The 60,948-nt window shown below is 45.0% G+C and overlaps 1 protein-coding gene across 1 annotated transcript; it reads left to right on the forward strand.

Annotated features, from left to right (window-relative positions):
* The first annotated feature begins 21,915 nt into the window (after positions 1 to 21,915).
* TMEM161A (transmembrane protein 161A) lies at positions 21,916 to 60,686 on the forward strand. Its single transcript, XM_068234193.1, has 12 exons — positions 21,916 to 22,151; positions 26,244 to 26,347; positions 28,237 to 28,317; positions 30,394 to 30,491; positions 44,131 to 44,287; positions 45,046 to 45,197; positions 47,138 to 47,198; positions 47,344 to 47,487; positions 47,619 to 47,732; positions 48,058 to 48,232; positions 50,008 to 50,104; positions 52,984 to 60,686. Exons 1-12 carry the CDS (start codon positions 22,149 to 22,151, stop codon positions 53,265 to 53,267), a joined length of 1,470 nt encoding a protein of 489 aa, XP_068090294.1. The 5' UTR covers positions 21,916 to 22,148; the 3' UTR covers positions 53,268 to 60,686.
* The last annotated feature ends 262 nt before the right edge of the window (positions 60,687 to 60,948 follow it).

Consider the following 60,948-nt stretch of genomic DNA (forward strand, 5'->3'; position numbering starts at 1 on the left):
AATAATAACATGTTGCAGAACCCCACTGCTTGATGTAATGATCTGCTCAGCTGCCTGTGCAGGCAGGCAGCTTTTTGACCATTGTTTAGGATTGCATGCTGCAGGACTCTGGAAAGGAGAGCTTCTGTCAGTTTTGCAGCTTGTGCTTGCTGAAGAATTTGCATACGTTGTCATGCAAATTGCCTGGCCACATTCATTGGAGGCGTGCACTATAAGTACTATGTGTTTCCCACAATGCTTGGCTGGTCATAAGGATTTAGTCCTGTGTAACACTCCTGGAGGGGTGTCAGCCTTACTCTCTGTTTGAAGATCAGCTTAGAGTAATTCCTGGAAAACTGCACTAGGCAGGTTTCCTTAGTGTAGTTAGGATTGCTTATCTGTTTGTTTGTTCTGTTGCTATTGTCCTGTCCTAGCGGTGGTCGACAGGAAATGGTTCTGATCTCTGTTCTTGGAGTATAGCTGGTGCAGCGATTGCTACCAGCTATCTCTTCTGATCTGTCTCACTTGGATCGCACTAGCATCTTGCGCTAGCACTGTGGATCCTTCTGTTCTGTCTCCTTGGATCACGCTAGCCACTTTTCGCTAGTGCTGTGGATCCTTCTGTTCTGCTACTCTGTACCTGGATCGCGCCAGCCACTTTCACTAGTGCTGTGGATCCTTCTGTTCTGCTACTCTGTCTGCCTGGATCGCACTCGCCTAGCGCTAGTGCTGTGGATCCTTCTGTTCTGACTTCCTGGATCGCGCTAGCCACTTTCGCTAGTGCTGTGGATCCTATCTCTCGCTTGTCCCTGTTTTCGTGTGTCTGTCTTGTCTGCTACGAACGCTTGCTGGAGGCTCGGTGAGGTAACCGTTAAGCAAGCGCTCGCGTCCTCTGTTACATGTTTGTCTGTCGATGGTTAGTTAGGCGTGCTTGTCTCTATTGTGCTTATCAGGTGGAGACCGCGCATGAACGCGTGCACTGTTGCGAATGAGTGCGGTGTTCTCGTTCAGTTAGCGTTTGTTTTTTTTTGTTTTTTTCCGTATCTCCTCATTGTATTATTTGCTGTGCCTTTGCTAACCTCATATTCTGTTCTGATCTGCCTTGTGTCACGTCTGGCGATCGCACCTCTCGCGATCGCGTTCCTATTTCATATCTGCTGTTGTGTGTGCACTGTTGCGGGGTGGAGACTAGGTTGCCGCACACACATACAACCTGTCCCTTTGCTCGCACCTCTCGCAATCGCCTCTCTTGCGATTGCGTTCTGCGTTTCGTACAATTCCTGTCTGGCATTTGTGGAGGCACAGAGGATTGGTTCCTCTGCACTCCCCAGCGCCATCTGCCGACAGGAATTTCCCTCTACAGGTGCATAGCACCTTTTGCTGGGTGCCTGCAATTTTACGCTTGTGGAGGATTTCCGCCGTATCAGCGCACGCGTTGTGCGCTGATCACGGAGAAAGTTCCACAATCGTTACACTTGAACTCCTGCTTGGTGTAAGTTCCGGTCCCTAGAACTGACTACTGCTCACTAGTGACTGCAAACTGGAATCAGGAAATTTGGGCGCCTGTGGCTAATGGACTATTTGGGTGCCCCATAGGCGCTAAAGCAAAATATTGGCTATTGGGCGCCAAAGAAGAGATTTGGGTGCCCGATAAATAGTGGGTGCTGGGCCCGTCCAACTGAAGTTTTTTGTTATAATAATAGTGCTTTGAAAAATATAATTTTAAAATTCGTGTTGAAAACTATCATTTTGTAAATTATTGTTTTTAATTTTTTTTTATAATTTTCATAAATTATCATTTTGAAATGCATTATCTCAGAAATGTATCGCTTTTTGTATTAACGTTATTTTAGACAGAGAAAGGAGGTTTTAAGGTTAGGCATCAGGAAGGGGGTTTTAGGGCTGGGGGGTCTTAGGCCCCATTCACACTTAAGAGCGCAAAAAGTTTTGCGGGAGTGATTTTTCCGCGATTAACGAGGAAAAATCACTGGACATTTTTCGCGATCACGTTTAGCACTTCTATAGCACTGAAACGTGATCGCCAGGAAATCGCCTGAAAACGGTGCAGGCTACACGTTTGCGTTTGTCGTTTTGCATTTGGCGTTCGCCGGTGATTAACGCAAATCGCCCAAGTAAGAACGGGCTCATAGGGTATTATAACACTAGTGCTTTAAAAAGCGCTAGCGCTTTAGCATTTTGGCGAAATCACCGGCAAAACGTTCTAGTGTGAATGGGCCCTTAGGGTTAGGCATTGGTAGAGGGAGGGTTCTGTGTGAGATTATGGTTAGGTGTAGCTGTAGTAAAATATCAGTAATATTTAACTATGTTTTACTATGCTTATTACAACTGTAAATATGTTTTCGTTTTCATTGTTATAGACAATATTTTGCAATATTATTACCGTTATTCTAACATATTTATTATTCTATCTCAGATAGAGGTGAAGAAACAATAAAAAATATTATGTTATAAAAAAATGTTATAGACAATATTTGAAAATGTTGTCTATACCCTGTGCCCTTTTTTTTCCTGGTGCCCTTATTTGATGTATGCCTACAAAATGCCAACTGCATTCAAAGGCACCCTTCTGATCTATACCACCCATGTCACTACCAGTATAAACGACTTGTAAAGAGTGACATTTAGACAATTAAGAGATGTTAACACCAACCACTGTATGGCTTTCATTTGAAAGCAACATGCACCATATAGTGGGAACGTAAACCACATACTAGTAGCTAGTTCATAAAAACTCTAATTAACAAGCTAATTATCTACAGAGAGCATCTGGTGTGCAGCCAGTGAATGCATTGTGCAGAGACAGTGTACCAGTGGAGCAAGAAACAATAGAGTGGATAGACTGAATTGCTAAAGAAGTGTAGCGAAAAGAAGGAAAGACAGCATGGGTTCACTGCAGCCTCCACTTTAAATGTAGAGAATTCTGTGTTCTTAAGTGTTTACACAGATGGGTGTTTTTCACGCTTTGTTTTTCAGCAGGTCTTACAGTATCTCCATTAAGGCCCATACCCACTAAGCGATTTCCCCAAATCATTTTGTGTGATGATTTTTTTCACGATATTGCGCAACATCACTTACTGTAAGTTTGTTAAACAATGTCCAATTATGCGCGATAATTATTCGCTCTGTATGACTGTCATGACGTATTCAATCGTGGATGGTTGTTCCAATTGCCATTGACCCCCTGTAATGATTGGTGTCAGCAACACAGATTTTTCTGATTATTGGTGATCTGCAGTATCACCAATAATACAGATGCTATACCTGATTATGTGGTGATCTGCAGAATCACCAATAATACTAGTATAGCTAGACACGGGATACCCAATGTGGTATAGTGTTTGGTGCAACAGCTATCTCCCGAGGAGCGGGAGATACAGACACTACTGCAGCCAATGATTCCCTGAGGGGCAGGGAATCAGACTGTACTGCAGCCAAGAATTCCCTGAGGAGCACTACAGCCAGTGGACACCTGAGGGGCAAGGACCACTGACTGAGCTGCAAGAGAGATAACTGGTGGAATGAGTGTTTATGATTGAACTGCAGCCGAGGATTCCCTGAGAAGCAGGGAATCAGATTGTACTGCAGCCAGTGGACACCTGAGGAGCAGGGACCACTGACTGGGCTGCAAGAGTGGAGACTGGAGTATAGCGAGATAATGATTTGGACTGCAGCCAAGGTTTCCCTGAGGAACAGGGAATCAGACTGTACTGCAGCCAAGGATTCCCTGAGAAGCAGGGGATCAGACTTTACTGCAGCCAGTGGACCTCTAAGAGGTAGAGTCCACTGACTGTGCTGCAAGATGGTCTCCTGAGGGGCAGGTGACCATAACTCTGTGCTTGCAGCTAAGGAACACCTGAAGATCAAGTGTCACGGACAGTACAGTAAGGCTGATCACCTAATGGTTAGGTGACAGCCAGAAAGGTCAGACAAGCAAGGTCGGTAACATACGGACAGATAAGGTACAGAGACGGGAGACTGATTCGGTATCCGGGTACAGGCAATGTCGGCAACAGTTATCAGATATGCAGAGGTACCGAATCAGCAAGCAGGAGAATAGTCAGGAAAGCCAGCGATCATAACAGGTAAATAGTAGTATGTGTCAATCCTAATCTAGGTGTGAAATCCGTGGTTTCAACACCTGGGAACTAGTCTAACACATAACAGTAGCAATGTAGCAGTCTCCTAGTCTTTGGGTGTGAAGTCCTTGGTTTCAACACCCGGGAACTAGTCTAACACATAAATGGTAGCAATGTGGCAATCTCCTAGTCTTTAGGTATGAAGTCCTTGGTTTCAACACCCGGGAACTAGTCTAATGAATAATATTCAAGTCACACAATACAATAGTGCTATAGGCTATCAACGGAATCTGACTAAGTGTGAATTCCCAGCTCCGGCTGGTTCTAACATACTGTAAGATCTGACTAGGGTCTGAGTGCTCACACGTAAGCATTCGCAACACCAGACAACTTGCAACTGACAGGCAAGTCCTACATATACCCATAGTGCTGCACAGCGCCGCCCCAGTCACTTAGCCAATCCGGAGCATAGCTGGAGTCAGCTGATCGGCTTGATCAGCTGACTCCCCTTCTACTAGCATAAAGGTCCTGTCGCCTGGCGCGCGCGCGTAGTTCCCAATCTGTGTGCACTAAAAGGACCAGGCGAACCAGCAGCATGTTGCTGCGTGGCAGAAGCCGCCGGCTGGAATGCGGAGATAGCCGCCATGCCGCTTGCCCATGCTGCGGCATCTCCGCTATTCCTTACACCCCCATGCTAATTACCGCAATCATTCAACACCGCATTCGCGCCAGTCGATTGTTGCTACAGTACACGGAAGATGAATTAGGCGTATCCACCGATTTATCTTCCGCGGTCTTACTGGAGGGTATTCAGCTTTAGCTGGGTGGTCAAAGTACAGGGTGGGCCATTTATAAGGATACACCTTAATAAAATGGGAATTGTTGGTGATATTAACTTCCTGTTTGTGGCACATTAGTATATTTGAGGGGGGGGGACTTTTCAAGATGGGTGGTGACCATGGTGGCCATTTTGAAGTTGGACATTTTGAATCCAACTTTTGTTTTTTCAATAGGAAGAGGGTCATGTGACACATCAAACTTACTGTGAATTTCACAAGAAAAGCAATGGTGTGCTTGGTTTTAACGTAACTTTATTCTTTCAGAAGTTATTTACAAGTTTCTGACCACTTATAAAATGTGATTAGTGTGCTGCCCATTGAGTTGGATTGTCAATGCAACCCTCTTCTCCCACTCTTCACACACTGATAGCAACACCACAGGAGAAATGCTAGCACAGGCTTCAAGTATCCGTAGTTTCAGGTGCTGCACATCTCTTATCTTCACAATATAGACAACTGCCTTCAGATGACCCCAAAGATAAAAGTCTAAGGGGGTCAGATTGGGAGACCTTGGGGGCCATTCAACTGGCCCATGATGACCAATAGACTTTCCAGGAAACTGTTCATCTAGGAATGCTCGGACCTGACACCCATAATGTGGTGGTGCACCATCTTGCTGGAAAAACTCAGGGAACGTGCCAACCTTAGTGGGAAACACATCATCATGTAGCAATTTCACATATCCAGTGGCCTTGAGGTTTCTATTGATGAAGAATGGCCCCACTATCTTTGTACACCATACCATCAATTTTTTTGTTCCAACAGTCTTGGGGGGATCTATCCAATGTGGGTTAGTGTCAGACCAATAGTGGTGGTTGTGTTTGTTAACTTCACCATTCACATAAAAGTTTGCCTCATCACTGAACAAAATCTTCTGCGAAAACTGAGGGTCCTGTTCCAATTTTTATTTTGCCCATTCTGCAAATTCAGTGAGCTGATCTGGGTCATCCTCGTTGAGATGCTGCAGTAGCTAGAGTTTGTAAGGGTGTCATGTGTGAGTAGCTAAATCCGCCTAAGGGATGATTGACTAATGACACTCTCCAGTGACATGTGGTGAGTGCTACGCTGTGGGCTTTTGCTGAATAAAGCTAGGACAGCCACTGATGTTTCTTCACTAGTGACAGATTTCATGCGTCCACATTTTGGCAAATCCAACATTGAACCAGTTTCACGAAACTTAGCAAGCAGTTTGCTAACTGTAGCATGGGAGATGGGTGGTCTCGTAGGGTGTTTTGCAATGAAATCGGCTGCAATGACCCAGTTACTGCATTCACCAGACATCAGCACAATGTCTATCCGCTCCTCACGTGTTAATCTCGGCGACATGTCAATGGCTGTAAACAAAGAGAGACTTGTAAATAACTCATGAAATAATAAAGTTACGTTAAAAACAAGCACACCATTGTTTCTCTTGTGAAATTCCCAATAAGTTTGATGTGTCACATGACCCTCTTCCTATTGAAAAAACAAAAGCTGGAATCAAAATGGCCGATTTCAAAATGGCCGCCATGGTCACCTCCCATCTTGAAAAGTTTCCCCCTCACATATACTAATGTGCCACAAACAGGAAGTTAATATCACCAACCATTCCCATTTTATTAAGGTGTATCCATATAAATGGCCCACCCTGTAGTTTAAAGGTCTGCAACAGAATTCCAGAATCCTAGTTTCACTGTAGAGATGACAGAGTGCAGAAGTATAATATTGGTGGGCAGTTTAACAGTGTTGAAATCTACTTCTTATTTCATTTAGTGCAGGGACGTTACAATAGCTATCAAAGCCCCTGCGATTGTGGGGGTGTCTGGGGGCCCGTTCCTGCTCCTCTCTCTCCCCACCCATATGCAGAGTAGCACACTGGAGTGCTGTGTAAAGACACTTACCTACTCTTGTTGCATGGTTTCTCCTTCCAGCTGCTACTTGCTATTTGCTGTCCCCTCTGACTCCTGATTACGACATGCATCAATGCTAGGCATGCAGCAGTGGGAGATTGCCGAGACTCGGGAAGAGAAGCAGAGACCTGATGGAATGGGAGCAGGTAAATATTTTTACACAGCACCCCGCTGCAATCACTCTGCCTTTGCAAGGGGGAAGGAAAGAGAAGCAGGCCCCTATAGCCTTCTGGAGAGGGGGTTGCACTGTCCTGCAGGGTATCCCATGATGATCTGTTTGCTGGGGGGCACAGAGGGGTGTTGTTACACTCCTGATCCAGTGAGCTTTGCCTACAGCAAATGTTTAGAGGGAGCCATTTTGTGAAGTACACTGATGATTTAGCCCAATAAGACACAGCAGCACCTAAAAACATCAGCACACAAAAGTTCCAGTGACAACAGGCCTCCTAGTCCACCCATTGCTTTTATCAGAGGCTAAGCAACAACTTACAATGATCCAGGTGGGTGCCAGGGCCACCAGAAAAGCTTTTTGCAGAATTCAGTCTAGTTGAGGTCTAGCCAAAAGTGTTACACCAAGTCTATGACCTGCCTTGAGTGCACCTTTTGCATCATTCTCTGGGGTATGGAAAGTTTCCTAAACTTTACCCAGGTGCCTGAGATTTCCTGGAGCAGATGAGGCAACTTGGATGGTTGCAGCACTGCAGCAAATGGACTATGTTGGGTGACGCTAGAGCAGTCCTCAAGCTATGCATCTTACACCATCAGTGGCTTGGACTCCTCCAATCCATTAATTTACACTAGTTTACTTTACAACCTAATTAAAATAATGCAAGTATTTATTGAATTAGTGATCAAGATCCTATTTTAAGAATTTTGGAACACACTTATGAATTTGCACACTCACACATTAAGTCCAGTAGACAATCTACAATGGTAAAAACAGCTCTGTGCAATTTAAATGACTGACATGCACGTCTATCTTCTAGCAATGCCTTTTAATGGCAATATTATTCCATACTACAGCTTTTTTTCTGTTAGCAAGTTGGTGAGCATCAAAACAACCTGGTATACTAAAGATTCTCAGATGAAGCAGTACTAATTATGTGATATGAAAATAGCGTATTGCCCTTTGATGGGAGGTAAAAATAAGACACTCTTATATACACCACTTTATCAAAGTGACTAACATGTGAATGAAGGCAATATAAATGCATGTAAAGTATGTCACATCCATAAGGTCTGCATCTGAAGCTCATCTGGAGTCTGCATAGTCTATTCATGCATGACGTGACACTGGCTGTATAACTGTCTTTCTCAGGCACTGCCTTTCTCCCAGTCAGTCAGTCTTTCTCTTCCTGTGCAGAACAAGCTCTTGTATGTATTTATTCCACATCCTCAGCCATTTCCCTTCCATGCTCTAATCTCTCCCCCGCCTCCTTCATTTGCAGATGCCTCTTGTTGTGCACCTGCCCTTCCTCCCCTCAGCCCTCCACTCTTCCAAGAGCCTGAGAACAAACAGGTCATTCATCTCCCAGCACCTCTCACACTCACCCAAGAGAGGAACTGTCCCCGAGGAAAGGCCTGCTGTCACCCACTTTCTCACACATCAGTCAAGCAAGGGGACGGGGAGAGTGTTTGATGATTATTAGGATGATGACACAATAAAAAAGAAGGGTGATTAACACTGACAAACTATATCATTACTGAATATATAATCCATTTATTTGAAGGATATGAGGGACATGTGAGTCACAGAATTTTCTCCTTAATATAATTAATTTCCCACCCAACCTGCAGATGATGCCACATACGCCTGCTGGGCGCTGACTTTGATATCATGTAGCCTACCTTATGTCATCTATCCATTATGAACACTTTTACTACAAATAGAAAACTGACGTATGAATGCTTGCAGTATTGATGGAAAACTGAAGAATGGAGCTGACGTATGAATGGGGAAAGGCATGCACAAACCTAAAATATCATTAAAATGACACATATACAGTGGTGTGAAAAACTATTTGCCCCCTTCCTGATTTCTTATTCTTTTGCATGTTTGTCACACTTAAATGTTTCTGCTCATCAAAAACCGTTAACTATTAGTCAAAGATAACATAATTAAACACAAAATGCAGTTTTAAATGATGGTTTTTATTATTTAGTGAGGAAAAAAAACTCCAAATCTACATGGCCCGGTGTGAAAAAGGGATTGCCTCCCTTGTTAAAAAATAACTTAAAGGTGGTTTATTACACCTGAGTTCAATTTCTGTAGTCACCCCCAGGCCTGATTACTGCCACACCTGTTTCAATCAAGAAATCACTTAAATAGGAGCTATCTGACACAGAGAAGTAGACCAAAAGCACCTCAAAAGCTAGACATCATGCCAAGATCCAAAGAAATTCAGGAACAAATGAGAACAAAAGTACTGTAATTGAAATCTATCAGTCTGGTAAAGGTTATAAAGCCATTTCTAAAGCTTTGGGACTCCAGCGAACCACAGTGAGAGCCATTATCCACAAATGGCAAACACATGGAACAGTGATGAACCTTCCCAGGAGTTGCCGGCCGACCAAAATTACCCCAAGAGCACATAGAAAACTCATCCGAGAGGCCACAAAAGACCCCAGGACAACATCTAAAGAACTGCAGGTCTCACTTGCCTCAATTAAGGTCAGTGTTCACGACTCCACCATAAGAAAGAGACTGGGCAAAAATGGCCTGCATGGAAGATATCCAAGGCGCAAACCACTTTTAAGCAAAAAGAACATTAAGGCTCATCTTAATTTTGCTAAAAAAACATCTCAATGATTGCCAAGACTTTTGGGAAAATACCTTGTGGACCGACGAGACAAAAGTTTAACTTTTTGGAAGGTGCGTGTCCCGTTACATCTGGCGTAGAAGTAACACAGCATTTCAGCAAAAGAACATCATACCAACAGTAAAATATGGTGGTGGTAGTGTGATGGTCTGGGGTTGTTTTGCTGCTTCAGGACCTGGAAGGCTTGCTGTGATAGATGGAACCATGAATTCTACTGTCTGCCAAAAAATCCTGAAGGAGAATGTCCGGCCATCTGTTCGTCAACTCAAGCTGAAGCGATCTTGGGTGCTGCAGCAGGACACACCAGCAAATTCACCTCTGAATGGCTGAAGAAAAACAAAATGAAGACTTTGGAGAGGCCTAGTCAAAGTCCTGACCTGAATCCTATTGAGATGTTGTGGCATGACCTTAAAAAGGCGGTTCATGCTAGAAAACCCTCAAATATGTAATGATTGTGGAACTTTCTCCGTGATCAGCGCACAACGCGTGCGCTGACACGGCGGAAATCCTCCACAAGCATGTAATTGCAGGCACCCAGCAAAAGGTGCTACGCACCTGTAGAGGGAAATTCCTGTCGGCAGATGGCGCTGGGGAGTGCAGAGGAACCAATCCTCTGTACCTCCACAAATGCCAGACAGGAATTGTACGAAGCGCAGAACGCAATCGCAAGAGAGGCGATTGCAAATGAAAATGAGCAAAGGGACAGGTTGTATGTGTGTGCGCCAATCCAGTCGCCACCCCGCGACCGCGCACACACAACAGCAGATATGAAATAGGAATGCGATCGCGAGAGGTGCGATCGCCAGACGTGACACAAGGCAGATCAGGACAGAATACGAGGGTAGCAAAGGCACAGTAAATAATACAATGAGAAGATGCGGAAAACAACAAACGCTAGCTAACCGCGAACACCGCACTCATTCGCAACAGTGCACGCGGTTATGCGCGGTCTCCACGTGATAAGCACAATAGAGACAAGCACGCCTAACTAACCATCGACAGACAAACATGAAACAGAGGGCGCGAACGCTTGCTTAACGGTTACCTCACCGAGCCTCCAGCAAGCGGTCGTAGCAGATAAGACAGACACACGAAAACAGGGACAAGCGAGAGATAGGATCCACAGCACTAGCGAAAAGTGGCTAGCGCGATCCAGGTACAGAGTAGCAGAACAGAAGGATCCCCAGCGCTAGCGAAAAGTAGCTAGCGCGATCCCAGGAGACAGAACAGAAGGATCCCCAGCGCTAGCGAAAAGTAGCTAGCGCGATCCCAGGAGACAGAACAGAAGGATCCCCAGCACTAGCAAAAAGTAGCTAGTGCGATCCCAGGAGACAGAACAGAAGAGATAGCTGGTAGCAACCGCTGCACCAGCTATACTCCAAGAACAGAGATCAGAACCATTTCCTGTCAACCACCATAGGAACAGGACAATGGCAACAGGCAAGACAAGACAGAACAGGCAATACAGATAATACAATCCTAACTGCACTAGGGAAATCTGCCTAGCGCAGATTCAGGAATTACTCTAAGCTGATGTTCAAACAGAGAGCAAGGCTGACACCCCACCAGGAGTGTTACATAGGACGAAATCCTTATGAACAGCGAAGCATTGTGGGAAAGACATAGTACTTATAGTACACGCCTCCAATGAATGTGGCCAGGCAATTTGCATGACAACGTATGCAAATTCCTCTGCAAGCACAAGCTGCAAAACTGACAGAAGCTCTTCTTTCCAGAGTCCTGCAGCATGCAAATCAAAACAATGGTCAAAAAGCTGCCTGCCTGCACAGGCAGCTGAGCAAATCATCACAAAATAAAGCTGAATTACAACAATTCTGCAAAGATGAGTGGGCCAAAATTCCTCCAGAGCACTGTAAAAGACTCGTTGCCAGTTTTCGCAAATGCTGGATTGCAGTTATTGCTGCTAAGGGTGGCCCAACCAGTTATTAGGTTCAGGGGGCAATTTCTTTTTCACACAGGGCCATGTAGGTTTTGAGGTTTTTTTCTCACTAAATAATAAAAAACATCATTTAAAACTGCATTTTGTGTTCAATTATGTTATCTTTGACTAATAGTTAACGGTTTTCGATGAGCAGAAACATTTAAGTGTGACAAACATGCAAAAGAATACGAAATCAGGAAGGGGGGAAATAGTTTTTCACACCACTGTATATGCATCAATCAGTCTGCTTTCTTATTATGTCTATGTTTTTACTGACATTCCACTTTGCAGGTGATTCTTTACATATTAATATTTGTTTGTGTAGAGTAACAGTAATTGCAAAGCTTTGCACATTACATTTATTCAAACGTAGCTTGTGTTAGGGGGACCCTGAGCAGTAGATAAAAATGAAATCGGTACTTACCTGGGGCTCCTCCAGCCCACCGTAGGCTGCGAGGTCCCCCGGCGTCCAACCTGGCTTCTCTCCCGGTCCTGCTGTCGACTTCATTACCGGCGACACCCGGGTCGAGTGTCGGCCCAACACTTCCTGACCGATGACACTGCCCACTATGCGTCATCATGGCGGCCAGCGTGACAGTCCTGCGCATGTGCGGTCTTCTAACTCTGAACCGCGCAGGACTGTCACGCTGGCCAGCGTGATGACGTGTAGCGGCCGGCATGATGACGCGGTGCATCAACGGTCAAGAAGTGTTGGGCCGACACTCTGTAAGTACCGATTTCATTTTCATCTACTGCTCAGAGTCCCTAAAGCAAAAAAAAAGAGAGAGAGAGAGAGAGAGAGAGAGAGAGAAATAAAATTGAATACTGAGGCTTCCCCAATCCTAATTGACCCTACAGATTAAGTGCTGGGACCCTCTGAACATATTCAACAAGAACTTTTTGAGTATGTTATCGCAGATGCGCCCCCATTCATGTACGAGCCTGGCTGCACTGTGAAGGGGCAAGTATGGGCCACACAGTAGCATGGAGCCGCTCATGCATAGTTTTTATTTCCATGCATGATTGGTTCTTTGTTGCTGAACAGATGTGGGCTATACTTGCTCCTAAGCAGTGCGTCAGAGCTGGTACACAAACGGGAGTGCGGACACAAAAAACAAGAAGGTCCTGGTGAACAGCAGTTTGGTGGAAGAGGATTGAAGAAGTCTTTAGATCATCCAGAGGCCTCTGTCTACTGTGGGAAGTATCTAACTTTTCTTTTTTTCCACAACAGCTTTGCTTTAATGATATACTCAGTTAAGTTATGGAGAATACACAGGAATATGTGTGGTGGTCTACAAAGAACCTGAAAGCTTCTAGTGAAAGCCTGACAATTTAATAATAATAATAATTCCTTTTTTTGTATAGCGCTTTTCTTATGTCGGACTCAAAGCGCGTGCGAGGCAGCCACTAGAGCGCCCCCAGTAGGCAGTAGCAGTGTTAGTGAGTCTTGCCCAAAGAACTCCTTACTGAATAGGTGCTGGCTTACTGAATAGGAAGAGATGAGAATTGAACCCAGGTCTCCTGTGTCAAAGACAGAGCCATTAACCTCGCTGTGGCGAGGGACACATAGGCTTCCAGGGGCTGGAGGAAGCCCCAAGTAAGTAAATCTGATTTTTTTATACTTCTCAGATGTATCCTTTAAACTGAAAATGAGAATGTGAGAGTCCAGGAAATTTCTATTTTCCATTATTACTACAATTAATTACAGCATCTCTGCATAGCTTGCAATAAACAATGTACAGTTGGTTTGACTTCTGCATTTCTGCTTCATGAATAACATCGCACCATACTTCACTTTACAGTACATATCTCATAAGTTATAATGATACAGTATATTAAATACATTCCCAGGTGATCTGGGACAGCCAGCTGCATGGAGACATGTGACTGTGCACATGCTGCTGTGAATGCATGAACATCCATACATACGTTGGCATTTGGCTTTCTTGTGTTACAACTTTCCACTATGTTCCAGCAATGTGTTAGACCTTCCAAGTTCCTCATTGTCTCAGGACCCCTAGTGGCCAGACCGCACAATGCCTCCCAATCGGTTTCAGCACACAGACCATGCAAGCTGTGGTCGCAGTCGGTGCGCATAAACCGCTAAAAATTTGGCCGCAGACTGACTAGAAGGGAGCCTGTGAGTTACGGTAATACAAATTACACACTATTTCAGGGTATAACTGCCACCACCTCTGTTACCATGGGACAGAGGAGCCCACTGACTGGCTGATTCTAGACCTACAAATAAAATGGTTAAACACACTCTATTCTACCTAGCTAGCAACAATAGTAGCGACTCTTCAGAAGTCAGGGTTCAGTTTGTGCGGTTGAATAGCAGGGTAGCTGAATAAACAAATTATGTTAGCGTCGTTTATTAAAACGCAATATAAATAATTAATATATACAGAAAATTATTAAAATCAACAATTATAGAAACATTAATAGCCAGTATGAAAATAAAAGGGAGAAAATACTTAGAGTTCATGGAAATATGTCCTTCTGGGAAAACTCATAAAGTTCTTGGTTTCAGTTCAGTTCAGTAGCAAAGTCCAAACAAACCAGGTGCCAGCATGTCCTCAAGCTGGCAAGGATGTAATCAGGATGATGTTCAAAGTGGAGGACATTGTTTTTGCGTCCTCTGCCATTCTTACACCCCTGATCCAGTAGGAGGAAGTAAGGGCGGGAACTGCACACCCCCTTAGAACATGAGATGAGCCCTCCCCTTCCATTGGGGACCAAAAATCATATCTAACCACATATGGGCTCTATCTCACAGAACCGTACAGGTCAGGGCAGATTTACTAACATTTTCAGGTCTGTCCCGATTTACCCAGCACCCTGATACCAAACATTAGGGGTAGGACCCCTGTGGTATCATCAGGGCACTTTCGAACTGCCTAACTGGCAGCCTTTTCCTCAGAATGTTCTGAAACTTTTTCAGTACCAGTGCCTGGAAAGGCCCAGCATGCTCTGTGAGTTTGGAGGGCCTGCCAGCCTGGCAGCACAGGAAATATGACACATATAGCAGTTTATGGAATATTATATACATCTAGGAGTAACAGCAGTTCAGTTCAAGGTGAAGGCTCTTTGAAGCTAGGACAGCAGGCTACGTGTCGGCTTCCCTGCTGTGATCGGGGCCGGGGAGTCTCACTCTCTTTCCTCTAAATTGGTTCTGTCAGGCTACTTATCTGATGGATGGGCCCTTAGCACAGCTGGGTGCCTGGGACACTTCTGCTGAAGCTTCATGCCATTTGGTGAAAGGAGAAAAAAAACCTGTCTTTTAAAAGAAGGAATGTCATTCCGTTGCTGCAATGACTGAGCAAATCTAACCAAGAAGCGATCAGAAAATTGACTGCGCAAATCTTCCCGATTCGCCTGCGTTTCTCACGGCTGTTCCATGACACTCATCCCCTCCCCTCTCCCAAGATTATCCCACTATTTCAGTAGCCGTTGATTGGCCCAGCTTCTGCAATGCGACCACTTTCCCCATTACGTGCCCCCACCCACACATATACACACACCATATAGTGCTGCTGTCTCATTATACAGTAGTTCTCTAAGTATTATACGTCAATCAGGGAGTGTAATTAGTGTACTGCTTCACACTGACAGACCAAACTCACTGTGTAGCGCACCGCAAACAGCTGTTTGTGTAGTGACGGCCGTGCTGGACTGGTGCGCACCATGGCCAGAGTGCAGGCAATGGCAGTTTTCAAGCCCATATGGTCGGGCTGAGGTAGCTGAATGACAGAAAAACAGTGACTGAGTGTCCAGCTGATCGAATTTGGTCTGTCCACAATGAAGCAACGACCTTATTATCTATCTTCTTGGGTCAAAGTGTGCCATCCAACCCTAACACACTCATATAGCCGGTGGTCATTGCTTCAATGTGATATGCAAGCCCCTTCACCGCGGCAAGGTAACGATCACGAAGGGGAATTGACACATGTACATGCTTTTTGTTTTGTTGTTGCAGCTGCATTGCAGCCAGAAAAATTAGGCAGGCATGTACACGCACCAGAAAAATGATTATAGTGGCCGCTGCTAGCAGCGGCCTTAAAAATTCAGGAATCCGCCTGGAGTCCTGGTGGACCTTGTTGGTGGTGGCAGTCAAGCAGCCTGCAGGCAGAGATGCTGTGTGGGAAACGACTTAGTCTTGGGGCAGGCAGCCAGTCACACGGCGTGCAGGCAGAGATACTGTGTGTGTGGACTGACTTAGTCTTTGGGCGGGCAGTAACCCTCCGGGATCCATGCCTCATTCATTTTGATAAAGGTGAGGTAATGAACACTTTTGTGACCTAGGTCGACTTCTCTTCTCAGTGACAATGCCTCCAGCTGCACTAAAGGTCCTTTCTGACAGGACGCTTGAGGCAGGGCAAGACAGAAGTTGAATGGCAAATTGGGACAGCTTTGGCCACAGGTCAAGACTGCGCACCCAGTAGTCCATGGGTTCATCGCTGCTCACAGTGTCTACATCCACACTTAAGGCCAGGTAGTCGGCTACCTGCCAGTCCAGGCGTTGGTGGAGGGTGGATCCAAAAGCGCTAAGGTGAGGCATTGGACTAAAGAATGTCCGTATGTCCGACATCACCATGAGATCGCTAGAGCATCCTGTCCTTGCCTGCGTGGACATGGGAGATGGTTTACTGGCAGTGGTACCTTTATTCCGTTGTGCTGTGACATCACCCTTAAATGCACTGTAAAGCATAGTTGCCAACTTGTTCTGCATGTGCAGCATCCTTTCTGCCTTCAGGTGAGTTGGTAACATGTCCGCCAATTTGTGCCTATACCGAGGGTCTAGTAGCGTGGCCACCCAGTACAGCTCATTCCCCTTGAGTTTTTTTATACGGGGGTCCCTCAACAGGCTGGGCAGCATGAAAGACGCCATCTGCACAAGGTTGGATCCAAACGTACTATCCAACTCCTCTTGCTCTACCTCAGTGATGTCAGGTAAGTTCTAATCCTCCCCCCAGCCATGAACAATACCACGGGAGCGTTGAGCAGCACAAGCCCCCTGTGACGCCTGCTGCGGTAGTTCTTCTGCTGCCTCCTCCTCCTCAAAAAAAAAACCACCTTCCTCATCATCTGACTCCTCTTCCCCACACAACTCTTCCTTCTCCTCTTCCCCCTCTGTGCTGCTGCAGGTGTTGAGGAAACATCTGGTTCTGATGAGAATTGATCCCACAACTCTTCCTCCTGTAACTGTTCCTGTTCATGCTCATCCACAGCTTGATCCACCACGCTACGCACGGCACGCTCCAGGAAGGCATACGAGATCAAGTCGCTAATGGCGCCTTTACTGCGACTCACCATGTTTGTCACCTCCTCAAACAGCCGCATGAGCCTGCAGACATTTCATGGTCAGATGGACCCTTGACCCAACGCTGTGTGCCAGAGATTACACCACTTGCCTTTCTACTTCACAGTACAGTTTGGGTATCGCCTTTTTTGAGAAATAATTGTGGCCTGGTATCTTCCACTGCTGTGTCCCAATGGCCACAAATTTTTGGAAGGCCTTAGAGTCCACCAGCTGGTATGGTAACAGCTGGTGGGATAACAGTTCCGCCAAGCCAGCTGTCAGACGCCGGGCAAGGGGGTGATTGGCAGACATTGGCTTCCTCCACTCAAAGATTTCCCTCACGGACACCTGGCTGCTGCTGTGGGCAGAGGAGCAGAAGCCGCTCAAGGTGAGAGGTGGAGTGGAGGAGGTTGGCTGTGATTGTGAAGGTGCAAGGTAGAAAGCGGCTGAAGATGATGCACCTGAAGAAGGAAGAGGAGAAGGAGGGTGGCTTTACTTTTGTGTGCTGCTTTTGCTCAGGTGGTCTTCCCATTGCAGTTTGTGCCTTTTCTGCATGTGCCTTCGTAAGGCAGTTGTCCCTACGTGGGTGTTGACCTTTCCACGGCTGAATTTCTGGTGGCAGAGAGTACAGATGGCATTGCTCTGATCTTTGGCATACACACCCAAACATTTCCACAGTGCTGAGCCACCCTGGGGTGTGGGCACTATGGTGGTGTCAGCAGCTGACGTTGAAGGGCATGTTGGCTGGCTGTCCATAGGTGGCGATACATGGCGCCGGACACTGCTACCAGCTGTTTCTGATGACGAGCTCCCCCTGCTTCTTTCAGCAACTCGTCTCCTCCTACTCCTCTCTGACTCCCCCTCTGAACTGTGCCCTTGGTCATCTTGTCTCTTAGGAACCCACGTGGCATCCGTATCATCATAATCATCATAATCATTCTCCCCAGCTTCGCTTGCCTCAGACACCTCATAAACTGCACCAACAGCGGGTACTTCATCATCCTCCTCCTCACACCTTACGTCCATAGTGTCGCCTAACTCAGACATATGTGGTGGTGTAACTTGCTTAGCGCCTTCATCTTGTTGTAACAATAATGGCTGTGAATCAGTGATTTCCCCACCAAATAACTCCTGCGAAGTGTCAAATGTAGCGGATGTGGTACTTGGAGTAGCGCTGGTGGCTGCGGAAGATGAGGTGTTCTGTGTTAAATAGTCAACCACGTCCTGACAATCTTGGGAGTTGATGGGACGTGCCTTCGTCTGAGCACTGTACTTTGGTGTAGGGCCGCACGAAATCATGTCAGCACGACCTCGAACAGACCTGCCGGGTGGCCTGCCTCTGGGTATGCCTCTGCCTCTTGTTTTGTCCATATCAGGGGGGATGAAGTGAAAGGTATGCACTGACTTGACTAATACAATGTGCAGTCACACAGGTGCAGTGAAAGGTATGCAGTGACTGGTATTACAATACAATGAGCAGCTGTCACACAGGTGCAGTTAACAGGTATGCACGGACTGGTATACTAAATAGCGTGCGGTCACACAGGTGCAGTGAACAGGTATGCAGGGATTGGTATTTGCTGCCTCCGCCCGGTACCGGGTTTCCCCCGTGTAATGTGTTCTTCCTCAGACACATAGTGAGTGTGCAGTGTAGTTTTTGTTCACCTGTCCACAGCCGTTTCAATGGATGTGCAGATAGTGCAATCACCCAGGGTGCCAGATTGAGCGGCAGTGAGGGGGGGGGGAGCAGGCATAGCTGTTAGAACTCACCTTCTGCCGATCCCCCGCAGCCTCTTTCTTCTTCCTGTCCCAGCCTGGCGTCAATTGCAATGGTAACAGCACCTCCCTGTGATGACGTGACCACATGTCATCACAGGGGGCGCTGTTACCAATGCGAGCGGCGCCTGGACAGGCCGTACTGCACCTGTCGGATCGGCGGCAGAAGGTGAGTTGTAACAGCTATGCCGTTCCCCCCTGCCGCTGTGCCTATACTCGCGGCACCTACCTATCTAACCTATACTCGGGGCACCTACCTTATACTGGGGGAACCTACCTATCTAACCTATACTGGAGGCACCTACCTATCTAACCTATGCTGGGGACACCTACCTATCCTCCCCTTTACTGGAGGCACCTACCTAGCTAACATATACTGGTAGCAACTATAAGGGCTACCCTATACTTGAGGCACCTACCTAGCTAACCTATACTGGGGGGCAACTATGCCTGGCTACCTATACTGGGGGGGGGGGGGCTATAGCTGGCTAACTATACTGGGGGCAACTAGACACCTGGCTAACCTATACTGTGGGCACCTATACCTGTTCTCCACAGGAGGGGGGGGGGGGTCAATTTTTACACCCTCACCCTGGGTGCAATTTAGCCTAGAAACTGCCTTGCCTGTCCACTTCCGATTCTTTCTCAACTGCCGTCGGGGGCACCTGTACCCGATAGCCCCATCGAATGTACACAACGTCAGTACATGCCGTGGTGTCACAAGGACACAGGCGACCTAGCAGCAATGAAGAGAGGACACAAGAGGAATGTGCCAGTGAACAGGTGAGCCAAAACTATAGTGCAACACCCACCACAGGTCCAAGGGGTACACATTACAAAAGGGGTGGGAAATTAAAAGCCACTACCACCAAACATCCTACTAAGCCAAATGAAATCTTTCCAGCATGCTGGATTGATTGCTTCAATCAACTTTAGTTATACATTGATTAAAACTACGATTGGACAGCCACAAATGTGTGGAACATCAATGCCTCGCCCACAGTAGAGTTGGGCGAACAGTTCGGCTGTGTTAGCCGAACTGCAGCCGAACTGTTCGGCTGCCCAAGCTGTCATTTATCTGTGGCTCTTACTACTTCCGGGTCGCAATGACCCGGAGTAGTACGTCTGCGCTGGCCCGGCGGAGCGCGTCCTAGATCGCGCTCCCGTTGCCGGGCACTCTCTGCGCATGTGTGTGACGTCATGAGTGACGTCACACACATGCGCAGAGAGTGCCCGGCAACGGGAGCGCGATCTAGGACGCGCTCCGCCGGGCCAGCGCAGACGTACTACTCCGGGTCATTGCGACCCGGAAGTAGTAAGAGCCACAGATAAATGACAGCTTGGGCAGCCGAACAGTTCGGCTACAGTTCGGCTGCAGTTCGGCTAACACAGCCGAACTGTTCGCCCAACTCTAGCCCACAGCTTCTCCAAAACGCCAAGGCATTCAGACCCATGTAGCAAGGGCTTATGGGAGCTCAGTCTGGGCAGGAGGAGATTACTAGCCAGAGATTTCAGAGGCAGGGGGAGGGTGGAGTGAATTTTTCACAGGCTGAGGGGTGCAGATGCAGGTGCAGATTACCTGTGTAATGATGACAAACAGAACATGGCCTCTCTCATTGTATCACAGGAATAAACTGTTGAAGCTGTATGCGGCTAGGGTTGCCAGGTCGGCTGATGGAGAAAACCGGACAGGGGGTGGAGTTAGGGGCGGAGTCAGAAGCTCACTTTTATGTAGAGTGGGGCTAAGCAATGGGCTTTTTAAAAAATGTTTTTTACAGTATTTATATCGCACTGACATCTTCTGCAGCACATTACAGAGTACATAGCCATGTCACTAACTGTCCTCACCAGTACATGCACATAAGAGACCACTTTTCACCAGTAAATGCACATAATAAGAGACCGCTTTTCACCAGTAAATGCACAAGCATTACACGTAGCAACGTCGGGAAGCGCGGGCTCGGGGGCGGTACTTAAGCTGGCGTAACTTATGCCGCGTAAGCTGGCTGGCTGTGCCTTTGACTGACAGCCAGGCAGCGAATCAGCGGTCGCGCAGCGCTGGCGGACGGGTGTCGGGCCTGTTACCCAAAACGGGCTACACTGACTTCATAATCAAACTGTATTTCAATTGCTGTAATCGTGTTGAGAGACAGCAGTAACATAAGGTTTGACAAGCATGATGTGTGACAGCGTGCTGCTTCTATACAACACCCCCCGAGCTTTGTGTCCCCATCTCTCACTATCTTCCTACCTGGGTTAGTGCTGGCCCCTGTAGCAGATCCGAAGTTGAACGCCATACTGCTGGTGACGAGTCCTGCACAGTTTTGCCGAATTACAAACTGCAGGAAAACCCCGCTCCCACCATCAGGAGACAGCCTCACTACAGACACTGCGCATGCGCACACAAGTTAGCGCGGCATGTCGTACATCACCATGTCGCAACTTCGGAGCCGTACAGGCCGCCATGTTGGAGGCGGATCTCAGTATTGTGATGTGATGACAAACAGGGGCGGTGCCATATCCACAGTAGTGCTTCCCGAATCCCTATTGCTAATCGGGCAGAATGATCTCTGTGACTCCGAAACGGCTGATGAACGGATGTTTCGGAGTTACTGGCGGCAAGTGGCAAAAGGCATAAAACCGGACATCTTAATTGTCCGGTTTAACATGCCTTTTTGGACAGGACACAGCGGCCAAAAACCAGACTGTCCGGTCTAAAACCGGACACCTGGCAACCCTATATGCGGCCAGATTTGCTCTGTTAACTATCTAAACTTTAGATAAGATATATAGACAAGTTATTTGTTATAGTTAGTTTTTCATGTCGGGGGTTTGCTTTAAGTGCCTTTTTGCCAGGCTCCAAGTTGTGAGACAAATCACCTATCAAGGTAAAACAAAGTCTTATGTCTGTCCCTGTTCTGTGGGTTACCTGGCCCTTATCTGAACAATTCTATTCTCTCAGCTTTTAAGAGCTGCAAAACAACTAGCATGTAATATATAAGTATATATATAATACACACGCTTTCTATCTAGTATTTTACAGTTTTCGCCAGTTGCAGAAGTAAATGCACTGATGCAGGTGACTATTATAACTTCGCCCTACGGCAGTACAAGATCAAGCTAAGCGGTCTGAAGTACATGCGCAAGAAAGCACGCGTAGCAGGAAAGCAATGTCGTGCTGCCTTTACACAGCCTAAACCTAGAGCCTACAACTCCCAGCATGCATAAAGAGAGCTCTTCCGCTTACCCGGATATATAGAAGGAATATAAATAACAAAGGCACCGCCTCCTAGTGTTAAATAGTGGCAAACCATTTGAAGCAGCGCCGTCAATCAAAGTAAACTCGACTCGTGAATGGTTCACGGGCTAAAAGTGGTTTTAACTTCCTTAAAGGGACAGCGCAATGTCCTTCCTTCCTGCAGCTGTTCTCTCATCACATGGCTGAGGAAATTTAAAAGACAGTATATCTGTAATATAACAAGCAGGCTCCAAGAGTACACAGGACATGGTGAGATAGCATGGCATGATTACGCTGTAGAGTTTATTTTTGTGCATAAGATACTTCTTGTCACGATTATTACCTTATATGTACTTTTGCTGTGCATCCCTCACCTGCACGCAGAATACACATTTTGGTATTTGTTTTTACATTTATATATTTATTAATTAGTATGCATGCATTTTCGTTACTGCTAGATATTTTGCAGCCAGGTTACTTATGTTGGAATATGAAGTTATAGGTATGACTAAATTCAATAAACATAGAATTATTTAAAGTGGGCAATTGTAGTGTTTTCTGAAGAATCAATGCTGTGGTAATAACTACCACATATGTTAACTGGCTTCCCCCTTTGCTGGTTCTGGACATGTGATTACAGTAGGGATTAGATTGTGAGCAGAGGTTTCCCACAGACACCATCCTCCCAACCACTGCAGCTGCCCAGGGACCTAAAGATCGAAACAATGCTCTTCGTTGTGCACAAGCGTGGCTATGCTGCACCCATGCCTGTACAGTAGCATGAACCTGCTAGTGCAGGAGCAGCTCCGACTTACTGCACAGGCACTGCCATACTTGTGCAGGTGCAGTACGGCTGGGTTTGTGCAGGAAAAGGAACACGGTCATGATGATCATAATTCTGATAAGCTTTTGTCAGGTTTTTTTGGGAGGGTCCACGAGTGGCAACGGTGGTCTGGAGGACGGCGTGAGAGGTTTCTGCAGGATCCAGAAAAGTAGTGGCATAGCGAAGGGGATGGGGAACAGCTTGTTAATGATTACAAGTATTTAGAGCATCTATAGAAGTGATTATTACCAGCACAGAGCCAATAGAGAACTAAAACTGCTACCTCTGCAACCCCTATTGCTACGCCACTGCAGAAAAGTATCTGTTTTTTGCTCCATAGTTCACTTCAGGTACACTTTAAATGACAACTGTAACGAGAGGGATATGGGGGCTGCCATATTTATTAAACAATACCAGTTGCCTGGCTGTCCTCCTGATCCTCTGACACTAATACTTTTAGCCATAGACCCTGAAAAAGCATATACAGAACAGGTGTTTCTGACATTATTGTCAGATCTGACAAGAATAGCTGCATTCTTGTTTATGGTGTTACTCAGGCATACTGCAGCCAAATAGATCAGAAGGGTTGCCAGGCAACTGGTTTTGTTTAAAAGGAAATACATATGGCAGCCTCCATATTCCTCTTGCTTTAGTTGTCACTTAAACCAGCAGGCCACCTCTTGCTTGTCTCCTGTTTTTTCTTCGTGGAACAGGATATGTTGTTAGGCAGAGCAGAGCATGATTGTCTGTACAGTGGTCATAGGTAAAATCTCACCCAAAATGACCAAGAATTATTGTTTCAAGTTACTAAAAGTTAATTTTGTATATAAGCTATATATTCTGAAATTTATCACAGGTAGCAACAGCCTTAGAACGGGCAGGTGATCTTTGCGTAATGTTCAGTTACTCAGAGTTCTAAAGCCAGTGGAAAATATACCAGTTCCACTTTAACTCTCACTGAGGAGTAATATTAGCCATAAGACTATTGCATGGCAGAGAAACACCTTCAAGTTCAGGAACAAGATAAACAAAGTCAATAGCTCAGGATGTGAGCTGTAAAACATTAAATGACTGTGCCATTCAGATGAGTCAATACAAACCTTGAAGGACAACTAAATGCCCGTACCCACCAAGCAATTTTCCCAGGTGATATTTTTTTGTGTGTGTGTGTGTCACGAGCGGTCGTTTCTGTGATCTTACGACGTGGGTACAGGCGCGCAATCACACGAACACCATTTAGCGGTGCAAGCCGATAACAACCATAGCAGATTGGATCTTTAAGATCCCTGATGACTCCGCGTAAAGTACATCGATCGGTTGACTTCCCTTTTGCTTCCGTCATGTAATGTCGTGTGACATTGTGAGCAGGAAGAGGAATCTCTGAACGCTCGTCATCAAGGGGGCGTCGCGTTTAAGTGAGAGGGATATGGAGGCTGCTATATTTACTTCTAACCCATGAACATTTGTTTTGCTGCTCTGCTAATATTCTGCCTATAATATATATATTTAGCCATGGACCCTGAACAAGCATGCAGAATAAATGCTTGACTCAAGTTTGACTGGATTTGCCCCATGCTTGTTTCAGGTGTATGATTGAGACATTACTGAAGGATGAAAGATCAGCAAGATGCCAGGCAACTGGCATTATCTAAAAGAAAATAAAAAATGGCGGCCTCAATATCACTTACACTTCAGTTGTCCTTTAAACTCATTTTTATTCTAAATAAGACTGTGGGATTGTGGGAAAGTCATATTTAGAGGTAAAGCTATACATGCAATTGTTTATCTCATCAATTTATTTTCAGTTCAGTCAACCCTCAAAAGATCTTTTTGTGGACAACCACAAGTACAGTTGTATCTCTGGGCAAAATAACCATTCCTGCAACATAATGCTTTTGCTACTATACTATTGACTGAGTTAGGTTCAGTCCCAACGTGAGCGAATGCAAAATGGACATGGTAAGCAGATGCACTCCATCCATTTTGCATCCACTCTGCACTGTTTGCTCTGCGACTGCACGTCTAAAGCGATCGCCGCCACTCGGTCCCTCTCTGTACCCAGCCAACAGAAGCATAGGGCTCTCAGTAGGCTGCAATAAACCAATTCTCTTAAGCAACAGGAAGGATTTTCATTGGTCCACCACGAACCAATGAGAATTCTCCCTGTTGCTGAGGATTCCCATTGGTCTTTTGCAGCCCAATGGAGATCTCCATGCTTTCGCCCTGTGTACAGGGAGCGAGCGGAGGCAGGACATGTAGCCTGGAGCAAATGTGTTACCCCCATAGTCTATATGGGGGAATGCATCCACTTGCCGAAGATTATCGCAGACTGCACAGAAGTGCGGTCCCCCACTGCAGCAGATACCAAGGATCTGTGGCAGAGTGTGATCGGCTCTTGTTTATAAGATAGGTTTTGTTTGTTCACTGTCAGTTTAATGAAAGGAGAACTGACAAAAAATGTCTGTTCTCCGATCAAGTGGGAACACCGCCTAAAGCATTTTATTTGTTCCTTACATACAGTGACATCTAAGGAGACGTAGGAAGACAGCTGATACAGTGTAACATGTTTCCAATGCAGAGGTCTCTGGTAGGGTCCAGCAGAGTACCAGTGCCACATGTAGGCTTGACCTCTTTATCTATTTCAGCTGTTACTACATTTAAGGTGTATTAAATGTTCATTTTAATACTGCACAGTGCAGGGGCAAAGCCAAAGTTTTCCCATTGCTTGTATGTACTGTGACCCTACAGTTAGTATACTCTATCTAGCTAAGATATTAGGGATGCTTGCCAATATTACCTCTTAGTATTCCAAAATTCAAGCACATGACAACCTGTAACACTGACAGTGGGGAAAAACACAAATTTCGTTATATTAGAGGATACTGGCTTACCAAAAACGACAGTAATTTGCATAAAACTTGTTCTCCCTGACATAGTTGTGTCTGAATCAGCATTATTTAGAGTACTGCCATTTTGTTTATTTTTTGTTTTATCATATTCCTCATTTCAACAACAATAGTAGTTTCATCACTATCTATATTAGAGGGTTTGCTGTGTGTTTGTATTTTTCAGTGCTAATGGCTTATAATGTCATGCATTTTATTTACCCACACCCCCTTATCACCTGCCCCTGCCGATTTCTGTTTCTGCAATATGAGCACAGTTCCAATTGTGTGAGAACACCAGGGGGGACACTGTCAGAAATTAAAGTGCATTGTCTGTGTCAGAATCCAACAAGTAGCCACGCATGTGTTGTAGTGTAATAACATGCTTGTGGCATATTGACCCACATGCAATTTTCTCCTAGGAGATAATTTTCATATTATTGTTAAAATAACTTTTCACCATGTTACAATTGTAAAACTACCAAAACATTGGTGAAAAAAGTACTGTCAAAACTTGCTTGCTGTTTGGTTTAAAAGGCATTTTATAGACAAGTTTGAAAATATCACCTAGGAGAAAAACTGAACAGCATATGGGCCATTGTGGGATGCATTCACTATTCATTCTAAAGTTGTTCTTTTTCTTTCTCTGTACAGGCTGTCATGGGAGTGCAGATGGTGGTCACCTTACTGGTGGCCACTATCATGCAGAGAGTGTCTCCTCACTACTCCCTAGCACGCTGGATCCTATGTAATGGAAGGTGAGTTCATTTGAAGCCTTCTGCTAGGTTTAATTATTCAGCACAAAAATAATTCCTTGGAGCATGCTTTTCAGTCTTGTAATACTTCAAAGTGGTTACATGCCTTGTGGTATGCGCTCTAGCAGTTTTGCAGCTATTTAAACTTTTTTTTTCATGTCGCTTGATTCTTTTTTTACATGCACAAAAAAGTACGAGTGTATAGAAATTTTGGAAAAGCCTTCAGCTTTCAAGACTTGAAGAGACTGGCAGTAATTCCCCAGAGCCGTAGCTGCCGGGGGAATTATCTAGTCTTTTGTGGCTCCTTACGTTCGGGGATGTCATGGGAGTTTGTAGTTGTTGTCATGTACAATGCTTTTATTTACAGTTGCTAACTTTAAAAGTAACTTGGATCTCTTTATTTCATGGTACAAAACAGCATGAACTTTTCACTGTATTAACGTCCACAGTATCTTTGAAGGAATCCTGAAGTGAGAGGAATACGGGGGCTGCCATCTTAATTCTGTAATAAACGATGCCAGTTGCCTGACTTCTGTGTTTATGCTCTGACTCTAATATTAAAGTAGAAGAGCAGAGATCAGCAGCACCACGTAGATGTATTTAAAGCTCTGTAATGCATGAAAGAGATAAAGCCCAGGGACTGCGACAGACGCTGTTTTGGTGGTATACTCCTTCCTCAAGCTGTGTAGGATCACTCACAGTGAGTGAGCCTATACAGCTTGAGGAAGGAGTATACCTCCGAAACAGCATCTGTTGCTGTCCCTGGGCTTTATCTCTTTCATGCATTAAAGAGCTTTAAATACATCTACGTGGTGCTGCTGATCTCTGCTCTTCTTGTGTTGGGGTGCTGCTGGACTACAGCACCATATCAGCTTAGCACGCGTCTATCCTCACTGGAGTGCTTAACAACTTTGCCTAATTCTAATATTAAAGTATACATGAAGCAAACCAAAGACAGAAAACTTTTACTCACCTGGGGCTTCTTTCAGCCCCTAGAAGTCTAGCAGGTCCCATGGCCAAGTTCCCCTGTTCTCCAGGCCGCTTCTGCCCCCTCTGTAAGATCACAAATCCGTGGCTGGGTTAAGGCCCGCAGCATGCATGCGCAGAACACCATAACCCAGGCATGAGTTGTGATCTTACAGAGGGGACAACGGCGGCCTAGAGAACAACAGAACTTCGGCGTGGGACCTGATAGACTTCTAGGGGCTGGAAGAAGCCCCAAGTGAGTAAAACTTTTCTTTCTTAGGTTTGCCTCACGTAGCCTTATAAGTTACTGACCCAGAATAAGCATGCAGATCAGATGCTCTGACTCAACGGGATTCATCCTTGTCGTAGGTGTTTGACTGAAAAAAACAAACAAACCCTAAAGCTGAGCATGGCACTGGCATTGTTTAGGCAGCCTCTGTAGTCCTCAAGGTTCCGTTAAGGAATAGTATACTAACAACCAATATTGTAATTAAGGCCAGTGTGCCTTCCAATCAATAATGCAATTATAATCTATTACTGACTCCCTGGCTGCCGTTTGTGTAATGTTTCTCCTTGATCATCAGTCTGTCCACAATGACTGCAGTGGGATTCCCTGCATACCCAGCCTCCCCTTGTATCTGTCAAACCTTTCTCTGCTCTCCCTTTCTGTGAGAGGATTACTTACATATCTTTTACGTATAGGTCGGAATAATGCTATCTATAATCCTTTCACTTCCTGTCCTTGCCTAGTTACTGATCATCAGACTTGATAAGCAGATAACTGATCACATAAGCAGCAGTAGAGGGGTGTTGCATCTGTGCTATTGTATATGCGTGTCTTGAAGTGTCTGCAAAGACAAAAAATGATTCTGAGAGTCCAGGACCTGTACTCCTTCTAATTATCTTCTTTATCCTATACAAAATAGCTTGTTCCGTTACAAACATCCATCCGAGGATGAGCTGCTAGCACTCGCTGGAAAGCAGAAACCCAAAGCCAAAAGAGAAAGGTAAGGCTTTAATAATTGTGCGCTCCTAGGCCGTAGGGCATTAGATAGCTATGAAGGCTGCCCTGTTAAATTTCTTCCACAAAAAAACTAGTTCCCTAGTTGTAATGTTGACCCTGGCTAGAAAATTTTTGAAAACAAATTAGTGGTTCTGACTTTTATGACTTGCCTGCTTATTCCAGGTTAGTGATTCTGAAAGCATTAGATGTAGATGGTCAGCACTGCAGTTGGTAAAATGGCATATTGTTAGAGGTCATGATGGCAGTCTTCAGGCACGGATTTTCATTACAACAGCCTATAGGCACAGATGTTCTGGCACTTCAGACTTCACCGTCCATTAAACCCACAAACCCCCGCTTAACCGCACCGCAAGTGTGCTGGCTGTTCCAGCTATCACTTCTCCCTTACTTCCTTTGCCCGTCATAGGTAGCTACAGGTGCCCGTTAGCATTAGGTAGCCAAAAGTATCCTCAGTATTAAGTAGCTAGAGGTGCCCCCAAGTATTACATAACTATGGGTGCCCCTGACTGAAGGGAGATCTCAGCAGTGGAATGCCAAGAGCAGGGTGAGTCTTATCAGGACTCTGCACAGGGAAGGAGGGAGGCACTTGGGGAGAGGAGTGAGCCGCCTTTCCTTTATCAGGTGCCTGTAGGCCGATGCCTACAGTGCCTCATGGTAAATCTGGCCCTGGCAGTCTTCTAATACCTCTCTAATGCAAGGCATAGTTTATTATGAAGTACAGCAGAATTAAGGTGTGACTTGATTTTTCACTAAGAAAATAGTCCTTTCCCAAACATCAATATATATTTCAAGTAATTTAGCAAGCTGTATTACGCTGACATAATTTAAACTTCTGTAGAGCTGCTTGTGTGTTACCTGCACTATTTTCCTGTCAGGAAGTGGTATAAAACCCCGTTCACACTTGTAAACGCAAGTCAGGGTTGCAATCACCTAGTCTAGTGAATGAGCATTGCAACGCAATCACCAGCAATATGCTGCATGCAATGTGTTTGCAATTTCCGATAATTGCAAATGTTGCAGTGAGAGTAATCCCATAGGATTACTTGTGCAGCAGCGCTTTGCTGATCGCCGGTGATCAACCGAGTGTGAATCGCAGGCTAAAAGTGCCCAAGTGTGAATGGGCCCTAAGGAAGTGACAGTTTTTACCTGCTAAATACACATTCCCAGTATTCCCCTGGATATGTATACCTCTGCCCTGTTGAATAAGTGGGTTGTTGCCATAAAACTAAAGACCTTGTAGGGAATGGAGGGTGATGCATGATATTTTACAGAACTGCTTTGTACAGTTTCTGCGTAAGCACTTAACCTAGATATGGAAATTCAAGATTAATGCACTTTATTGTCACTGTGTAACACAACAAAATGATTTCCTGGAAATATGACGTTTGTTTCCAAGGCTGATAGGTTACTGTATATTTCCCAGTGTGGATGGCTTCACTGTAGAATAGAAATAGCAGGGGCAGGCATAGTCCTGTCAGTTTCCTGCAGCTTAAAGGAATACTGTAGTGGGGTCGGGGGAAAATGAGTTGAACTTACCCGTGGCTTGTAATGGTCCCCCGCAGACATCCTGTGCCCACGCAGCCGCTCACCGATGCTCCGGCCCCGCTTCTGGCTCACTTCTGTAATTTCTGACTTTAAAGTCAGAAAACCCCTGCGCCTGCGTTGCCGTGTCCTCGTTCCCGCTGATGTCACCAGGAGTGTATAGCACAAGCCCAGTATGGTCTGTGCCTGCGCAGTACGCTCCTGGTGACATCAGGGGAAGCGAGGACACGGCAACGCAGGCGCAGGGGTTTTCAGACCCCCCCCCCCCCTTCCTTACAGTATCCCTTTAACAGATAACTACAGATCTCTTCATTTTTAATTGAAGTTAGCGACATTTGCTTTTGCTGACTTGGCTGGTGGGAGCTTGGGTTCTTCATTATGTCCTTCAAGTAAATGGCCAAATTTGGCCCTTGTATGAAAGTGTCTGAAGGAAGGGAGAGTGCTTGTCTGTATGTTTTCTATTTTTCTCAATGCAGCAGTTCTTTATATAGATGTTGAAATGTGTTTTGTTTCTTAGGAGAGTTAATGGGATGACAGATGAGAAGCCCCTGACTGTCCCAAGAGACATAGAGCTGCACCTGGATGTGCAACCAATCACTTCTGTTGATGCACTTGGTAAAGTTTTCCAATTTTAAAAAGACAAAAATGAAAGTTTAGGAAAACTGTACAGTGAGAAATAACTGTATTTCATGCTTTTAAAATGTGTGTGCGTATAAAAGGTGAAAAAGTGAAATGAATATTCTTCAGGGATTATAATTGGCCTTAAGGTAGAGTAAATAAAATTGTGTTTGTGTCTGCTAAGTACAGACCTCTTGCAGAATATTTATTCCAAAATCTCTGATAATCCTTTGATCATGATTCATTAATTAAAATTAAAGAGTAGATTGATTAATATTAAAGAGTTACTCCAATTAATGAGATGAAAAATATACAGTTCTTCTAAACATTCCGAGTAGCAAGAGCCCTACCATAACTGTTGCATTTATTTAAAGAAGGACTTTGGGCGACCTGAGTTCCTCAAGATCATATAACTGTAATTGTAATTTATATGTATTTAATGCAGCATCATAAGATTCTGACCTTAGGTCGCTCATTACTTCCTATAGATCTGCATGCTCTTGGGTCCATTGAAATTGAAAGGCTCACTGATGGGATGCTCCCACAGGGAATAAAGTGTAATCAGGAAGGAAAGTGAGTAGATGGTGCAGTTCATAAGGTCAAATTGCATGAACTCTACTAGGGAAACCACTCCTTCTTAAGGCCTCATTCACACACTGTACCTTGCATTGCATATCAACAGAAATGGGTACGGTACATATGTATTCGCTTGTCGTCGTTGACCAAGTGTAACTGTTGAAAAAAAACTATAGCTTAGTTCGCTCTGAAGTGATTTTCAGCAGCTTTTCAGTTATTTGCTGATCGCAATTCTGGACACTCTCTAGGTATTCAATGCTTCTCACGACTTGACTTATCTCAGTGGATTTACTTTCAGCGTTTGAACATTCTAACACAATCTTTACCCCTCATCTTTTCTCTGTTGGAGGTTCACAGGGTTCAGTCTTTGGACCTTTTCTTTTTACCATCTACCACCTATGGTCTTGGCTAGCTTATTAGCTATTTTGGCTTCTAGCATAGCTTACATGCAGATGATACGCAAATCTTTCTCTCTTCTCCTGATCTTTTTGCTTTAAGTTCTCGCATAGCTAAATGTTATCTCAATCTTTAAGTCTGCTCTGGCCCCTCTCCAGTATATCCTGAACTGCTACTCAACTCCTCTATCTCTACTTATTCCTTGATGCTGCACCTCTTTTCTCAGGTTGTCAATTAAAGAAGGGGGACTTTTCAAGTTTCCAACTCTTACCTGCAAAAGCTCTTTCCAATTGGCTCCTCCATACATCACTATGTTCATTTGAAGATTCCATCCTACATGCAAACCATGCTCTGCTAATGATTTCCTCTTACCCAACTCCTTGCCTTAATCAATTTGACACTCTCCATATTTGGTAATGGCTATAACCTGGCTGCAGTCCTGGACACTCTCCTATCACACTGTCTATCTGGGTGTCTGCTAGGAACTGTGTTTTACATGCTTGCTTGTAAGCCAACCAAGATGAGGATTGCTATTAATCTCTGCGAAGCACTGAACTGAACTGAAAGATTAACTTTTTCAAAGCAATAGTAGAGTTTAATTTTAGGATTAAAAATTCAGTATTCCTATTGCTTTTTACTATGTGGCACTATAGTTACTTGTATGTATGAGGGTAGGTACTGTTTTAAAGATTACAGATCCTTGTGATTAGATTTAATGTTTACTCCTTGTACTGCACTGCGCCCCCACAGCAACCTTATTTTGTCTGATAAATGCAGGTTTCCAGGTCATGGAAACCTGGGCATGCTACAAAAAATGTGAAGTGATAAGCCAGAACATTGTGCCCTTGAAACCTCCTGAGCAAATACAGAATTGCTGAAAGCCAGTATTTGCATAGGCAGAAGGCAAACCTCTTCCACCTTTCACTTGAAAATAGTGTGGCTTTTCAGTTGCAGGCACAGAGAGTGAATGTGCGAGTACATCAGCTGCTTCTGTACTACATGAATAAGCACCACTGTTGCATTAGGAAGGGGGAGGTTTCTATGCCCTCAGCTTTGTTTTAGAGTAGACTTCCAAGTTCACAAGTTAAACAATCATTTCTTTTTTTGTATATCCACCCTGTTTAGACACAATGGAGTTGGCATACTAAAGTTAGAGGGCACTAGACAATATAAGCGATCCATCAAACCTGGACTGCATTTTTTGCCTACTGTTATATATGGCTAAAGCTTCCATACCTCACCTGGGTCACATCAGATCATTGATAATGGAGTGGTTAATGGAGTTGAGTGTTTTTTTTGTTGTTGTTTTTTTATGGATAAAGGCTGTCTTTTACATATAAAATATGTATGGTTGTTGAAGGTGCTGTATCTTACTGCAGTAGCACAAACTCTTATTTGCTAAACTTAGTCATATTCTGATATGACCCAGGTGAAGGTTGTAAATGTTTGCCACCTAATAGCTGAAGTTTAAAAAAAGGCTGGGTAACTCCTGTTCCCCATTTTTAGTAAATCAACTCTTGTCTGCAGTGCTGTATAAAGCTAAGCACAGATGCTGGATTAAACTCAGCCATTAACGCAAACCTGGGGGATTGACACACATTTAGATACTTGCCTCTGTAAAATGAAGGCCCTGGATCCTCCAGAGGCTTCCCCTGTCCCCTCCACCTTGCCGATCAAGCACTGGGTACCCCAAAGTTTGTGGCCACGCTTCCGTCTGTGAACGAGTGCAGCCACACTGTGAAGGTGCAGGATGGTTTGAGCCTGTGCATTGGCAATGAGTAGCCACTAGGGTTCTGCTTATAAAGCTGAGCCTGCTAAGCTCTGTGCTAATACGCTGGCGCAAACAGCCACCTGTGCAGTGCGGCCATGCTTCGCTGACAAGGGCTTGTCAACAAACTTTGGGGGGACTTTGGATAATCCAGAGGCTTCCTTCTACTGAGGCAAGTACCCAAACTGGGCACTATTTTTCTCTTAAAGGGAAGGTCCAAGCAAAATAAAAAAAATGAGTTTCACTTACCGGGGGCTTCTACCAGCCCCGTGCAGCCATCCTGTGCTCTCGTAGTCAGTCACTGCTGCTCCAGTCCCCCGCTGGCAGCTTGCCGACCTCGGAGGTCGGCGGGCCGCATTGCGTACATTTTTACGCATTCCCACTAGTGCAGGAACATTAACACATACATTTTTACGCGTTAGTAGTTCAATGCGTAAAAATGTACGCATAGAACCAGTAACGAGTAAAAATGTATGTGTTAATATTCCTGCACTAGCGGGAATGCGTAAAAATGTACGCAATGCGGCCCGCCGACCTCCGAGGCCGGCAAGCTGCCAGCGGGGGACTGGAGCAGCAGTGACTGACTACGAGAGCACAGGATGGCTGCATGGGGCTGGTAGAAGCCCCAGGTAAGTGAAACTCATTTTTTTATTTTTCTTTGACCTTCCCTTTAAAGAGGAACTGCAGCCTAAACAAACATACTGTCATTAAGTTACATTAGTTATGTTAATTAAAATAGATAGGTAATATAATCTCTTACCCACACTGTTTTAAAAGAACAGGCAAATGTTTGATTGCATGACGGCAGCCATCTTTTTGGTTGAAAGGAGGTGACAGGGAGCATTAGACACAGTTCCAACTGTCCTGTGTCCTGAGCACCTCTCCCAGTTGCTAGGCAACGTGAATAACAACATAGGAAATCCCATCATGTTCTGCACAGCATCAGGGAAAAAAAGCCCGGGCTTTTTTTCTTTGATGGGTGGAGCTTAGCTAAAAATGCAGCTAAAATGATGCTTCGGTAAGAAAAACAAAGTTCTGATGCTGTGAAACTGTTAACCAACTGTTAACCACTTCAGCCTAACTGGACGAAAATTTTCGTCCAGTTAGGCTGTGCGCACTCCCGCTGGTCGCACGCTCCCCCCCCCCCCCCCCCCCATGCGCGCTCCCGCTGGGGGCCGTTAGCCCAGCAATCAATGAAAGGGATTATAAATCCCTTTCACTGATCGGAAGGCCCCCCCCCCCCCCCCCGGAGAAAAGCCGACAGCGTTTCTTCAGCCGCTGCGGCTTTTCTGGGATCAAAAAGTTCCCCTGCTTCTATCTTCTTCCTGGGAGCGAGATCGATCGTTCCCAGAACTTTTTGACTGTGGCCATCTTGTGGCCAAATAGCAAACTACACCAACAATTACTTTACATTGAATAAATACATTTTTACACATGTAAAATTCCCTGTTAAAAAAAAACATAGTTACCTAAGGGTCTAAACTTTTTAAATATTCATGTCAAAGGAGTATATCAATATGATTTATTAAATTATGGGCTTCTAAATAGTGATGAACGCAAATTGAAAAAATGCACCTTTATTTCCAAATAAAATATTGTCGCCATACATTGTGATAGGGACATAATGTTAACGGTGTAATACCCGGGACATATGGACAAATACAATACGTGAGTTTTAATTATGGAGGCATGTATTATTTTAAAACTATAATGGCTGAAAACTGAGAAATAATGCATGTTTTCTGTTTTTTTTCTTATTCTTCCTGTTAAAATGCATTTACAGTAAAGTGTCTCTTAGCAAAATGTACCACCCACAGAAAGCCTAATTGGTGGCGGAAAAAAACAAGATATAGATCAATTCATTGTGATGAGTAGTGATAAAGTTATTGGCAAATGAATGGGAGGTGAAAGTTGCTCAGATGTAACAAATTCTCAACCCTGTAGGCTGAAGTGGTTAAAGAAACACCAAGCCTTTTCAGTTCTGCTGAGTAGATTTTTAGTCCGGAGGTTCACTTTAAGATGCACTTGAAGGACAGGATCAGGTGAGAATCTATCAAGTGTACAGAAGCTCCCCTTCCCCTTTAGCATGTCAGATCTTTAGTGACCTCTGACACTCGACCAACCCCCAAGCGCATTGTGTTTCTACTCACCCTGTTTGCTGGTGGACATGTGTTACAATTTATCTCTCCTCCCTACTCTATTGCAACAGACACTTAACCAGCCTCTAGGTTAGGTTTTGTACAACACTATGCCCCAAATATAACAATGCTCCTGAATGAATGAGTCTGCATTTTTAGGAGGTCCTGGGAAAGGATGATGTAACATCATCACACTTCTCGGCTCCTCAGGCATAAAAGCAATGGTCTAAAGCAGGGCTGTCAAACTCAAATACAAAGTGGGCTGGAATTGAACACTGGGACCAAGTCACAGGCCAACCTTAAAGAGAACCAGAGACGAAGCACCCTCATGTATTTTATTACATTTATCAGTGGGAACATGACAGTAAACACCTACCCTGCTTTTAGTTTCATTCTTATCTGCTTAATTAGTATATTATCAGCTGTGATAAGAATCCCCGACTGGCTCAGTCTAGGTTTGACCTGGAATCATTATAGCTGAGTAACTCTTCTGTGGAGTCTTTTCAAGCCCAAGCCTGCCACCTCCTGGCTCAGATTTTCTGCTTTGCATACTGAGAGCTGTGATGACATGGGAGGGGCTGCTGCGACTGAGAGAGAATCTCTGAAACAGACACGTGTGGCAATATGATCTGTGTGCGCTCTGTCTGCATAGATACTGATGATGACTGCAGTTTCATTCCTATGAGAGAGACTTCCTACAGGCAGCTGCACATCATACCAAAATGAAAGCACACAGATGAAAGGTTGCAGCCTTTCTCATATAGCCTAGATAGCAGCCTAGTCTCATATAGCCTAGACAGCACATCCAGAACAACTCATAACCCGGAAGCAGAAGGGATATGAGCCGGCGGCCATATTTAATTTTTCCTGGAGCAATAATGGATAAAAAACACTAAAAAAGGCACACCAGAGCGGCGAAATTATCAGGTAGAGCATTTATTCTTTACAAGCTATCGACTGCTGTGTTTATTTTGTGTGAAACGTTCATCTCTGGTTCCCTTTAATGTCATGTGGCCACCTCCCTCCCTTATAAAATCTCCTGGTATCTAGTGGCCCTCCTTCCTCCCCTATACTGTTCCCTGGTGTCTAATGCTTCTTCCCTCTATACAGTACCCTGGTACCTAGTGGTCCTCCCTACCTTCTCTGTCAAGTACCCTGGTGTTTAGTGGTCCTCACTCCTCTATAAAGTTCTTTGGTGTCTAGTGGCCACCTCCCTCCAACTTGTTGTATGGTGACTACCCTCCCCTATACAGCTCACTAGTGTCTAATGCTTTCCCCCTCTCTCTCCCATATGGCTTTCCTGGTGATCTATGGCTTTACCTCTAATATTGCTTCCCTGGTGGTCTAGAGTGGGCCAAACATAATGCAAAGTGGGGAAACCACTTGTGGGCCAAATTTGACGGCTCTGTGCTCCCCCCCCCCCCCCCCCCCCCGGACTGAAATTTCATCTGTATGGTTAAACATTTAAAACTATTCTTGTCCAAAATAATCATTAACCACCCTGGCGTTCTGATTAAATCGCCAGGGTGGCTGCGGGAGGGTTTTTTTTAAATAAAAAAAAAACTATTTCATGCAGCCAACTGAAAGTTGGCTGCATGAAAGCCCACTAGAGGGCGCTCCGGAGGCGTTCTTCCGATCGCCTCCGGCGCCCATAATAAACAAGGAAGGCCGCAATGAGCGGCCTTCCTTGTTTTGCTTATATCGTCGCCATAGCGACGAGCGGAGTGACGTCATCGACGTCAGCCGACGTCCTGACGTCAGCCGCCTCCGATCCAGCCCTTAGCGCTGGCCGGAACTTTTTGTTCCGGCTGCGCAGGGCTCAGGCGGCTAGGGGGGCCCTCTTTCGCCGCTGCTCGCGGCGAATCGCCGCAGAGCGGCGGCGATCAGGCAGCACACGCGGCTGGCAAAGTGCCGGCTGCGTGTGCTGCTTTTTATTTCATTAAAATCGGCCCAGCAGGGCCTGAGCGGCAGCCGCTGGCGGTGTTGGACGAGCTGAGCTCGTCCAGACCGCTCAGCTGGTTAAGGATAATTGCTAATTTTATCTCATGTTTGTACAGACACGCTGCTTGTCTCCCAGTTGGGGTTCAATAGTGGCTGAGACAATCAGGGATTATTTTTTTTCAGACAAGGATAAATCAATAGTGTGTACATAGCTTCAGACTACACTTCAAGGGCACATCAGAAACCTAGTTGCCATGTTTCAGCACTATAATCTTATGAATGCTAATCATGTTATTTTTATAGTGTGGATGTTGCCTCTGTTTAAAGAGACACTGAAGCGAAAAAAATATATATATGATATAGTGAATTGGTTGTGGACTATGAATAATTACTAGAAGATTAGCAACAAAGAAAATATTCTCATATTTTTATTTTCAGGTATATAGTGTTTTTTCTAACATTGCATCATTCTATAATATGTGCAGATTACATGTCACACTCACCACTCTGGGGTCCTACGACGCTCCCGCGGCCGTCCTGGGGTGCGCACGCACAGGGGGTCCTTAGGGCTGATGTGTGGGCTTCCTGGTTGGCGGCGCGCGGCATTGGGCGGTGCGCGCATGCGCGCAAGCTGCGGTGCGCGCGCGTGCACAGAGTCTTGTGCGCGCGCGCGTGCGCAGGGCGGTAATTTGGCGCCCAAGATCCTGTATAAAAGCAGCACTGGCCATTACTCCAGTGCTGCTCGTTCTGACAGCTTGGCGTAGTCCGTAGGAACTTTGTTACCCTGATCTCTGATTGACTCCTGGAATTGACCCTTGGCTTGTGACCCCGACTCCTGCTGTTTGCCGCCTGCCCCTACTCTTGGATTGTGACCTCGTTTCTGCCTGCCTGCCGCCTGCCCCCAACTCTTGGATTGTGACCTCGTTCCTGCCTGCCTGCCGCCTGCCCCGACCTTTTGCCTGTGACCTAACCACGCTGCTCTCTCCTGTCCTGGACCTCTGGAAACTGCCTGACCACGTCTGCTTCTCATCACACATTAGCGTCGCTGTTCTCCTGACCACTTGCTGAGGTTATCCCAGTAGTGACCTGGCTGGGCACTAGGCAGCTAAATCCTGCACTCCCCTCAAGGGAGTGTGGGCGAAGACCCGTGGTCGCTTAGATCCACTACTGGGTAACGCCTCTTCCTTCAGTGGGAAGGTCAACAGTGTCCGAAGACTTCAGGAAGAAGTTAACAGTAACGAGCAGCCAGTATGGACGCTAGTGATAGTCGCTCACCAGTGGAGATTCTTTATGAACTTGTCACACAGCTACGCGTATCGGTGGATGAAGTACAAAAAGGTTATATGGAGATCCGAGACCAACTACGGCCTCCCGCTACTCCGCCTGCAGGACCCGCTGGGCTTGTTCCTGCTGCTGCTCCTGCCCTTGCTCCTCCCGTCAATCCTGATCCCGTTCCAGCGCAAGGTGCTGTGGGTCCGGCACCTGAACCAAGGTTGCCTCTTCCTGAGCGGTTTTCTGGTGACCGCACGAAGTTCCGCTGGTTTCAGAGTGCCTGCCGACTTCACTTCTCTTTACTCCCAAGGACCTATTCCAATGAGGAGATTAAGGTGGGCGCCGTCATCTCTCTGCTACAAGGAGAACCACAGGCCTGGGCACTTCGTATGGTGGAACAGCAGCATCCTGCGTTGAGCAACTTGAATACCTTCTTTACTACCATGGCGGAACTATATGATGACCCAGGAAGAGCCTCATCTGCGGAGTTGGTTCTGGAGACCCTACGGCAGGGAAGAAGGCCAGTAGAGGAGTACGTCACGGATTTTAGACGTTGGGAAGCCGATGTCTCATGGAATGACTCTGCATTAAAGTTCCGGTTTCGGCAAGGCCTGTCGGAGGCAATCAAGGACGAACTCGCCAGGGTGGGAGTTCCGGACACCCTAAAGGAACTCATCCGTCTTGCCATCCAAATAGACAGACGTCTTAGAGAGAGACGAGCAGAGAAGTCCGGAGGTACTCGTGCCTTAGGAAGTCTTCCCACTACTCCTAGTTCCTTTGGTCCGGTCTTTGACTCTGCTTCCGCGAGCGAAGAGCCTGAACCAATGCAATTGGGGTTGGCCCGACCCGCTATCTCTCCTGAGGAAAGACAACGAAGGAGGGCATCCAACTTGTGCCTATACTGTGGAGCATCTGGCCACTTCCGGTTGAACTGCCCTGTTCGTCCTTCGGGTGAGCCTGATTCTACTGTCTGTATCAGCAGAGTTCCCTGTCTTCCGCCTGCATCTACTCATGTTCCCCTTATGCTCTCGTTGCAGGGTCCCAAAGGAAGGACAATCGAAGTTAGAGCCATCATTGACTCTGGTGCCTGTTCCTGCTTTCTGGACTTGTCTGTGGCCCAAAGACTCCAGCTCCCTACGCGTCCCAGACGCCAACCACTTACCATTCAACTGGCCGACGGATCCAGTCTTGGGTCTGGTCCTATCATCTCTGAGACTTTACCCTTACTCGTGACCATTCAAGGGGAGCATCAGGAGTATCTAACTTTCGATTTGCTCCCATCACCTCTGTTCCCTGTAATTCTGGGCATGCTCTGGCTACGTACCCATGACCCTGCTATCAGTTGGACTACTGGAAAAGTATCCTTCCTCTCCAGATACTGCCTACAATATTGTTTTCCCCGAGCCGGGGCTCTGTTTTGTTTGAGTTCTCCCAAGAAGGACATTATCCCTGCTGTGTACCATGACTTCTTGGATGTCTTTGATAAAGCTGGGGCTGATTCTCTTCCACCTCATCGGCCATACGACTGCCCCATTGATCTTCAGCCAGGGGCGCCCATTCCTTTTGGGCGGACCTATCCTCTCTCGGAACCGGAGACTATGGCCCTAAAGGAGTATATTGAAGAGAACCTCCAAAAAGGCTTTATTCGTCCTTCTACTTCTCCTGCGGGAGCAGGGATTTTCTTTGTGGAGAAGAAGGATGGGTCTCTCCGCCCTTGTGTGGACTATCGGGAACTCAACAACATCACCGTGAAGAACCGATATCCTCTTCCTCTCATGCCTGACCTGTTCCGCAGACTCCGTTCGGCCTGCATCTTCTCCAAGTTGGATCTGCGAGGGGCTTACAATCTGATCCGGAAAGGAGATGAATGGAAAACGGCCTTTCGTTCCCGGTTCGGCCACTACGAGTATCTGGTCATGCCGTTTGGTCTCTGCAACGCTCCTGCCACGTTCCAGCACTTCGTGAACGATATCTTCAGGGATTTCATTGACGACTTCCTAGTAGTGTATCTTGACGATATCCTTATCTTCTCTGCCTCTGAGGAAGAACATCACGGGCATGTGAGGAGAGTCCTCGCCCGGCTACGCACTCACAGACTTTATGCTAAACCCGAAAAATGTGAATTCAATAAAGAGAACATTCAGTTCCTAGGCTTGAAGATTTCTCCAGCTGGTGTGGAGATGGACTCTCAGAAGGTCTCTGCCATTCAGGAATGGCCAGTACCCACTGATCGGAAGGCCATCCAGAGATTTGTTGGGTTCGCTAACTTTTATAGAAGATTTATAAAGAACTTCTCATTGATTGTGGCTCCCATCACTCGGTTAACGAGTACCCGCACTGCATTCCGATGGACTCCACAGGCTCAAGAGGCTTTCGAGAGGCTTAAGACCAGCTTCATTTCTGCACCCATCCTCAAACATGCTGAGCCTTCCAAGTCTTTCATCTTAGAGGTGGATGCTTCCGAGATAGCTATCGGGGCTATCCTTTCCCAGCGTTTCGGCCCCAGCTCCATCCTTCATCCAGTGGCCTTTTTCTCCAGGAAACTGAACTCAGCGGAGAGAAACTATGATGTGGCCGATAGGGAATTGTTGGCCATCAAAGCTGCACTGGAGGAATGGGGCTATCTCCTGGAAGGGGCGGAGCATCCCATACTCATACTCACCGATCACAAGAACCTTGAGTACCTTCGTTCAGCAAAAAGACTTAGACCACGACAAGCACGATGGTCCCTCTTTTTCTCCCGTTTTAATTTTCATTTAACCTACCGGCCGGGGTCCAAGAATGTCAAGCCTGATGCCTTGTCCCGGATGTTCCATTCAGAGAGAACCCCTAGCCCGAAACAGATAACATCCTGTCGCCTCAGCACTTTCTTGTTCTCCAATCTGATTTCTTGAACTCCCTAAAGCAGTCCGAGGTACCCCAGGATCTGCTCCCAGACCTAACTAATCAAGATGGACTGTACTATTTCCAAGGCAAGCTGTTTGTACCTCCCGAGAAACGCCTCCTTGTCCTTCAGTCCTGTCACGATAATAGACTGGCAGGTCACTTTGGTGGAGACAGGACCCTTGACCTGCTCCGAAGGAACTTCTGGTGGCCTGAAATCTCCAAGGACTGCAGACAGTTTGTGGCCTCATGTGAGGTGTGTGCCCGCTCTAAGACTCCTCGTACAAGACCTTGGGGGCTCCTGAACCCTTTGCCAATACCTGAGAAGCCCTGGGAAAACATTGCCATGGACTTTGTGGTCGAGTTGCCTGCCTCTCAGGGGTTTACCACCATCCTAGTGGTCGTAGACCGCTTCTCAAAAATGGCTCACTTTCTCCCTTGCAAGGGGGTTCCATCTGCCGCTGAGACAGCTGATCTTTTCCTCAGAGAGATTGTAAGGCTACACGGCTTACCCTTGGATGTGGTTTCTGATCGTGGAGTACAATTCACGTCCCGCTTCTGGCAAGAACTTTGCAAGTGTCTTGGAATTCATTCCTCATTATCTTCTGGGTATCACCCTCAATCAAATGGTCAGACAGAGAGGACCAACCAGACCCTCGAACAGTACTTAAGGTGTTTTATCTCGGCCTCACAAGATGACTGGGTTCCTCTGTTGGCTACGGCTGAGTTTGCCTATAACAACTCTATCCATTCAGCTACCCACCAATCTCCCTTCTTTGTGAATTATGGATTCCATCCCTCCTTCTTACCTGGCATTAACTTTATGGTCACTGTACCTGGAGTACAAGAGAGAGTGACGGCGATCAAGGACAACTTCAGCACGGTCCAGAAGATTCTCAAACAGACTTTGGAGAGGGGGAAGAGAGCCGCTGACCGGTTAAGAAGTGAGGGTCCTGAGCTACATCCTGGAGATCTGGTCTGGCTATCTACTGCTAACCTAAGATTACACTGCCCTTCCAAGAAATTAGGGCCCAAATTCATTGGCCCTTTTTCCATACTGACCCGAATTAATCATGTGGCCTTCAAGCTTTCCCTTCCTTCCTCACTGCGAATTCACCCTGTATTTCATATTTCCTGTCTGAAGAAGGTAGTTCCCAGCAATTTCCCTGACCGTACAGTTGCTCCTCCCCCACCAATTGTAGTGGATGGGGCCGAAGAATTTGAAGTTGAAAGAATATTAGACAGCAGAAGAATCAGGAATTCTGTTCAGTACCTGGTAAAATGGAAGGGGTACGGTATGGAGGAAAACACTTGGGAACCTACCCAGAATATTCATGCCCCGAGACTTATCAGACAGTTCCACCAGAGGTTCCCTGAGAAGCCAGCTCCTAGGGGCACCCAGAGGTTGCCCTTAGGGGGGGGGGGGCAATGTCACACTCACCACTCTGGGGTCCTACGACGCTCCCGCGGCCGTCCTGGGGTGCGCACGCACAGGGGGTCCTTAGGGCTGATGTGTGGGCTTCCTGGTTGGCGGCGCGCGGCATTGGGCGGTGCGCGCATGCGCGCAAGCTGCGGTGCGCGCGCGTGCACAGAGTCTTGTGCGCGCGCGCGTCTGCTCGCGATTGTGCGCGCCGGTGCGCTGTGCGTGCACTGCGCATGCGCAGGGCGGTAATTTGGCGCTCAAGATCCTGTATAAAAGCAGCACTGGCCATTACTCCAGTGCTGCTCGTTCTGACAGCTTGGCGTAGTCCGTAGGAACTTTGTTACCCTGATCTCTGATTGACTCCTGGAATTGACCCTTGGCTTGTGACCCCGACTCCTGCTGTTTGCCGCCTGCCCCTACTCTTGGATTGTGACCTCGTTTCTGCCTGCCTGCCGCCTGCCCCCGACTCTTGGATTGTGACCTCGTTCCTGCCTGCCTGCCGCCTGCCCCGACCTTTTGCCTGTGACCTAACCACGCTGCTCTCTCCTGTCCTGGACCTCTGGAAACTGCCTGACCACGTCTGCTTCTCATCACACATTAGCGTCGCTGTTCTCCTGACCACTTGCTGAGGTTATCCCAGTAGTGACCTGGCTGGGCACTAGGCAGCTAAATCCTGCACTCCCCTCAAGGGAGTGTGGGCGAAGACCCGTGGTCGCTTAGATCCACTACTGGGTAACGCCTCTTCCTTCAGTGGGAAGGTCAACAGTGTCCGAAGACTTCAGGAAGAAGTTAACATTACACAACACTCAGCATTCAAAATGATTCTTTCAGAGCAGTCTGTGAACTAATGACCTCTCCTCTGGCAGATAAAAAGTAAATAGTTCAGGAACAGTTGAGATAATAAAAGTCAGAAAACCGCCCTCTCCACGACTTTGAAAGTCGTAGAGCTTAATGGCTCTTTTGCATAGAGATAACAACTGGAGTTTCTCAACTCTTCCTGTACTGGAAACAATTAGACTGATGTATCTGATCTTAATGTTTTATTTCTTAGCTGTACTACACATACAAATCATAATATCATTTTTTTTTTCGCTTCAGTGTCTCTTTAAGTTGTAGTATTGTTTTGTTTTTTTGGGGGGCATTTTATGACATATACTGAAATTTCTTTTTACATGCTTTTATTTGCATTACGTATGTGATCACCATGTACTTATTATGGATTATCTGTATTTTTTGCAGTACTTCGCTATTTCCTGGAGTACCAGTGGTTTATAGACTTTGCTTTGTATTCAAGTGGCATCTACTTGTTCACTGAGGGATATTACTGCTTTGTGGATGCCAAAAATGAAGTCAACATTGGGGTTCTCTGGTGTCTGATAACTGTCATTTTCTCTATGTATCCTTCTGGCTGAAATGTAATCATTTATAGAATAGTTTTGGTGTGAAAACAGTAATGTTAGAATGGAATGTGATAATTTTTTTTTTAATACCATGTGTACCAATTTAATTTGTGTAAAGTGTACCCAGTATGTTGAATAAACATGATTAAATGTGAAATTAATGCACTTAAACATGGGGGGAATGAATCTAAATTAAAGATATACAATTAATAGAATAAATACTATAAAAAGGAATAAGGCTGGAAAAATGAAAATGGATTACTGTTCATATAAGTCTCCCCACCATTAATCCTGAGTGGCTGGGGGTAAATTAAAAGTAACAATAGCGGTAACCCTGAAAGACAGACAGAGAAACCGGTGGGCGGGTCATGTGCAGAGTACACAGCAGAGAGGTGAACAACTCACCGCTCCATGTTCTGGCCACTGTCTTTAGCCTCTCCATTCTGCGTGGCGATGGAGCACCCTCTTTGGGTACCAATACTGGGGAGGGCAGTATCTGGCTGCCTATACTGGGGGGAGTGGGCAATCTACGGCTTCCCATAATGGTGGGAGGGAGGCCTTTTTTGGCTACCAATACTGGGGGAGAACTTTCTACCTACCTATACTAACTTAGTGGTGACCTGAGTAACCTGTATAAATGCATAGTAAGGCAACAAGGGCACACTTATAGTGTGTGGTCAGCATAGCTCGTATACTGCAATTGTTTTCATATGTTGTATCCCTCAAGTCATATTTCCTTAATAGAAGTTTTCAGCAAAGTCCTTTTGATGATGATGAAGCACTACTTCCGTTCCGAAGAAGGAGGAGAACGTTCAGTGTGTTTGACTTTTGCTTTCTTTTTTCTTCTCGTTGCTATGATTGTGATGATCGTAAGAGAAGAATATCTGGAGTTTGGACTGGAGTCAGGTGATCAAACAGGATTCATTATTCCTTTGCAATGCTTTCTGAAGCATTATGAATGTGATACTACATCTCATCTTTTCTAATAACTATGGACTCTGGCTGAATTCTGAATAGTCATCTGTTTAATTAAAATAAAATTAAACGTACCTGCCAGTACATTCAAACTACAAGCTTAATATTATATAGCTCCCCCTTATACTGCCAGTACAGTTTTGACCCATTGAGGCATGACTTCACAAAACCCCTGATGGTGCCCTGTGGTGTATGTCCCACAGACAATAAAAGCTCTTCCTTTAGTCCTGTTAGTTTAAATCCTGAAAGTTACAAAGTGGGACCTCCATGGATCAGTCTTATTTTTCCAACACAAATGCTTGATTGGGCTGAGATATAAAAGATCTAGTGACTCATCAGACCAGGCCACCTCCTTCCACTGCTCCATGATCCATTTCTGATGTTCACATGACAAATGTAGACACTTTTAGCAGTGGTCAGAGGTCAGCGGGAGCACTCTTACTATTCTGTGTATAATGTTTTAGCAATTTATTATCATACAATAGTTTATCTGTAGGATTAGAGCAAATAAGCTAGCCTTTTTCCCTACACATGCATCAATTAGTGGTGGGAATCTTTGACTGTCACCAGTTAACTGATTGTCCTTCCTTGGACCACTTTTGGGAGTTGCTACTACTTCCTACTGGGAACACCCAACAAGACCTGCCCTGATGCTTAAACCCAGTATTTTTGCCATCACAATTTGCTCTCTATCTCTTTTTTTTTTTTTTTTTTTAAGTTACTCTTATCCTTTTTTAGATAATTTTTCCACCCAACACACCTTCAATAACTTATCATTTTTTGCTGCCTTATACATCCAACCCCTTCCCAGGTACCATAGTAATGAAATAATTAATGTTATTCACTTCACCTGTTAGTGGTTTTAATGTTGTGGCTCCCCTGTGTACATTATAAATCATAGGGCTAACATGCATGTCCTTATGCTCCACCAATAAGGCTATGCTTATCATGGCCAAATATAATATCTTATCCCACTAACTAATTACAGAGGAGGCAGCAAGAGAAGTTGTTGTGGTCACATTAGCTATGGGTGGATGGATCATTGTGTCTGCGCTGTTATGGGGAGGTCATACACTCGAAGCAGGTGGTTTCAGTGCTGAGCTTCTAAGCTGGGCACCATTATAGCACTAATGCACCCCACGCAAGGGTAACCGGAACCCTGAATTACTTCTCCCTCTGAGTTGCTAAGAGTCGGAGGGGGAAATAGTATTTAACGCAGCTCACCCTGAGCCCAGCATACCGGTGGTAGTATAGCACATATATCATACGCTTGTCATCCCTGGCACATGAACCCCTTGTATCTGGGGTTCACCATGGAGTAGCAGAATCAGGTTTGTACTGGGAGGCACCAACATATTACTGGGTGGACCATGATTTGTAGTTATGCCCCTGGATGCAGCAGAGATGACGGTGACCAAAAATGGCCAGCGCTGAAGCCTCAGGGTGTGCCAGTGCAGCCACCCACCACAATCTGACAGGCCAGAAATAATTATCATGGACATGTCCAACAACCTAGTAATTGTCTGAGCTTTGGGTAGGAGGGCTGATAGACCCTCCTATCCTCACCCTGATGGTGGTTTTGTGGAACCCACATATTTGGCCCCTATATGCTTATGAGGCTGATAGTTGTGCCGCACTCGCTTTATAAACTAAGATTCAATATTAGTTTAAAAAGCAACAACTCTGTTCCTTATTGAAGAGCTATATACTGTACAAGGTTTTGTCTATGCCATAAGTAAATTTTTATTGTGCATTTTTGAATGTGAACATATGGTGATTAATTAATGTACACAATGTCAATAGATATGATACAGGACATATAAAAACTATTTTTTATAATAGCTGTTAATATGATATCTCCATGTTTACAGGTTTGAACAGCATTTGTTTCAATCTAGAAATACTAATGAAGCAGCAAGGCTGGCAGGTGTCGTAAGTATCTACGTTCATGGTTCTGTCTGCACCACATTAACCGTATGCATCTCTCACACAAAAATATGTACATGTGCCAAATCTGAAAGCGAAAATCATACAATAGGATCATTCACTTTTCTGTTTTTGTTTCCTTTTTTCTAAGAACGGCCTTCATTAAACTTGCCTTCAAAATTGCTCTAGTGGCATTTTGTGCTTTCCTCGGGGCCTGCCTCACATTTCCTGGCCTACGCTTGGCTCAAACTCACCTGGATGCTCTTAAGATGACTGCAGATAGGCCTGTGCTACAGTGAGTCTTCAGATTAAATTCAGTATTACAAGAATACATACTTATCTAACACACACAACAATGGAATTACTGTCCATGTTTTGCGGGATGGTTACATATGGTAATTTTTTACTGTTTTGTATTTTTCATAGGTTTCTACTTCATGCCAGCTTCCTGCCTCCTGTCATAGTGGTGGTATTGTGGATTCGGCCAATCACAAGAGATATTTTGTTGAAGGCTCCAATGGGGAAAGAGTCTGTACAACTGTGAGTTGCAGAAAAATCAATCGATCTGATTTACTAAGATTTAAAGACACATGTTAAAGCCAGACAGGCTCTTTACCATCCAAGTCTTTGGACAATAGGGCGAACATAGACTGTTTCCACCACCTTGTCCAAGAGAGTCATTGACACTTAAATATGTAGCACTCCCATTTGTTTGAGCAAGTTCATCTCTAACTTATACTCCTACATGAACCGAATTCCAGTTCATGCAGTTGCCTTAATTGCTTTACTGAGTTGGTAGTAATAATATGATTGCAGGTATCTTACATTTCCAGATTAAGCTGAACTGCATTTCTCATTTTTCCAGTATGTCTGACTCCACATACAATACCTTTCGTTTGTGGATCATTGTGGTTTTCTGCCTCCTGCGTCTCCTGGTGACCCGCTACCATTTGCAAGCTTACCTTGGTCTAGCCGATCGTTGGGTGGAGCAAATGAAAAGAGAGGCTGGGCGTATTTCTGTGTTGGAAATACAACGTAAGGTATGTTGGAATAACTTTGCAGTATGCATGCATTCAAAGGAAAAATCTGTTTTAATAGCAGTCTGGTGGCTGGAGGATCAGAAGTGGCGTTTCACCATAGATTCTGTTTGTAGCAGCAGGGACTAAGTCATGGAAATTTCAAAAGCATCAAAAATAGTGGGAAATAATATTTTTTGTTTTCATCCAGACTCCCAAATATTTGAAATTTTTTTAGTTTAGCAGTAGGAGAACAGAGGCGCCAGCAGGATAAAAGCGGATAAAAACTTTAAAATTTGCTGGGAGGAAGTGGTGGACTTACCTCCATAAAGCAGACACGAAAGACTGTCTGAATAGTAGCAATCACATTTATTAAATAGTACGCGGGCTGGGCCTGCGAAACGCGTTGCACTTTTTTGGGGTACTATTTAATAAATGTGATTGCTACTATTCAGACAGTCTTTCGTGTCTGCTTTATGGAGGTAAGTCCACCACTTCCTCCCAGCAAATTTTAAAGTTTTTATCCGCTTTTATCCTGCTGGCGCCTCTGTTCTCCTACTGCTATACCGTGTCCACCCCTGGTGGATGGGTGATCTACCCCCTTTCGCATCTACAGAGAGCGACTTCTTATCCCTGAGTGAGGACAGGTCTAATCTCCTCACCTGCCTATACAGTGGTTGCCTTTGTGGTAACCCATGTTTGTGAGTATAATTTTCTCACGATAACCTTTATTTCATTTATGCTTAACATACTACACTATATTGGGCTCTCGGTTTCTCTACACTTTTTTTAGTTTGTAATTGCTAATTTGTGTTCTCACCCAGCTCCTTCCCATTTGAAATAATTTTCTGTGGAAGGTACTCTCAGTAAGGTTGTCAGCCTTCATCATCTTGTCCTCTGTTGTTCTATGTAGGGCCATTTCATGGTTGCAGCATGTTCCCATAGAGCTCAATAATGTTTCGCTCACAACTCCTGGAGGGGTGGGGAGGGGTATAAGTTAGAGCATGCGCAGGACTCTCACACAGCCGGCGTGATAATGTGTGTCAGCCAGCGTGATGGTGCGTAACATGTGCGGCAGGGACTTGCACTGCCGACTTCAGGCGAAAGTTGCCACTTAATGGAGCTGACAGCAGGACTGGGTGAGGAGCCAGGAGGATGCCAGGGGACCTTGCAGCCTATGGTGGGCTGGAGGAAGCCCCAGGTAAGTACAAATTCAGTTTTTTTTAAAACCTGCTCAGTATCACTTTAAAGTAACTTTTCAGAATTTTACAATTGAAAAATGACCCAAAAGGTGGTGAAAAAGTACTGTTGAAATTATTATATAAGTTGTGAAAATATCACCTAGGAGAAAACACAGGAGAAAAAGTGAATTACATATGGGCCTTTATCATAGCTCCATAGCTGCTTGGCCTAATGGTAGGGTCATATGAACCCAACGTTAAAGTCCCTTGGAGGTTGTTATGGGGTGGGGCATGCACAGTTAGGCTAGACAACTCCAGAGGTAGGTTGCACTGGGCTGTATTTCCCTGGCAGATCATAGATCCTGTTCCCCCAAGATACATTGTGCACTGGGGAAGTGCATAGACGTGTGCTTATCTATACGGATCATGCTTGTCATTGCCTCGGCCAGGCACACTGTGCTGATCAGATGATGATGAACACACACCCAGCTGTCATATTGTGGCCGTTTAGCTAAAACGATGTACATTACTGCTGTTTTGTTTGATTTTTATCTAGGTCTGCTGCAAATTTCCTTACCTACCCACTGATTGTGCCTACCTTTTTTGTTTTTTGCACAGATTTCCCGCATCTTCTGCTATCTTACTGTAGTAGCTCTTCAGTATCTGGCACCTATTATTCTTACTCTTCACTGTGTTCTCCTGCTGAAGTCAGTAGGTAAGTACCAGCAGAGAAGGTGTGTGAGCACACATTGTTTCATCAGTGAGTAAGTGAAGTTTGGGCTCTCCCTAAAAGCAGGCAGATAACTTCTACACAGTTACAGAGCACGCTGCATCTTTACTGGACTTTTGTGAATGCGCTCCATAGTTGGATATGTTGTGCATCGTATGACAATCCACTTTTTGTATCAGTAGATAAAGCAGCAGATTGGTGCCAAAGCATGAATTATGACTCTGTGTTGAAGTTCAATATTATTTTGAGTTAACAAGGTACGGTTTGCTTAGGTGAAGCTACTGTTTAATGTTAGGCTAGGTTTAGGGGAACGTATGGGTTATGTTAGGGATAATGCTTAATTGATATTTAGGTTGGAAATAGGCATCATTTTAGGGGTGTAGATTAGGGTTAGGCTTAGGTGAAATGTTAGGTTAGTGTTTGGCATTTGGGGAAAAGGAGGTTATTCTTAAAGTGACACACTGAAGCGAAAATAAACCTATGATATAGTGAATTGTATGTGTAGTACGGATAATTAAAAGAAGATTAGTAGCAAAGAAAAGAGTCTCATTTTTATTTTTAGCTACATAGCTGTTTTTCTATAACACTGCATCATTCTCTAATATTTGCAATTTACAAACGGCACTCTGTCTTTTAAACTGGGAAACAGAGCAGAGCTAATTACCCTTTGAACTTCCTGGCAGAAAAACCTTATACTGTACAAACAGTGAGAGACAGGTTGAGATAAGTGCTTCAGAAAATAGCATTGCTCTATGACTAAATTAGTCTGAGAGCTCAGAGAGGCTCTTTTGCATAGATAACAACTGAAGTTTCTTAACTCCTGCACTGGAAACAATATGAGACTCATATCTGTGCTACTAATGTTCTATTTCTTAGCTGTACTACACGTACAAATCATTATCTCATAAGTTTATTTTCACTTCAGAGTCCCTTTAACATTTAAGTATAGTGATTTTTGGGGTGTAGTGGTCAGGAAGAACTTGTAGTGTTGAAGACATGAGAGGGGAAAGGTCGGGATAGGCTTGGTTGTGGGGTCAATGGCAGGACACTTCACAAGATATGGAGTTAAGCTACTTACTCAGCTACATTCTACTGAGTTCTACGTTGCTTATCTATTATTGCTTATAATGCATAGCAGCAATACTGGCATTCACACATTTGTGAGCACATAAAAGGCCATGCCCTCTGTCATGTATAGGGAAGGGAGCACTAAACCACCTGCTGCTCTGCCACAGTAATCGTTTGCTGCTCTCAGAAATATGGTGCATCTGCATACATCACTGGATGTTTGTATGTTCAATTACAGTGATTATCTGTAGCATATATCATGTAATAGGAGAATGCGAGATCGCTTCTCTGGCTTTAGTGTGCATAGTAAAAGCACAAGGGGAGAGGATCATACTTCTGATGGAAATAAAAACAGATCTATCATTTGCTCATGTTTACATATATTTAAGAGGTGTGAACCTTTAATCAATGAGAGATTTGCGATGCAATTTAAATATTAATAAATTGCAAATAGACTTACTTGAAAGCTACTCACAGCATCCATGGCACAATGTACAAGTGAAAGACAAATATACAAAAATAGGTAATTGCACATGGTTTCTACCACTAAGGAAACTGTGGTAGCTACTCATTTATAATTACAGTAGAATATCATTATAGTAAACACTGACATAGTAAACCTCTGGCTATATAGTAAGCTCTGTCTTCATGTCCCAGCAAATGCATCTGTAGTCTTGTTATGTGGATGCGAGGGGGAAGGGTTAATGGTGGCCATGTTCTTTAAAGTGTCTGCATAAAATCAAAAATCAATTCTTTATTTTTAGCTGGTAAACAAGTAATAAGGATGCTAACCAAGTAATCCAAAAGATAAAATCACTACTACTTTTCTTCTTAATAAATAATCATTCCCCAGTTTACCTGACTCTTATTTGGTACACACAAAATTCGGTACACAAAAAGGAAGTTGCAGGGCATGCTGGGTTGTCCATTTTTGGTTCTTTACTTCCCCTCAGACTAAACTAATGCAGCCTGATTGGCTGAAGCCTCTTTTCCTCCTGTTTTCCCCTCCCACACCTCTGTTCCTCTCTGATTGGCCAATATTTCTCATGCTGAGACAATCAATGCACTGTCTATAGTGAAGGGCGGGCAACTCAGGCAGAGGAGAGTAAGGTAGGAAATAACATAAGGATTGACTTCAAAATAGCCACGGCTAAAATGGGAAATGCTAAGAAGGATTTTCTTTTCTTTTTTTTTTTCTTTTAACCGTAGAAAAATCAGTAAAATCAAAACGTGGACAGTGCAACACATATGTTATGTAAGTAGGGCAAGTATTTATCTACTTGTATATGTGTTTTTTTTCTGAGATAGTATGGCTGACCGCTCCTCTTTAAATGGCAGAGTAGGGGGAAGAATTGTGGCAGCTTTTGTTAGGGGGGAGAAGGAAATGGTGTCAGTGCTTGTTGCATGAGGAAGAGGGGTGACTGTAATTGCTATATGACTCCAATTGGGTTACCACCAGTAATGGGTAATTGTAGTAAGAGACAAACCCCATCAAAGCTTTGCTGAAGGGCCCTATTTTTACATATGCCCCTGTGTGTTTTGGGGTTGTGGAAGGGAACTAAAGCTACATAAAAAAAAAAGCAAAAAATCCATTTAAACATTAGAAACATGTGTTCAAATTGTTAGCACTGCACAGTATAAGATCCATTTCTACTCTTTGTACACAGTATTAAATAACATATTTAAGAATGTAAACATGTTATTTTGAATGTGCACTGTTCTTTTTATACATTTTAAATGTATTTTACACTGTTTACTCATTTATATTCTGACAACGTGAATATCTTCTTTTCCAGGTGGGTATTCGTGGGGACTGTACCCTGAGGAAATAGGGTTTACACCTGTAGTAGACTCCGCTCCCACACCTGCTCCAGTGTCCTCGGAAGAAGAGGAGGACTCTGAGGATGTTCAGATAGCAGTGGAGCACATTATAGGAGCACTCTGTGCTTTTCGAGATATCTTCTCTTCCATTTTCATCCGTGGACTCTTCAGTTTTCTGACCTGGTGGGTCTCGGTCTGCCAGATTGTCACCAGCCTGTTTGGTCTATATTTTCACCAGTACCTAGGAGCTTCTCCTTAACAAAACAGGGAGACTTGAGACTGATATGCATTTATTTGCAGAGACAAGCATAGATCTCGGTTTACCAGTGGAGATACTACTCTTCCTGGGAAATATTTTTTTTTTATTTCAAAGGGCAACAACCAGGGAGACAAAATTTTAAACATCAGGGATTCCCCATTTGGACCGAAGTTGTGTTTTTACTGTTCATACAGTATACTGAGTATGCTGGTTTAAAGCATTACTCTTCACCAGTTACATTTTTCCTGTTAGCAAGATATATAGTGCAGCTGTCACACACTGGTTTTTTTGTTTTGTTTTGTTTTATAAATAAAGAGTAACCAACAATGTGAATTTGCCTACAGCAGCCAATCAGAGGACAGCTTTCCAGTCTTAGCAGAAGTATTCCAGTAAGTGGTAAACTTGCAGTGTTAACTATTTAGCAGTATCTAGCGTACAGATCATTTAATCTGTATGAGTGGAAGGTTGTGGGAAATCAGCTGTGCAGAGACTGGATACTAAGCACACACATATATAAGTCAGCCCAAATGGCTGATAATGACTGGTTTAGCCGACAGTCATTAGGTCGGCTTAACTTAAACTGAAGTGAGAGGTATATGGAGGCTGACATATTTATTTCCTTTTAAACAATACCAGTTGCCTGGTGTCCTGCTGATCTATTGGGCTGCAGCAGTGTCTGAATCACAATAATGTCAGAAACACCTGATATGCATATGTGTAAGGCCTGGCAACCTATCCACCCACGAATCAGCCTCAATGTCCCAATCTACCTCCGCCGTCTTCACCTTGTGTGGCGCGTCCCCGCTTGAACGGGAGGTGAGAGACAACACCTACCCGACTTCGGTTACACCCAGGCCTTTAGGGCGCAAGATATTGAGGCTGAATGCAGGGTGGGTATAGATAGATCACCAACACCAAACAAGAAACAAAAGCAGAGTCCAATAACAGTCCGGGGTAAAACACAGGTATCCGAGATTCGCAGTACAGAAGGAGCAGGCAAGAGAGTAGTCGAGAGTTTCCGGGGTCAGTTCAGGCAGTGAGCAAGGAAGGTCCAAAATCAGGCAGAGGTCAAAAAGCCAAGTAATCCAACAAAGAATAGTTTTCCAACCAGGATACACGCACCCAGCAGCTAGACTAGCTAACGCTATCACGGGCAATGACAGGAAGCACTCAGCAGACTTATATACTACATGCAACCAATCAGTGGCCGGACACATGCATACAGCAGCCAATCACACGCAGGCATAAATCAGCTGACAGTGAGATCAGCTGAAACAGATGACCACAACAGGTCAGCTGACCCACCCAATGCTGACCAGCAAAGCTTTCTGAGTGTATTAACCATAGCACAGTGTTCAAGCTCACCACCTCTGATGTGGGAGACCAGGGTTCAATCCTAGGCACGGTCACAAACTATAATTTTATATTATTAAAATAAACCCCTGCTAAGTGTTAGCTGACTCTACCTCAATCGTCGCCTCAGACCATACTGCGGCCGAGAGGAGCGGATCCTTACAGTACCCCTCCCCTGAGGAGTGGTCTCCGAACACTCCAACCTTGGTTTATCTGGAAATTTCAAATGAAATTGATGGATTAATTCTTTAGCATGTACCTGACGTGCTGGGACCCAACATCTTTCTTCTGGGCCATAGCCCTTCCAGTCAACAAGGTATTGTAAAGAATTACGTACTTTACGAGAATCCAGAATTTTTTCAATTTCGTATTCTGGTTCTCCATCAACAATGACCGGAGGTGGTGGAGAGTCAGATATCATGGTATTAACTGCCGGTTTCAGCAGAGAAACATGAAATGAATTGACTCCTCGCATGGATTGAGGCAATGAAATCCTGTAGGTGACGTTATTGATTTTTTCTGTTACAGGGTAAGGACCTATATATCTGGGACCCAGTTTGGAAGAAGGCTGCCGTAAAGAAAGGTTACGGGTGGAGACCCAGACTAAATCACCAGGTGAAAAGGAAAATTCCTGAGAACGATGTTTATTAGCAAATTTTTTCTGCTGTTTGACTGCCACCTCTAAATTTCTTTTAACCTGGTCCCATAACGAAACCATATGTGACAGCCAATCCTCCAACACTGGAAACCCAGAAGACGTACCTGATAGGGAAGCAAACTTAGGATTTAAACCTGTGACAATCTGAAATGGGGACATTTTAATAGAGGTACTGGCAAGGTTGTTAAAAGCAAATTCTGCATACGGTAGAACTTCAAACCATTGGTCCTGACAATCAGATACAAAACACCGGAGATATTGCTCCAAAGACTGGTTTGTTCTCTCAGTTTGTCCATTAGTCTCAGGATGAAATCCAGAGGAAAATGACAATGATATACCAATACGAGAACAAAATGCTCGCCAAAACTGCGAGACAAATTGTACTCCTCTGTCAGAGACAATGTTTTCAGGGATACCATGCAGACGGAAAACATGGACAATAAACAATTCTGCCAATTCTTTTGCAGAGGGTAACTTACTCAAGGGAACAAAGTGAGCCATTTTACTAAATCTGTCAACCACTACCCATATAACAGTATTCCCCTGAGAGCAAGGTAAATCTACAATAAAATCCATCGACACATGAGTCCAAGGCCTATCAGGGATGGGAAGTGGTTGCAGATTACCTCTGGGTGCAAGATGAGAAGTCTTATTTCGAGCACAGACTGGACATGCCTTAATAAAGGCCTTACAATCCACCCTGAGCGATGGCCACCAGACATGACGAGACAATAAATCTACAGTCTTTTTTTCACCAGGATGACCCGCTAATTTGGAATAATGAAATTGCTGTAGAACCTGTAACCGAAGAGTTAATGGAACAAATAACAGACCTGGTGGTTTCTCGGCAGGTGCATCATCCTGACAGGAAGACAGTAACACTGAAAGATCAGGTGATAACTGAGAGGTGGACAGCGCATTGATAATACAATGTTTGGGAACAATGGATTCTGAACTTACAGGTTGATTAGTTTCAGGTTCAAAACAACGTGATAATGCATCTGCCTTAATGTTTTTGGACCCAGGCTTATAAGTAATTGTAAAGTTGAAACGGGCAAAGAACAATGCCCACCGGGCCTGTCTAGGATTGAGTCTCTTGGCACTTTCAATATATTCTAGGTTCTTGTGGTCAGTAAACACAGGGACTGGATGCAAAGCTCCCTCCAACCAATGTCTCCACGCCTCGAATGCCATCTTAACTGCCAACAGCTCTCTATTCCCTATGTCGTAATTTCTTTCAGCAGAAGAAAACTTGCGAGAGAAGAAGGCACAAGGGTGGAGACGTTCTGGAGAACCTGAGTATTGTGAAAGAACTGCTCCTACGCCAATTTCGGAAGCATCAACTTCAATGATAAATGGTTTAAGGATATCTGGATGAGCCAGTACAGGGGCAGTACAAAAAGCCTTTTTCAATACCTCAAAGGCATGACAGGCCTGAGGGGGCCAATGAGTGGGATCAGCTTCTTTTTTAGTCAGGTCAGTCAAAGGAGCGACCAAACTGGAAAAACCCTTAATAAACTTGCGATAAAAATTCGCAAAACCCAGGAAACGCTGGAGAGCCTTGAGCCCGGAAGGCTGAGGCCAATCTAGGACTGCGGACAATTTAACGGGGTCCATGGCGAGACCAGAATCTGAAATAATATACCCCAGGAACGAGATTTGATTGGTCTCAAAAACACACTTTTCCAATTTGGCGTAAAGAGAGTTCTCTCTCAATTTCTGCAGTACAGTCTTGACATGAAATCTATGTTCAGAAAGTGACGCAGAATAGATCAAAATATCATCTAAGTAAATGACCATAAACCGCCCCAAGAATTCTCTAAAGATGTCATTTACAAAGTCTTGGAAGACAGCTGGAGCATTACAAAGGCCAAATGGCATCACCAAATATTCATAATGCCCATCCTTTGTATTGAAAGCTGTCTTCCACTCGTCACCTTGACGAATTCTGATCAAATTGTACGCTCCTCTTAAATCAAGTTTGGTAAAGATCCGAGCTCCTGTGACCTGGGCAAACAAATCGTCAATGAGAGGTAATGGGTATTTATTCTTAACAGTAATCTTATTCAGACCTCTATAATCAATGCAGGGCCGCAATCCGCCATCCTTCTTCTCCACGAAGAAAAACCCCGCTCCTGCGGGAGAAGTGGATGGACGAATGAAACCCTTACTGAGATTTTCCTTGATATACTCCCTCATAGCCCGATCTTCAGGACCAGAGAGATTGTAAAGACGTCCTCGAGGAGGCATAGTACCAGGAAAAAGCTCAATAGGGCAATCGTAAGATCTATGGGGTGGGAGCTTGTCAGCAGCCTGAGGAGAAAATACGTCAACAAATTCTCTGTAACAAATAGGTAATGTATCAAAAGCTATCTCAACCCCATGCAAAGGAACAAGTTTCAAACAATGTTTATGGCAAAAGGAGGACCAGCTAGTAAGTTGCCCAGAAGTCCAATCGATCTGCAGATTGTGCTTCTGCAACCATGGCAACCCCAACACCATAGAACAGGTAGGCATTTTCAGTATATAAAATGACTGAGACTCAATATGCAATGCACCAACTTTAAACGAGATTTCCGGAGTGATTGCTATCGGACAATTCTCCTGTAGAGGAGAACCATCTATAGCAGTCACACAAATCCTGTCCTGTAATTCCAAGGCAGGAATGCCCAATTTCGTGGCCAGTGAACAATCAATGAAATTACCTGCAGCACCACAATCAAGAAATGCTTCACATGAATGACACTTGTCACCCCAAAAAATGCTTACAGGTAATAAAATGCGTTTTAATGCAAGAGGAAGTACCTGCTCGCCTAGGTGAGTTTCCTCGGACCCACCTAGGCACTGGAGTTTTCCGGCCTCTTTTTTACAGGACAATCCTTGGCCATATGTCCCTTGCCTGCGCAATAGAGACACAGACCCTCAGAACGTCTCCTTAATTTCTCAGTAGGAGTCAGTTTAGAGAAACCAAGTTGCATCGGTTCTTCAGGGGGCAAAGTGACTTGAGGGACAGAAGTGACGGTAGGAAAGAAAGTTCTCCCCTGGCGTCTCTGCCGGACTCTCCAGGCCACCCGAATGGCAAGAGTAATAGCATCCTCAAGCGTTTCAGGAACTGGATGACTGACCAATATGTCTTTTACAGTCTCCGACAGACCAAGCAGGAACTGATCAAGTAAGGCAAGATCATTCCAGTTGGTAGAGACTGACCACCTGCGGAATTCTGCAGCGTATTCCTCAGCAGGTCTGCGGCCTTGTCTCAAATCTCTTAACTTCTGAACGGCTGTAGTGGAGAGATCAGGATCTGAGTATAATACTGCCATGGCCTTAAAAAATTCATCAACAGAAGAAAGGGCCACATGTCCATGTGGAAGGCCAAAGGCCCAAGATTGGGGATCCCCTTGGAGCAGTGAAATGATAAGAGCCACACGTTGAGTTTCAGAACCAGAAGCAATTGGTCTGACACGAAAATACATTTGACAAGAGTTCATAAAGTTACTAAACTGACTCCTGGTACCTGAAAATTTCTCTGGAAGTGGTAGCTTTGGTTCCGCAGACGTCCCCGAGACCGAAGCGGGAAGAGACCCTGCGTTGTCCACAGGTTGAGCCGGCAGATTAGCTTGCTGGTTTTGTAGCGTATTAACCCGTTCTGTAAGCTGGTTAACAGCTCCAGTAAGTAGCAATATCTGGCGTTGGAGCTCCTCCATGATAATAATTGTAGTGGCCCGTGATAATGTAAGGCCTGGCAACCTATCCACCCACGAATCAGCCTCAATGTCCCAATCTACCTCCGCCGTCTTCACCTTGTGTGGCGCGTCCCCGCTTGAACGGGAGGTGAGAGACAACACCTACCCGACTTCGGTTACACCCAGGCCTTTAGGGCGCAAGATATTGAGGCTGAATGCAGGGTGGGTATAGATAGATCACCAACACCAAACAAGAAACAAAAGCAGAGTCCAATAACAGTCCGGGGTCAAACACAGGTATCCGAGATTCGCAGTACAGAAGGAGCAGGCAAGAGAGTAGTCGAGAGTTTCCGGGGTCAGTTCAGGCAGCGAGCAAGGAAGGTCCAAAATCAGGCAGAGGTCAAAAAGCCAAGTAATCCAACAAAGAATAGTTTTCCAACCAGGATACACGCACCCAGCAGCTAGACTAGCTAACGCTATCACGGGCAATGACAGGAAGCACTCAGCAGACTTATATACTACATGCAACCAATCAGTGGCCGGACACATGCATACAGCAGCCAATCACACGCAGGCATAAATCAGCTGACAGTGAGATCAGCTGAAACAGATGACCACAACAGGTCAGCTGACCCACCCAATGCTGACCAGCAAAGCTTTCTGAGTGTATTAACCATAGCACAGTGGTCAAGCTCACCACCTCTGATGTGGGAGACCAGGGTTCAATCCTAGGCACGGTCACAAACTATAATTTTATATTATTAAAATAAACCCCTGCTAAGTGTTAGCTGACTCTACCTCAATCGTCGCCTCAGACCATACTGCGGCCGAGAGGAGCAGATCCTTACAGAGGAACAGCAGGACAGCCAGGCAACTGGTATTGTTTAAAAGGAAATAAATATGGCAGCCTACATATCCCTCACGCTTCAGTTGTCCTTTAAGGATCCAACACATTTGACTCTTGCTGATGTCCGAGCATGCCTGATCGCAATGCTATTTTCACTCCCCCACGTCTGCTCCGTTGCCTGCCAATAGTCGTCTCTCAACCCCACTCCATAGCTCACGATGCCGCAGTCTGTTCTTTCATGCCTCCCTTAGATTGTTGTAGTGAGAGGGGGACAAGTTCTGGAAGAGCTTAGCATAGCAGGCTGTACCCTTGCATGCTACATGTGCAGCAGTCACAATATGAGCTGGGAATAGAGTGGTGCCACGAAGAAGCCTCCTCACAAGTAAATGGGCCAGAGGGAACAGTAAAGCAATTCAGATGTAGCCTGGCTCTCAGGAACACATTAACCTGGCTACACAGTATACTGTCATGATACCACTTTCATGTAGTATAATGGCCAACATTCTGAGGCTACTGTGTGCAGATTATTTAGGTAAATTCTCATAACACACTGAAGTAGAGAGATGGGACAGAAGTGTGCTTTTTAGACTAGCAAGGCTGTATGAAGCATTTGTTGCTGCACTCCATTGAGAGAAACTGCTCAGTCTAAGCAGAAGCCACTGTTGACATGTCATGTGCAGATTGTAACATGCTACACTTTAATTAAGCCAGTAATTTATATTTATATTAATCGCTAATTCATTTTAAGCTTTGGTTACATTTTAAAATGCATCCCTAAAAGTGCCTGTCTGATATTGTTTTTAATAAGAAAATGTAAAACCCTTTCCTGGAGAACTGCTGTATTACAAAAAGACTAGAGAAAATGATTTCTGATTGTTTTTCTTGTGTTCCTCTGTTATGATGATTGCCTTGTGTTGACTGTTTTCATGTAAAAGACTATGGGCTTGTTTCACTAAGACAAATAGCGCAAGTAACCAGCATAGCGAGCACTTGTAGCCCGTTATCCAGCAATGGGCACTCCGATCATCCCGCCCTGGACCCCTTTGGGTCCAGTAACTTTTAAAGGAAGTCATCCTGGCACTCTAATTGGCCCAATAGACTGCCTGTCAAGTGATGTCATGTGACAAGCAGCCTATTGGG

Source organism: Hyperolius riggenbachi, chromosome 1 (genome assembly GCF_040937935.1).
Source record: "Hyperolius riggenbachi isolate aHypRig1 chromosome 1, aHypRig1.pri, whole genome shotgun sequence".
NCBI lineage: Eukaryota > Metazoa > Chordata > Amphibia > Anura > Hyperoliidae > Hyperolius > Hyperolius riggenbachi.

What these genes read in the sequence shown, in the direction of transcription:
- TMEM161A (XM_068234193.1), top strand. An exon ending in CCCAAAGCCAAAAGAGAAAG is followed by an intron (nt 28,318 to 30,393) that starts GTAAGGCTTTAA and finishes TTTGTTTCTTAG; the next exon opens with GAGAGTTAATGGGATGACAG. An exon ending in TCTCCTGCTGAAGTCAGTAG is followed by an intron (nt 50,105 to 52,983) that starts GTAAGTACCAGC and finishes CTTCTTTTCCAG; the next exon opens with GTGGGTATTCGTGGGGACTG.